Raw genomic sequence first — 72,089 nt, forward strand, 5'->3', positions numbered from 1 at the left:
CTATACTTTGCCGTGGTGTGTAGGAGGTGATTTTAACGAAATAATGTACACTCATGAGAAAAAAGGGGGAGCAACAAGAGATTGACGATAAATAGAGGAATTTAGGCAAGCTCTGACAGACTGTGAATTGGTTGATATGGGTTTCAAAGGGAAAAAAGTTGGGAAAGGGGAAATTTTGAGAGCACAAATGTTAGAGAAAGACTTGATAGGAGTGTGGCGAATAGTGAATGGTTAAACTTGTTTCACGATTTCTCTGTTACCCATCTTCCTCACTCTTATTCTGACCATTGTCCACTTTTTATACAAACAGAGCTTAATGAATATCCAGCTGGAAAGAAGAGGTTTAAATTCGAATCTTGGTGGATACTGGAACCGTCTTGTGAAGATGCCATCAAGAAATTGTGGACTAAAAAGTCAGGAGATGCGCTGGAAAAATTAGATTATCTTCGAGTTAATCTTCAAAGATGGGGGAAGACTATCAAAGGAGAGCGTGATAAAAGATCGAAGGCTTTACGGAAAAGATTGGCTAAATTAGAAGGTATGAATAGGAATGATGATAATTTAGCTGAGATGATAACTGTAAAATTGGAATTAAATTGGGAGATGGAAAATGAGGAATTGTATTGGGAACAAAGGGCTAGAGCAAATTGGTTGCGTCAATGGGATAAAAATACGGCTTTTTTCCACAGCAAAACATCTCAAAGACATAGGATAAACAAGATTTGGGGACTGGAAAACATGGAAGGAGATTTAAAAATAGAGGATACGAATATGGAAAGCATCATAAGGGATTATTTCATGGGATTATTCCAATCAAGTGGAGTTGGTGATACAAACCGTCTTCTTTCGGGGGTTAAAAGGTGTATTGGAGCGGACATGAATCAACTACTAATAGAGAAATACAAAGAGGAAGAAGTTGTCGAGGCAATCAACAGTATCGGGCCAACAAAAGCCTCCAGACCTGACGGTTTCCCAGTAATTTTCTTTCAAAAATATTGGCACATAGTGGGGAGGGAAGTCAGCAATTTCTGCTTGGAAGTACTTAATAAAGGTAAATCTTTACAACTGCTGAATCATACGAATATAGTGTTACTTCCAAAAACGTCTCACCCAAGAAATCCCACCAATTTTATACATATTAGTCTATGCTCGGTGTTCTATAAAATCATATCAAAATCTATCGCAAATAGACTTCAAAAAGTTACGGATCATTGTATCGATTCTGCTCAAAGTGCGTTCGTTCCGAGAAGACTAATTTCTGACAACGTACTTCTCGCCTACGAAATTCTTCACATTATGAGAAATAAAAGGGTGGGGAAAAAAGATCTTATGGCACTTAAGATTAATATGAGTAAAGCATATGATAGGGTGGAATGGAAGTTTTTGGAAAAAAATGATGATCACAATGGCTTTTGATGTGCGATGGGTGGAGCGCATAATGCATTGTATTAGCACAGTGTCGTATTCGGTGGTTTTAAATGGCATGCCAGGGATGGTTTTTACTCCAAGAAGAGGCCTAAGGCAAGGGGACCCTTTAAGTCCCTTTCTATTCCTTTTATGCAGTGAAGGGCTGTCAACACTTTTAAGGCTTGCAACAGAGGAAGGAGTATTGAAAGGGATTAAGGCAAGTAGAAGGGGACCTCAAATTTCCTATCTCTTTTTTGCTGATGACTGTGTTTTATTTGGAGAAGTGACCGGCAAGGGTATTGCAACGTTTGAAAAGGTGCTCAAGGAATACGAAATTTGTTCTGGAAAATGTATTAATTATAGTAAGTCAACTGTGTTTTTTAGCTCAAATACCATTGAAAATGTTCGATCTACCATATCGAATCGTCTAGGACTGAAAAGGGCAAACAATTCTGAGAAATACCTAAGCCTACCGAATATGGTGGGAAGGAAGGAGCGTTTGGTATTCCAACATTTAAAGGATAGCCTAAAGTTAAAGATAGACAATTGGAGTACAAGATTATTATCGCAAGGCGGAAAAGAAGTGTTCATCAAAGCCGTTTTACAAGCAATCCCCACGTACACAATGGCATGATTTCTTTTGCCGAAATCATTATGTGAAGAAATGGAACAAATCATCGCAAAATTTTGGTGGCAAAAAGGTTATGGGAAACGAGGTATTCACTGGTGTTTATGGAGCAAATTATGCGAGTTAAAAAAGAGTGGCGGTCTCGGATTCCGCAATTTGGCAAAATTTAATTTGGCCCTTCTCGCAAAACAAGGCTGGAAATTAATTGACGATCCTAATTCCCTTTTGGCTAGAACGTTAAAAGTTAAATATTATCCGAATACTGATTTTTTAAATTCAGGTTTAGGTAATTTACCTTCCTATACCTGGAAAAGCATATGGGCAGCAAAGGGCCTCTTACTATCGGGATTGTGCTGGAGGGTGGGGAATGGCCATGACATTCGTATAGAAGAAGATGTTTAGGTCCCAAATGTGCCAGGTCTACTGATTAACAAAAAGGACAGAATGCAGAACATCATAATGGTTGCGGATCTTATTGACAGTAATATCAGAGCATGGAAAACAGAGTTGATTTGGAGTACCTTTTCGGAAGTTGATGTTCCAAAGATTCTGCAAATCCCTTTGGCCCAGCGTTCACAAAATGATCTTTTGATATGGAGGGGTGAAGCATCGGGTAAATATACTGTGCGTAGTGGTTACAAACTACTATTACAAGGCAATGATTACAATAGTAATGGTTACAGTTTGCCCGAAATTACAAAATGTTACAAGAAACTGTGGAACTGTAATCTCCCCTCAAAGGTACGTATTACAGTTTGGAGAGCCACTCTCAACTACCTCCCTACCCTAGTGAATTTAAGAATCAAAAGATTAACGAATAACGCCATCTGCCCGAGATGTAAGCAAGGGCTGGAAACTAGGGAACATATTTTTCGCGACTGTGCTGCTGCGAAGGAAATGTGGAAAAAATTAAATTATGTATGGTCACTCAAGTTATCGCATATGGACTATATGGAGTGGTTTACCTGGGTATTGTTGCACAGTAAAGAGAAAGAATGCTACATCTTTGTCTGCGCCATTTGGGCTATCTGGTCGAATAAGAATCAATGGGTACACGGAGGACATAAGAGAACTAGAACAGAAATAGCGCAGTTTGTAATACAGTATTTACAGGAATTACAAGATATGGAAAGAAAACACCATGCCAAATACTCAGTTTTAGATTCATGGAAGGCGCCGGAAAGCAGGTTCCTCAAAATCAATTTCGATGCTCCTTTTGATAAGGGGAAAAATATATCTTGTTCAAGGGTAATAGTCAAGAACTTTAAAGGTGATGTATTGGTTTCAAAATCGGTCATCCATGACAAGATTTCTTCAAGATTTGCAGCAGAAGCCTTAGCATGTTTGCAGGCGGTTATGGTGGGAAAAGAATTGGGGATAAAATATGTTATTTTCGAAGGCGACTCTCTGACAGTTATAAAAAAATGAACAAAAAAAAAGATAAATCGGTAATCGGCCCTTATATTGATGATATTCAAGAGCAGAAGGCGAATTTTTATGGATGCAAATTCCAGCATGCAAAAAGAGCAGCAAATAGAGCAGCACATAACCTAGCATCTGAAGGGTGAAAATGGGGGTGAATGCATACTTTGTTCATGAGCTTGTTACTCAAGTTCTCACCGATTCAGAAATTGATAGGGGATGGAGATGAAGGCCATCACTGAGTCAACACCATCTCCAGCAAATGAGAGAGTAGGAGAAAAAATTTTAGATCTCTATGACTGTTTGTTTCTCCAAGAGTTAGTCGATTGGGATGCAGATATTTTTCAAAGAACTATTTAGAAGTTGACAGCTCATAAGGCTGGGTTTTTCTTTTTTCCTTATGTTAGGCAATATTTTTCAGTTTTACTTTAGGTAACGTTGTTTTTTTTAAACTTTGTTTACTAGAGGCCCTAACCCTAGTTTGGAGCATGGCCTATGTTTGGTTCTTAGATCATAATATTTTTAATTATGCATAAATAAATACAACCCAGTATTCCTTCAAAAAAAATAAAAAGATGAATTAAAATAAAAAAAAACTAAAAACAATGTATTTATTAATTAAAAAAACTTGAAACAATATAAAATAAAAATTACAAATATGTTTAGAAAAGTGAAATTAAACATAGGTCTCAATGATAAAATCATTATTATTTATCCATTTAACTAATAAAGCTAATATGTTAAAAACATTCATTAAAAAAAAAGAGGAAGCTTAGAATAACATGAAATAAAAATTATAAATTTAACTGGGAGATAAATCAAACCTAAGACTCAATAACAACACCACCAACATTTAACCATCCAACTAAAGAAATTAATTATATTAAAAAAGTAAAAATTGCGCCTTAACTAGACGCGCTTTCCTACCAATTATGTAAAAGGCGACTTCCTGTTTCTCTCTCCTTAAAACTGTCTATTTCCCTAAATAAAATTAAAAATGGCCTAAAGGCCTAATTAAAAAAACAGCCCAATCAGCTAATTTAGCCTTTAAAAAAATATCATTTAATATTTAACAGAGTTAATATTTTTAAAGTTTTTACGGTTTTGTAAATGGATTATTTTGTTTAGAATTAAACTGCGATTCAAACAACTAACTTTCCAATATATTTTTATAATAGTATTACAATTTGAATTTATTTAATTCTTTTTAATAATATAGAGACTAAATTTAGTGGCGGAGCAAAGGGGGTTGGAAGGGGCCTGTCCCCCTATAGTGAAAATTTTTTCAATTTAGGTCCTTTATAATTTATAAAAATTTTAAATTAATAATAGTAAAATTATATTTTGACTCTTAAAAATAATAAAAATTTAATTTAAATCTTAAAAAATTATAAAGATATAAATTATTAACATAGTAAAATTATATTTTTACTATCGTAAAGATATGCAATTTAATTCCATCCCTGCAACAATTTCTAAACTGACTAAATTAATCCATTTAATATTACTATCTAACTTTTATAAAAAAATTATAACATATTTTGTCTGAAAATTAAGGTAACACATGTAAAATTTCCAAGGAGGCAAGGATTAGGTTGCAAGACTTGAAAGATACAATCAATCGCAGGAAGTCGGGCATACTTTTCGTTCACAGTTCCCTATAAAACGCTAGGGGAAAAGAAAATCAGACTTGCATTATTAATCTGTTTCAAGTTTGCTCCATAGATTGAATCAAATTCTCTGCAGTTTCTTTTTTTTTTCTTTTTAATTTCTTGAGCTGTGTGGAACGAAGAGAAGCTTAATTATTGCTTGGTAATTCGAGTGGAAGAGTTGAAGGAAGAGAGAATGTGGGGATTTGGGGGGAGATATTATTGGGGGAGAAAGGAAAGCGTGGAAAGAAGGAAAAATGGAGGAGGTATAGTTGTAGTGTTCGCTTGGATGTCCAGTCAAGAGAAGCACTTGAAGAACTATGTTCAACTTTACGCTTCTTTGGGTTGGGATTCTCTGGTTTGCCATTCAGAATTCTTAAACATGTATGGGGTTTTAAGCTAAATTTGGATTTGAATTTACTTTCAATTTAATCTTATTTCTTTGTTGGCTGGTGGATGCTTTTGACTTACTGTAGCACTTGATTTCCCGTGCTGTAAACTGGGTTTTCTTTTTTAATCTTATGGTAATATGGAAATGAGGGATATTGGTTGGAATTTATGCAGATTCTCATATGTCTTTGATTGATACTTTTGAACTGAGATTTTATGTGAATCTGCTAAAGGCTAACTGGGATTTTGATGTTTTGTAATCTGTGCAGGTTCTTCCCTGATAAGGCTGCTGCTTTAGCTCTTCATCTTCTTAAAGAACTTGTTCAGGTAATACTGAAAAAAATCTTAATTTTGTGTGTTGCAAGAGGTGTTAATTCTGGCCCTCTGAATGGGTAGAGGAGTATTTTTATCAATTCTCTCAAATTTCCCCCATTTTTCGGTTTCTCTTTTTGATTTTGTGCAGGAGCTAAAGATTAGGCCATGCCCTGTGGTCTTTGCATCTTTTTCCGGTGGCCCTAAGGCCTGTATGTACAAGGTTCTTCAGGTATTTCTTTCACAACTTTGAAAACCCATTGCTTTTTACCTTATATGTTTAATACTTGTTTCCGTTTGCTTGTGCTGATATAGCTTTATATTTGCTTGTCGCAGATGATCGAGGGATTGTGTGAAGTGCAAGTAAATCCAGTATGTTATACCTCTATTAAGATGCTAACCTTTTACTATCTTCTTAAATCATGCAATTGCAGTCAGTTTTTTAATTATTCTTTAGGGCTATTAGGTACCGATACGGGAAATCCTTGTTTATCTTTTCTATATGACAAAAAAAATCAACAAATGATGGTATAATGGCATTTGCTGAGAATTGTTTTACTTCCATTGAAGGATGATCTCCAACTGCTGAAGGAGTGCTTTTCGGGCCATGTTTTTGATTCTAGTCCTATGGATTTTACTAGTGACTTGGGTGCCCGATTTGTTGTTCACCCAACAGTTCTGCAAATGTCTCATCCACCACGAATAGCATCATGGATAGCAAATGGCATTGCTTCTGGTCTTGATGCTCTCTTCCTCAGCAGGTTTGAGTCCCATCGTGCTGAGTATTGGCAGACTCTATACGGTTCAATTGTAAGTGTACAATAAACACCGTTGTTCAATTTATTGTTTTCTTTTTTCTTGAAAAACAATTTAGTTCACTAATTACAAATCTTTTGCAGAGGATGGGGGCCCCGTATCTCATATTATGCTCCGAAACTGATGATCTTGCTCCTTATCAAATTATCTGCAATTTCGCTCAAAGATTACAACAACTTGGAGGTGATATAAAACTTGTGAAGTTCAATGGTTCGCCTCATGTAGGTTAGTTTTTAAACTTATGAGAAATTGCTCTTATTAGTACATGATCATACCACAGATAAAAGCTTTTAATGGGGTTCAGTGGTGATGTAAAACATATTTAGACTGAAAGAAAATAGATGGCACGACAGGGCCTTATATATAATACGGGTAGTCATTCATTCATCTTCAAGCGTTATGAAACATTAAGTTCTTGATTGCCTTACACAAGTCCCGACAGCAGTGGAGTTTAGTGTCTTTTCTTTACCAAAATGCTTAAATGAGGACAAAGAGATCAAAGGGACCACATGTTTATGCTGTACAATTGAAAGAAACATTTTCTGGTCCAGACCCATGTTTGCATGATAAAACAGGTTGCGTATTTATCTTCAACATAAACCTAGCTAATGCAGATGACTGTTTTAACTTCCTTTCATTTGTAGCAATAGTTATATTTTCTTGTATCTATAAATCAATCACATTGAAGTTTCGACATATCAACTTGTTCCAATTAATGGTCTTTGCAGGTCATTATCGGCATTATCCAGTTGATTACAAGGCCGCCGTGACTGAGCTTCTTCGTAAGTCAGCTGCCTTGTATTCCCGAAATATTCAACAATTTGAGGGTGAGCGAATTGGATCAGCAGGGGCACAGGATGAATTCTCTGAGCCGATCTCCAATATCAGCAAAATAGCCTTAAGCCCAAACAAGAACTTTCAGGGAACTTCTCTAGTGCAAAGCAGTAATTTCCTCTTGCCTAGTTCGATAGAATATTACGAAGGTAGAGATTTTGGGTCCTTGCAAGATGAGCAAAAGGAAGGTTTAATCCATTTGGCTCACCCTCCAAGCGTCAATCTCCACGGGGTTCTTGGTCAAATCCTTTTCGACGCATGTGTTCCGAAGAACGTTGAAGGCTGGGATCTAAAGTCATCAGATTTCTCAAGCAAACACCTGTATACTTCTCGGCGGAATTCCCATTTCAATCCAATCAAATGCATTCGAAGATCCAGGCTATAAACATATTCTGCTTTTCCAGCTTGAAGAAGGAATGCTTGCGAAGTGGGGCATAGAGCACAATGAAACTCCTAAAAGGATAAAAAAAAAGAAGGGGGCAATGTGTGATTTATTAAATTTCTGTTTTGTGGAACAATAAAAGGTTAATTCTATGTTTTGAGCTGTTAGACCTGTGTTCTAACATTAACTGTATAGCGAATTTACCAGAAAAGCTCTAACCTTTGTCTGAATCTTAGCCCATCAAAATGGAAAAAGAAAATAAGGCAACGGTTTCACATAAGAGATTTCTTTTAAAGTCGTATAATTCACAATCACATTATCAGATTAATTATTATTAAAAATTAGCTAAATAATTAATATAACTCAAATCCACTATTGACCTGGAATTTAACAATATTTGCTCTATTGCCATCCCTACTACTCGTAGTAGGAGAGAGTAATTGTGTGAAGACAGTCCTTTCCAAAAGAGTAAATTATCATGTACATTTTAATAATTTACTTTATCATTTTGTAAAAATTAAATGTAAAATTATCATTTCAAACGAAAATGTTAGGTTAAATTATATAATTAGTTCCTATATATTTTTTCGTTTTGAGTAATTTAATTTTTTTTAAATTTATATGAACTTTCCCTTCTTTTTTTTTCTTTTTTTCCATTTTCTTCTCATTCTCCATCTATTTTCCTTCCTTTTTTTTCTTTTAAAGTAATTTTTCTATATTTGTCATTTGTTAAAACTAATCCTATACTTTTATTTTTTTGAACAATTTAATTTTTTCTTTTTATTTCTTTATTTTCCTTTTCTTCTTCCCCGTTATTTTGCTCTCTTCTCATATTTTTCATTGAAGAAACATAATTTTTGCCCACCAAATAAACCAAGTCCTTATTTCTTTTACATGATCCCTAAATTGAATTTCACTGAAAACTGAATATCAATCATTCTTAATCAAATCTCGATTTGAATATGGCCTAAATTTAAAACTAAAATTGGATCTAACTAATCAATACAAAAAACCACATCCTTAATCAAATCTAAACATAAATTGAATTCTTTATATTCAAAACAATTTTCTTATTTCCTTTTCTTTTATTTTTTGACGAATAAAATTAAGCAAACGATAAAGTTAATCTAAATCTTCTTGGATATTTCCAAACAAGCTTGATTTGAAACTGAGCATGTATGAACTGAAGAGAGAAAGTGAGCATAAAACCAACCTGGTTTGGGTAAAGTTGAGGGTAAATTTTGTATGGTGATTGTTTTAGTCATTGAGAGTGTAAAACTTCTTCAAAGAATCCGTGAAACAACGTAGTTTCGAAAGAGGGAGAATGTTGTAGGTAAGATAGATAAAGTGGTCGTGGGGTTGGTTAGGAGGTTAAGGAAACAGGTTCGAGAAACTTTGTTGAGGATGGATTGCCAGAAGTCAAGACTGGCGAGGTCTTCGAGTGAGGCGAGCTTGTGAACTAGGTCATTAAGAGATCCAAATTGGTTCATTAAAGCGATGACGGGCAATGAGGGTTTGTAATTATAGAGTGAGAAAATGCGAAGAAAGTTCTATTTTGGTTTCAATTTTCGCTTTTTCTTTTTTCATAAATATAAAAAAATTTTAACAAATGAAAAATATAGAAAAACTACGTTAAAAGAGAAGGGACGAAAGAGAGGGAGAAGCAAAAGATAATAGAAAATGAAGAAAAAAATTAAAAGAATATAAAAGAAAAAAATTAAATTGCTCAAAACAAAAAAATATGGAATCAATTGTACAATTTAACCTAATATTTTGTTTGAAATGATGATTTAACGTGCCAAGTCAGCTTACCATTACATTATTAATAGCAATTAACAGCTCAGTGACTAAAATGTTACAACACGTTAATATAAAAGATTAAAATGTAACATTTCAAATATAAGTGATTAAAAGGTGATTTAAGGTAAATAAAAATGTCTATTTTAATAATTTATTTATTTATTTTCAAAATTTGATTTTGACATTGATTGAATGGGTGGTTCAATCGAGGTAATAAAAAAAAGGAAAGGAATGAAGAAGTCAGAGGCCAACGGTCGAGTGGGGTTGTTCTTAAATCACAGCGCCAATCCAATCCCATTTAGCCAAAGCGCTTTTGATTTTAATTCTCAACAACATAACAATGGTGGTAGCAAAGGAGAAGATGATGTCCTACGAGGAAATCCGTCAGAAACGTGTGGAAGAAAACAAGAAAAGAATGGAAGCCCTCAATCTTCCACAGCTTTCTACACTTCTTCATACCCCATCTTTCAAACCCTCTCCGGTTCCATCTCTCTGCAATTCCTCCTTCAATTTTTATTTCTTTATTTTACTAATGAGAAGCTCACTTTGTATAGTTTATTTAATCCAAACAGAGAAAACAGATGAAGCCTCGGACAGTCGAAAAACAATTGGTTGTGGTTAGAAGATCGAGTCGTGTCGCCAACAAACCCGCCCCGGTTTACCAAGAAGTGAGTGAAATCCTCGATTCTCTTTCATGGGTTTAGTTAAAAATGGGGGCATTTATCTTACCTTCCGCCCCGGTTTACCAAGAAGTGAGTGAAATCCTCGATTCTCTTTCATGGGTTTAGTTAAAAATGGGGGCATTTATCTTACCTTGATCTCTTTGAGTAGGTTCTTGTTGATAAAGTGATGATACCTAGAAGGTAATGCTTGTTTGGATTTTTTTATATTTGTTTGTATTTGTAGGGTTTAATGACTTTTTGGTGGCAAATTTAGGGTATCTAAGCATAGGGATCTGTCAAACCGGGTGTATGCTTCAGATGAAGCTAGAGCAGAGGCTTTGGAGAAAGCAGAAAAATTGGAATCTGGTTTAGACCCTCATTTTCCTGTCTTCATTAAGTCCATGCTTCAATCACATGTTACCGGTGGATTTTGGCTGGTTTGTTTATCATTCTAAACTATTTTGTTCTTCCTTATTCAATCTATAGATGATAGTAGAGCTAACAATGCCAGCCACGACATGAAAATACAAAAAATGTCAACATTTATTCATCCAAATTATTAACCAATCAAAAAGTCTACACATGAACAGGCTTATATACACGAATTGTCATGATAGCTATGTAGCAGTATCATTGATTTACGGCTTCACTGTTAATATACATGTTATTGTACAAAGTTTGGGATTTGGGAAACAAAATTGATAGTATAGGTTGGTTTTTGTATCAAATTTTGAACCACTCATGTACTATAGGTTTCATATGACATCCATGTGCTGGTCTTAAAAAAGAAAAAAGGAAGGGAAAGGGGGTCTGTTCCTCATTAAGATCTCTGAGTTAATTCGATGACAGGGCCTACCGGTCCATTTCTGCAAGACAAATCTTCCCAAGCGTGATGAGGTCATGACTTTGGTGGATGAAGAAGGCCATGAGTATCCAACCATATATTTGGCTAAAAAAACAGGACTTAGCGGTGGATGGAAAGGGTTTGCAGTCGCTCACGGGTTGGTCGATGGTGATGCCATCGTGTTTCAGTTACTGCAACGTACAACATTTAAGGTGATTCCACTTAAATAGGGTCCTATATGTTTATTGCAGACTATCCCTTTCTGTTGTTATTTGCCCTTGTGTCTATGTGGATCAACTTCTGAGTCATTCTCACTGTTTCCTTTTACAGGTTTACATTATAAGGGTGAAGGGTTCCCAACAAAGTTAGCTGCTGTAATGTTGGAACCATGCCAGCGGAGTCAGTTTAGGTAATGATTTTGGATAAATACTGCTAAAGTAAGATAATCATTGATATTTCTAAAGCATCAAATATTAATTCAACATTTTCAAAGTAGAGTATGTGAAGTAGAATCTTGATAAAGACACTTGCAATTTGTTTCATGCATTTGCTAATCTTGTGGGATTGGGACCTACTTGAAGTTATTTGGAATGGGACATTCAACTTATCTCTCACTCCATTGACATCTTAAGCACAATGTTTTTGCATATTAATTAATAAATAAATCTGTGAGAAAACTAGCAAGTCTATCACGCTATTATCTTCTGATTTATTAACATTAATGTTGCAGGTAAGACAGGGTTAGATGGAAACCTGCAATAGATTTATGTACTGATATTTTAGCTGTAAGCTTAATCTTTAAATTTTGATTTCCATGTCCAATATAGACCTGCTGTTGTTGGCATTATTTCCCCTAACTAGCACTTTATATTTTTAGTGATGTAATTATATATTTTACTATCAATTACTTTATTTATGCGTGTATTATTTATTTTCATGTTTGCCATTATATTATTAATTGGTTACAAGATCTAAAAGCACATAAGTTGAAAATTATAGTAATAAAAAAATAATTAAAAAACATTCAACGTGAATATTACCATAGCATCTAAACTACAATTGTATCGGTTAGTATTATGTGCTTAATAATTTAACAACCATTATTATTTAATTATTTTTAACTACCATATAGCTATTTGATAGGTTTATGTTTGATAATGGTTTGTCCGCCCAACATGTGATGGGGTGTAACACACGGCAGTTCTGGTGTGATTTTAAATATAAATTTAGGAAAACTATAAATTTAGTCGCTTATATTTGAAACGTTACATTTTAGTTACTTACGTTATCCTTAGGGGCGAAGCCAGGGCGGTTGGCATGAGCCCCGGCCCCCCTAAAATGTAAAATTGCATTTTAGGCCTTTGAAATTTTTTAAAAATATTAAATTAGTAAAAGTAAAATTACACTTTAGCCCCCTCTAAAATTATAAAAATTCGATTTAATCCTTTACAAATTATAAAAATATAAACTATAAAAAATTAAAATTTTATCCGGCCCCCCCTAAAAATTTTTTTTGGCTTCGCCCTTGGTTATTGTCTTGTTACACAGTAGTCACTCTACCATTAAGCTCTATTACCTCCCTAATGGTAGTTCTACGTGGCAGTCCAAATGAATTCTAAATGTCAACTTGGATGTCTAGTTGTTAGGATGAAAATAGGTTTTTAATTAAATAAATTTAATTTGAAATGCCACATAGGATATCCAAGTTGGCATTTAAAACCCATTTGGATTGCTATGTAGGACCACCGTTAGGGAGGTAACAGAGCTTAATGGTAGAGTGACCATTTCGTAATAAAACCATAACGTAAGTGACTAAAACGTAACATTTCAAATATAAGTAACTAAAATGTAATCTGAAACAAACAAAAATGACTATTTTTATAGTTCATCCAAGTTTATATTAGGGGAATATCAAAATTATAATTAGGTATTTTGGTATAAATATAAAATTTTAAGAAAATATCGATATTTTTATGGATAATCATTAACAATTTGGTATTTATAATAAATGGAAGAAAATTATATTGTTTTGGTTAATAAGTGTTATCATTTTGTACCCGATTTTGACACATTTTTTTAATGTGGTACATGTGTTTTTTTTTGTTTAATTTGATATCTGTATTTGACAAAAATTATATATTTTAGTATTCAAAGGTAATTGTTAATTTTTTTAGTGTTTAATTCGGATTTTAGGGTTAATTTGATAAAATTTAATTGTTAATATTATTAACTAGTTATGAAATTTCATCAAATCAACACTAAAATTCGAATTAAACACTAAAAGTTAATGTTGTTATCCTTAGATACCAAAATATATAATTTTGGTCAAACACAAGTACTACATTGGACCAAAATATACCACATGAACCACATTAAAAAAAGTGTCAAACTCAAGGACCAAATTATGTATTAAGCTAAATTAAAATAACTAAATATGTTCACATGAAAAAAAAGTTAATGTTGTTATCCATTAGATTGTATTTGACAAATTAAACCCAAAATTAAACAAATTCACTATTAACATTAAATTTATTCTATTAAAAAATCATGAAAAATTCAAGCATAATAATATTTAGCCATTAACTTTCATCAAATCAACCCTAAAACCCGAATTAAACGTTAAAAGGTTAACAATTACCTTTGCATACCAAAATATATAATTTTTGTCAAATACATGTACCTAATTGAATAAAAAATAATGTTGGTACCACATTAGAAAAAAGTGTCAAACTCAAGTATCAAATTATGTTTTAAGCCAAATTAAAATAACCAAATATGTTCCCATGAAAAAGAAATTGCGATAACCCATATATGAAACACTAAAATTCCTAACATTATATAATTAGATATTTTCTTAGATACCAAAAATTCTAAGGATACAAAAATTCCAAACGAATTACCAAAATTTTTAAGCGCATATTATTAGATATTTTGATATATACCACAAATTCTAAGGCAATACCAAAATTTATAAGATAATCACTAGAAATTGTGGTACACCAAAATTTCTAAGCGCAAATCCTTAGATATTTTGGTATATTCTATAATTTCTAAGGGAATACTAATATTTTTATAGAATCTCGTAAGAAATTTTGGTATACCAAAATCATGTTGTACAAGCCTATAACAAGATTTCTAATGAAATACCAAAATTTTTAAGAGGTTATCTTTAGATATTTTGGTATATACCTCAATTTCTAAAGGAATATCAATATTTCTATGGAACCTCGTTAGAATTTTGATATACCAAAATCTAAATTTACAAGCCTATACCAAGATTTCTAATAAAATATCACTATTTCTAATAGCACATCCTTAGATATTTTAGTATATACCCAAATTTCTAACAAGGTGGTACACCAATATTTGGATTTACGAACGAATATCAAAATTTCTAATGAAGTACCAATATTGGTACCTCATTAGGTACTTCATTAGAAATTTTGATATACCAAAATCCAAATTTAAGTTTTTACCAAAATTTCTAAGAACTTACCCTTAGATATTTTGGTATATACTACGATTTTTGATCAAGTATCCAAATTTCTAATAAGATCATATTCTTAGATATACCAATATAGGTTTATCAAGTTATACAAATTTTCTAATGAAGTACCCAATATCTCTATGGAACCTTGTTAGAAATATCAATATACCAAAATCTAGATTTATCAGTTTTTACCAAAATTTCTAATAAAATACTAAAATTTCTAAGAACTTATCCTTAGATATTTTGGTATATATACACCACAATTTCTAATGAAGTACCCTATATATTGGTATAAGTTTCTCAAGTTGAATAAATTTTCTAACAAAAATACTAAATTCTGAATCTTTTAGAAATATTTTTAAATATCAAAATTTTGGAAATTACAATGAAATGATTAAAATTATTGTGTTTTGGTTAATAAGTGTTATCAAGGAAACTTGTAATTTAATTGAAAGTAAAACAAGATATCCTAATATGAAAAAAAAATATAACCAAATCGAAATACCAAAATTCCTAAGATTATATAACTAAATATTTTGGAAAATATCAAAATTTGAAAACAAATATCCTTATGTATTTTGGCATATACCACAATTTTTAAGGTGATAACAAAATTTCTAAGGTAATTGTTAGAAATTGTTGTATATATATACACCACAATATCTAAGAGAATACCAATATTTCTATGGAACCTCATTAAAAATTTTGGTATACCAAAATTGTGTTACACAATATTTTACCAAAAATTCTAAGAGATTAACCTTAGATATTTTGGCATATACCACAATTTATCAAGGAATGCTAATATTTCTAAGGAACCTTGATAAAACTTTTGGTATTTCATTAGAAACCTTGGTATAGGCTTGTGTAACATAGAAATATTGGTATTCTTTAGTTTGCTCATATTCTCTTTGTTGTAAAGAGAATAGTTAAGGTTTTTGAGGTATAAAACATTAAGTAAATTGTAAAGAGTTTTTAATTGAGCCATAAAAGCTAAAGGGTTGTAGTTTAGCCACAAAAACTAGGAGGAATGTTCTATCTTCGCTTTTATGAAAATATAGAGATTAAAAATGTTATACATTTTCCTTGAAAGGTAACAATTTTTATAGTAAATTAGGAAAATCCTTAGTTAAGATATACTAAGGTAGTGAAGGTAGGCAATTGAGGCAGAACCAATATAAATTGAATTGCCCAAACTATTCTCCATTCTCATTTATTTTGGAATAGTTTGTAGAAGTTTTTAAAACACCAATTCACCTTCGGGCCTAACAATATTTCATAAATATAGTGAGCCTAACAATTTAAAAAAAAATTAACTAATTTTTTCAATAGTTGAATGGATTAAGTCTAACCATAATATGTTGTTGGTGCTATGATAGTGACTTCATCAAGTTGTAATTCACGTTCTTCATCTATTGACATGTTATAAGGAGTATCATATGAAATATCTTCATGCCTTGTCTATAAGACACGAGTAAAAGGATGATGAGAAGAACCCAACTCTACTTGAATAAAATCAACTAAACCAACTTCAGGAATTGGACTTTGTAATGCCACTAATATATCGGAGATAGATTGATTTTCTGCACATAACTTTCAATACTATTAGTATTGTGATGCAAGGTATACAATTGTGTTTTTAACTCATGAATTTTAGTCTGAAGGTAGTGGTATAAGCAACACAAGCATATCCTAAGCTATATGAGCAATTATGTGGCCAACTATTTGAGGAAGGATCAACTCTGAAATAAACGTAATGGTCCAACTAAGTACCATAAGATTGTGACAAACCCTTAATACATAAGCTGGATTGATTTGAAAACTAGTTAAGTTGAGACGAAATTTCCTTCGAACCATCTACATGATGTTCAACAACAAAGTCTTGAAGCATAGGTATAAATTCTATCTTCCAAAGAAAACAGTTTGTAGAGGTGAGTTTCAATAAGATCTGGTGAAAGACATTAGGAGAAAGGATGGAGATGACCTTGAAATAGGTGTCACATCCATAACGGAAGTTTAAGTGGAGACAAATTGTTGCTCCAACTCTAACATGATAGATGAATTGATAAAAGAAGAAGAAACAAAAAAATCAAGTAGATAGAGTTTCAGCTTGAAGCTCATGATACCATGAAAAAGAGTAAATTCTCTTTTCTTTTAGTAGTTGTTATAAGAATGTATGTATATATATGGTTAAAATATGCTATAGGTCCCTATATTCTTTAAAAATTTGGAATTTAGTCCTTATGTAACACACTATACCTAACCTGGTCGCCAAGCCCGAATATCAGGATGCCACACCACTGTCTCATGTCATAACCAACAAGTAAAAGCTCATTCCAACATAACATCCATCAGTTTGCTATTCGCATTGGTATTAAGTTAATCATACTAGCTAGTTATCATTATCACGTGCTAAACTTACATTAAATAGTTTATAAACATATTAAAACATGCATAATGTCCATTTAGCAAAATTCTCAAACCAAGTCCGTAGGTATCGATATTGACACTAAGGTATCGATATTTTCTTTAAATGGTATCGATGCCACCTGGAAAAATGATTCCAAACTTGCATTCTATTTCTTGATTAAAAATCAAAGTCTCGAAAATTATTAGTACCTGTCATGAAGTATCGATAAATTTACCCCAAGTATCGATACTCGAGCAAATGTATCAATACCAAATCTCTATTCTAGCTTCTTGCACATTTCAAAATACAAAAGGTATTGATTTTAAGACCCGATTATCGATACCTCTACTCCAGACCTCAAAAATGCGGCATACATAAGTAATTAATCCATTCCAATTTAGTTTCTAAACATCATACATCAATTACTTCGACAAATAATCATTCAACGGGCTAATTAATAGTTCAATATCGCAAAACCGTGTTCGAGCAAGTAACGTCAATCCATTCTCATGTTTATGAACCCAAGCATCACAATAACATGTAATCCTTATAAACCGAACCAAAAACCAACATAATGTCTAGAAATCAACAGGGCTATAATTAGTCTACCACATTGCCTTTTTCCCTAAAATGTAAATAAATATAGAACACCTATGAAATAATGCAAAAGTTTTGCTTAGATCACCTCTTAGAAACCACACCGCTCACACAGATATACAACTAATCTGCAATGGTTAAAGAAGGGAGTGGGTGAGCTTAACAAGCTTAGCGAATTCCTAGAACAATTACCTTGCAAACAGTTCATCAAGCATTAACGAAACAACCATATAGCATAACTCTAACAATTCCAACTTTAGTGTTATAATATACTTACTTGTGCATTATTATTAGTTCTTCTACATGGTGAACATATTTACTTTTACGCATATAGCATATTCCACAGATAGTCACCTAACATACAAGCATATATCACCATACTCATATAATTTCATGACGTTTAAGCATATGTCATAATACTCGTAAAATCACATAACATTTAAACATATACTACAATACTCTAAAGCATCTTTATAGATAAATTGCATAATGGTCACATGTCATATAAACACATATCACAATATACACATATTCATAAGTTAAGATAAATTGACACTTGAGCTATGAAACATAAAAGTGAGCTCTATACTCACTCATTGAATACACAGATCTCCAACACACCAAACATAGACTCATAGAGTTAAATATGTACCAAAAGTGAAGCATAAAGCTAACACACTCCTTGTTTCCCCTCACATGTCCCATTTAATAGAGCTTAGCTCACATTCCCTTATCCCTCCAACATGTCCCATAGCCTCAACGCCCAAAATCACTATACATATATGTGAGTGCTCACAATTCTATGGCATGTCAACTATATCCAACGGTTTCAAGATCACAAAGCCAAAATATCCAAAGTCAAACATATATCACTTACCGATTATCCGTGCACAATAACTACATATTTGCATCTCTAGCAAAACACTGTCGCTAACATTTAACATATACATAACATGTACATATTTGCACTTTCACAATAACTACCATAACTACATATCACATGTTATAGCATCTCATCTCAATTCACATATTCATAAACACATAAGCACTTTGTTCATAAGATAACATAGGTATGAGAAAGCTTACACTCAGAATTTAGAGTAGGGTTTTAGGCTACTACTAAATTCCCAAATAATGCGTTGAATCATGTCCAAATAATGCATTGAATCATGTCTACAAGTAATTATTTCAAACACTCACCAATTATGCTTTCGTCGAAAAGTTGAAAGCTCAAACTAGGTTTTCCTTGCCTTTATCTCTACTCGTAAAATGTCTTATTGAATCCAAAACTTCAACACAACAATTCACACAACAATAGATTCAATAATCAGCTAAGAACGTACCACAAGCAATAAAAAATATAAGCCTAAACTATGTTCCCATGTAACCGAAACTTAAAACATAGCAAACTTTAAATTCAAATATCTCGATCTATACTTAATATTTTTGCCTAAAACAATTCCGTTCATCTTATAATTCATCTACGACTAATTATTAACCTTTAAACTACAATAAAAAACTCAATTCATAATATCGACATGTTTTATGGCTATTTTTTGAAAATTCATTAAAACTCAATAATTCTTTAACGAAACGTCAAAGTAAAGTTAGAAACCTTCTAATTATGTTAAAACAAGTTGAAAAACACTTTGAAATCACGTTTTTATGCAAAATATCAAAATCCACCATTAATGATTCAATTTTCGGCTTTTATTCAAAACATGCAATTTAACGACTAAAAATTTGGTTTTAAAGACTAAATAACATTTAAAACTAACAGGAAAATGGACCGTTACCTTAGTTGATGAAAAACCAAGCGTTTGATCAAAAACCCAAAAAACCCACAAGCTTGACAATGGAGGAATCTATAGTGTTTTTAGGTGTTTTTCTTGGTCTTTTATAGAGGTATAAGGTTCAAGGGTGATAGAAATCAAAGAGGATTAGGAATTGGAGTTCAAAATTGATTGAAATAGCAAGAGAGAATCAAGGGACGGCAACATCAGTTTTTTGGAAGAGTTAACGTTAAAATCTATAGGTGGGAAGGAAAAAATAGGTTGATTTTTAAATTTTGGTCTAATTACTTCTTGAAAACTCAAAATTTTGACTCTTTTACAAATCAGTCCTTTTTCTAAAATTAAAGGTATTTAAAACTCATTTTTAGAAATTGATTTAATTTTCTAAAAACCTTAATTGAAAACATTGCCGATATGCCATGTCACAGAATTCCTAAAATACCTTTAAAACTCCTAGGCCTTATTTTGGACTGTGACACCTTATACTTTTATTTCCAAGAATTTAATCTTACTTTTTAGATTTCAAAATTCATGTACAATTGTTAACAATGCTACTTTTTTTTTTAAATTTATTTGTGTGAGATTTTGAACTAAAAAAAATTCACTTGGATGTAACTAGGAAAATGACGTTGTAATGAATTTGAATTTAACAAAATAATTTTAACATTGTTAACAGTTAGATCTAAATTTTAAAATTCGTAAAGTAAAGGGACTAAATTTCTAAAAGTATAAACATATGACTAAATTCTAGATTACATGGATTTATGACATATTTTAACTTATAGATATATCCACACACATATCTATAAGAGTCTCACAAGTATAATAAGAAATATGGTTAAAACAATAGAAAGTAATTGCAATGTAAAATATAACTATAATTATACCTAAAACTAAGGCTAAAAAATATCTAAAAATGTTATCCTCCATTACAACTTTTTTTTTTTTAAATTCTCTTATTTATCTTTTGTTAATACTTTCAATTCTTTATATTTTGTTTTTCAATCCCATTATGTGTTAAATGCTTATTTTGTTGGGTCTTGACTAAGTTAATAAATTAAGCACTTAATCTACAAGATTCACATATATTTATGGTTGACTATTGAAGTAAGCTTAGTTCCATCAAGACAGTTGATAATTTGTTTGATGTTATTACTAAGTTAAGCTCCGAGAGGATTACTTGGGCAATATGCAAGAGGATCATAAAACCTATCTGATCATGCAAAAGTGGTGATTATGAGTTTAATCCATTGCTTAACTCAAATCTAACGTAAAGTTTAGTTAGACTCGAAAGAGCATTAAGTGTTAATTCAAATTACCAATGTCATAAGTAGCACATGTTAAGTATATTGAACTCAATCAATATGCTAATCACTAACTTAATTCTCTTGTTTTCATTCTACTTTCAAGTTATTTACTTTTATGCACTTTAACTTATTTCCTCTCACCATTATCTACAAATTACTTATTTTTTCAATAAAGAACAATTCTATTAGAATTAATACCCGATTCAATTAGTTAATTCAAGTTAGATATGAAATTTCATTTTCTTAACCTTTTACTTCTTGGTGTTTCTTGCAATTGTGTTTGTTACTTAGGCCTAGTTTAGTAATGCTTCTCAAAAGTGTTTTTAGGGAAAAAGCACTTTTAGGAGAATGTAAAATTTTCAACTTCTCAAAATAGTGTTTTTGGGCCAATTTTTGGCTTGGGAGAAGTATTTCTTTTTTCTCAAAAGTAGCTTATTTAGGAATGCTTTTGTCCAAAAATACTTTTTATCCTAAAAGTGATTCTTAGAAGTAAAACTAAACACACCCTTAGTATCATCCTTATCGCTTTATATTACCCTAACCCGTGTACTTTCAAAAGGTTGCAAGTATGTCTTATTTCAAAAATCTAAAAAAATTGTTTTAATTTACTACGCATCTGAGCACAATTACATATAACCAAGTATATTATGGAAGGTTTAAACACATTAAGTTAAGACATTCTACATCTAATAATTTAATTCTAACAGAGGATCAATATTAATTTTGTGAGGTTAAGTGAAAATTTTCTAAATTTTTTAACAAAAAATCTTGCTAAAGATATAAGTAAATAAGCCTTGAGGGGGATGAGACTCATGCCCATTAATTAAACTCACTTATGGTGGAAATTTAACTAAATTCTTGATATAATGTCAAGTCATGATTTCCATGATTTAAATTACGTAATCAATAAGTGATTGCTAACACTATAGAATAAATCTATCTTAAGGTAAAAGTGCACCTATAATGAAAATGGAAGGTTGAGTAATATACTTTTAATGGACTCATAAAATAAATATGTTAGTGTTATAATTATGAGAACACTCTTGACGGGATCTACCTATGTCAATATGATGTGTGATTATTTTTAGGAGCTTAAGGGCTTGGTTCTAACAATACTTAAGAAAAGTAGACATAGACATATGATGATAATAATGTCCCTAAATATTGTGCATTGGTTAGCATTGAAATTATTATTTGAGATGTGCTCAATTAATCAAATGACATAGTTGGTTCAAAGCATAGTCTAAGAGTTAAATTCAATTAATTTTAGCATTTTTTCAACAGATTAAGGTTCAATGGTAAGATACATTCATTTATGCAATTGATTTTGAAAGTTATAAAAAATCTAAAATATTTTAAAAATGGAGGGAGATTATTGGAATCGTTTCAAAATCTTTATAATGTTTTAATAGTTACAAGTAATCCAAAAGTTATAACTAATGGGTTAAAAGTGACGAGTTATGTCTCTTAGTAATTAAAAATTATGTCTATTTATAACCAAGAGTTGAAACTATTGAACATATACCTATTTGAATTGTTGTGTTTGGTATGAACTCACAAAATATTTCCTATAAAATGACTCAAATTTCTCTTGGATTGTCATGTAAAAAACTCTAAAGATAAAAAAAAACTGTAGAAATTCTTTATAGAACTTATATACATATATGATATATTGAAAATTGTAGCACCTATAATGTGGGTGAAAAAAATTATATTATATATAAATATTAGAATTTTTAAAAAATAATGATAGTTAAATTAGAAGATGTATGGGTATAGAGGAGAAGTTATATGATACTCGATTGTTTTCAACAAGAGTGTTACTTTTTTGAAGATAAATAATTTTTTAAAAGTTATATATAAAAAATTTAAATTATATAATTATTTTTATGTATTCTCTAAAAAAAACTCTGAAGATAAAAAAAAACTATAGAAATTCTTTATAGAACTTAACGTTCTTTTTATATATTGCTAAATGTTTAGCAAACTATTTTCATTAATGTAAAATGTAAATAATCATTTTTTAATTAAAAAATACTTATAATCATTGCATTTAATTGTATCATTGAGGATTACTTTTTTGTTATTATTTTTCATGGTAATATATACTATAATATCGAATAAAAGTTTAAAAATAATAACTTTATACATGATTTGGTGCTTTGTGCTATTGGTCACCTTTCTCTTTTAAGTATTCTATGTGTTTTGTTTAAGTGCTCAAACTGAACTGACCAACAATTCAAATGTTTCACATTAAAAATGCCGAAGCTTGCTAGCATAATCTAACTTCACCATTTTTAGTTATTATTGAAATTTTTTATTTTAATATCAAGTTTAAAATTAAGTATGAAAACCAAGATATAATAAGACCAGATTAAATGATTGATGTTTATTTTGAATTGAGAAACTCAATTTAATCTTCACATGATTAAATCCTAATATCATGATTTGATGAGAGAGAGAGGCAAAAGGAGAGGTTCCCCACACAAAAGGCCAAATAATCTTTGTTAAGTGGTGGTGGAAGGTGCAATCTTTGTTTTATGTACCCTTTTCATTTCACATTCTTGGCTTGAGAATAGAGGGGGATATTTGAGTGGCGGAAGATGAGGCAGTCCAAAAATCATGTCACCATGATTGAGATGTTGACCACAACTAAATGAACAAAATTCTTCACCTCTGTTACACGTGTGTGTGGGCTCACCCTTCTCACCTAACTCTTGAAAACTTTTGGCTTCCCTTTCTAATTCCTCTCATTCATCTTAATCCCACTTTGGTCATGCTTTACTTCAGTCATCACCTTTGGAATTTGCCTGCCTTAGCCTACTGTTGAGATCATGACTAAAGCATCAATGTAGTTGAGTCGTTCAAATATAAGAGACCTATTTTTGCATCATATCCGATCTTTAGCAATCAAATTATTTGTGGTAAAAGTATGATTTTTACATTTTGTCTCCTCTATTTAAATATAGATAAATCAATTTCTGTAGGTAAGATCAAATAACAAATTGAAGATTTTGTTAAAAAATTAATTTATTTTTATTGTTTAAAATTAGTCTCTATATATCAGCATAAGATATATATAACATGTCATTATTTTATTAGCTATATCAATTTTTAATAGTAAAAATGGATGGAACAGAAATAATCTATTTAATTTTTAATCTAAGGTCAATCTTTATTATTTACATTTACACATAATTAGGTGTATTTTTATGACATTATTTGCACTAATGCATAATCTCTTTTTAAATTCTTCAAAACGGGGAGTGGAAGTGTTTTTTTTAAAATGACGGATTATGACGTGAGTCCCATCTCATTTGTTTTAATTATGCTTTCAATCCCCTTTCTCTTCCTACTTTTAAAATTTAATAACATTGTGGAATGAATTTCGTTAACTTGAATTATATGACAGTTTTAAAAATGAAAGAAAAAAATCACGCCACCGATATAAAATTTCATAAAATCTTACAATTCTATACAAATTAGACTTATCTTCCATGAGTATAAATTTATTTATTTGTTTGGTAAAACAGAAAATGTCATACTTGATGAAAATCAACTTAAAATATTGAAATTGGAGGGTGAATTATGACTAAATTAATTAAAAAAAATGTAAAAATTCAAATCGTGGAAGTGGACTCCCAACTTTTTTAAAGACATTCAAATCGTGTCCTGCCCTGAAGTGCACCTCTCAATTCTTCCAATGACATCATTCCCTCATAAAACATGACTCTTGTTCTAACTTTTTTTTGCTTTTTTTTTTAACTCAAGTCATTATGATTAGAACAAGAAAAAGAAAAGGTTTACCAAGTCTTAGTCTCATATTTCAATTTTCAATTCCAAACTTTGAAATATTGCAATTGAATTCAATGCACATTTTGTGCCTATGCGAACATGACTCACTTTTTTTTTTTGTGAAAAAAAAACAAGACAGAGATAAATTACAGTGAAGTTCTGATAGATATAAAAATCCTCTCTTTATCTGCCTCAAGATAAATTAGCATTTCATCTAGAGGGGAGTCAATCAGGTGAAAATCCCTCCCTCTTCCAAGAGCCATTTTAGCAAGATAGTCTGCACTTTTATTCTCTTCCTTGAGAATATGACTCACTTTCTATGCTAGAACAACTCGATTTTATATTTATATATCCCAAGAATAAATATTTCCATTTCGTCATTCCAATCCATCCACCTGCTCTGGCCAAATTTGGATGTTTATCATCTAAAATTTTCTTCCATTTTAAAATTAACATTTTTCGTATTCTATAATCACATTAAATCTAGATTAAATTTAGTGTTAAACCCAACATTTTTCCATCATCAAAAACTTAAATTCGATGTCTTACTTAAAAAGTACATTCAAACATTGTATATGTATACCGCACCCAACCATTTTACTCCAACCCACCAACTCTTTTTGTGACGCAAAACAAAATACATTGCTAAATGCAGTAAAAAGAAAAAAGAGAAAAAGAAATCTAAGCAATGCCCAATTATGAGTTGCCACCGCACCCTTTTCTCTCATTTAGTAGACTGATACAAAGGAGGTTGAATATGACACATTAAACCCAAACTCTTTATCCCCTTATCTCCATAAACATACTTGGGAGAAATTTGATTTCAGGGTAGCTTTATTTTTCAATCATGGATGCTTATCAGCAACCTGAAGAAAGAAAAGTAAAGGAGGAAATAAGAGAAGGGTCATCCATATTATCCTCCCCTGTTTCAACACCTTCAACCTCTCCTTCTCATGAATTCTCCTTCACAGTCTCTCTCCATTCTTCCTCCAATTATAAAACCAAGACCCCATCTTCAATCGCCGTCGATTTGTCTCCGGCTGATGACCTTTTCTTTCATGGCCATTTGCTCCCTCTTCATCTCCTTTCTCACTTCCCTGTCTCCCCACGTTCATCCACCAATTCATTGGACGGTTTCAACGTTCCACCACAAGAGTTGGTTGATGATCCAAAACCCGTAAAACCCACCAGCAAAAGCGATAGCAATATCAGTCATCATCATCATCATCAACGCCATACCGTTGAAGAAGCAAAAGTGAAGAACAAGTCAAAGTCTTTCTCTTTGTTTAGTTTACCAAGGCGGCAAAGAGGGGTTAGAGAAAAAGAAGATAAAGAGAAACATGGCAAGAAAAAGATGAGATTGGATTTGAGTAATGCGTTAAAGAGGTACATGAGGATGATTCGGCCATTGTTGTTCTTCATAGGAAAGAGAGAGAAGAAACTCCATCACCATACACAAGCTTACTCATTTTCAGGTAATTTGAGTTTGAGAAACAAAAAATCAGAGTTGAGAGGAAGGAAAAGAGACTATTATTCAGCTCCTGCTTCAATGAGGACATCTCCTACAAATAGTGGTCTTCTTGTTGCAACCACGGGGTCAACTAGTGATAGCACCATGGAAGAGTTGCAGGCTGCAATTCAATCTGCAATTGCTCATTGCAAGAACTCCTTTAAAGGGGGATGATAAAACTTAAATGCTAGGCCTAGTTTTCAGTTTTTTCCCCTTTTTAATCAACTTCTTCTCCAAGTTATATCAATTATTGCCTTTTTCTTTTTCTTTTTCATGTATAAATGGTACATAAAAACGAGTATGAAATTAGTTTAAAAGAACTGAAGATGGCTTCAACATATTTCATCTTTAAAATGAAAAACTTTTGTTCACATGATTCATTAATTGCATAAAATTATAATAATGAAAGTTGTTTAATTTCAGTATGTTAAATATGAGATTACATTTATGTTTTACATCCCAGCATTCCATGCAATGTGGCTTCTTTTCTTGAAGTAAATAAACTTGTTTATATCGGTTTGATTATACAAAATTCAATGAGAAAATTAACAGTTGCAGAAGGTACAAAATCTAATGAAAATGAAACAGATAAGAGCAACTGATTGTGTGTGGTAAACTTTCTCATCAATTATAGGCAAGGGAAGGGAGAAAGGACATGAGATTGTTGTGATCATATGATATGTCTATTTGATTAGGCCGACAGCAAAATCCCGCATCTGCAATAACCATGAAAAATAACAGTGTTGGAGAAAATTTCATGGAAAATTTCCCATTTCACCATCAAAATCCTCTATTTTTTCCCCTTGCATTTTAATCTTTGTAAAAGATCAGAAACAATGTTGTCATCGTGTTTGGTGCATTTTTATGGATGAAATTTTTAATATAATATATAATTTACTCTTTAATCTAATATATAAAAATTAATTTATTAATTTTTTAAATAAAAAAACAAAATGCAATTCAAATCTCACCTCCATAATCCTTTCACCGAAATTTAACACATTTAGCAGTTGTCATAAAGTGTAAAAGAGCAAAGGGTAGGTTCCATTTATCAGTTAACAAACATCTAATATAATTGCAAGGTCTATTCATCATATATTAACAATTAGCTGTCAACCACAGATAGGAAAACTGATTGAGTTGGAAAAGAAAAAAACACAGTACCACAACAATCTAAAGCTTCACAGATACTTAACAATAACATCTTTGCTCAATTCTATCAAATGATCACTTTGATTAACTCGGAAATGTAGAACCCCGAGGCTATATTTGCATCGCCCACATTTTATATGGAGTAACATCCAAGTTTCAAAAGTTACAACTTAATCCAAAAGCTTTAAGTGAACGTCATGGGTAATGAATCAAATCTTTTAATTATTAAAAATTATATATGGTGGTTGTCGAAATATTGTCAGAGTACGAGGATTTAGAAGGATAAGCTTCATCCCTCAACACTTGCACAGTCAAATATATACTTCATTAATTTTTCCCAGCCTAAACCTCATCCCATAGCGAAACTTTTTCCTGAAATACTAGATCACCAAAAAAAAAAAAAGCCTTTTCTGCCTAATTTTGGTCAATAACAATACATAAGTAACCAGGGTGTTGGATTAGAAATCAATTTTAGGGTTCAAGGTTGGTTGAGGGTTAAAAAATTGATTCGAAAATCTATTAACAGAGTTAAGGGTTAGAAATCAATTGGTATTTTTCGTCTGCAATTTGCATTTCACTTTGTTGTGAGATTTCCCACTTTAAGATTTCATCTTTTCATCTTTTTCTTATTCTGTTTATGGGTTTTATTCAAAAATAAGAAATTATTTGTCCTTTCATGAGGAAGATTTGATTTTTTTCTTTATTTCCAGTAAAACCCAATAATAAAATGGCATTTTTTTATGCTTAAACCCATCTCCTCTATTTTGAATGCCAAAATCTACTGAACTTGAAGAGGGATCTGAATTTGATATAGATTTATTCAAGATCTATACTTTTTTCTTATTTTGGCCATACCTAGCAAACCCCATTTATCGTCCCTCCAATGTGATTGTTCTCATGAATATGTCACTTAGACCGTTGATAAGCATTCTAATGCTTGTTGCATTGACTGCAACCTTAAGTTGTCAGATTGTTGATCCCTATCGCGATGTCTTACTATTTCAGCTAAGTTGGGGTCAACCAAGGTCCTAATCCAACCCCCACAAACCCAAATTTTTAACTCCACTCTACTTAAGTTTGCATCAATTGATATAGGTGAAGTAAAATCCAAGATTGAAATAAAGCAACCGGTGGAAAGGGACTTTCCTAATTAAGGAAGGCAAAGGAACTTTGAAACTTAGAGGAGCTTTAGTCATCATTATGCCAAATCCATAAGTTCTAATGGATTATTGGTATTACTCAAGTCCCCAAGCTGGTACAACTTTCCATTTTTTTCTCTTCTTCTTCTCTTTCTTTTTTTCTTCTACAGCCTAAACCTTAAACTGGTAATAAAAGGGGTTGTTTAAATTAGTGCTTAACGTCCAATTGGCTGATTAATAACAACTAGGAATCCATCAATTATCGTGTCACTTTTCCGTTACATTTGTAATAGAAAATAGTTAAAATGATTGTTTTGTCATTTTTTGAAAGTTGAGTGGCTAAATTGAAACTTGAGTGACTGTTTTGTTAGTTGAATCAAAGTTGAGTGACTGTTAGTGTACTTTACCCTAAAATTTAATTTATTAAAATTAAAAAAAAACCTAACTCTATCAAACTTAAAATCAAATCCTATTAAATCTTAAATTCTAATTTCATCCACCTATTAAAAACTTAAGTTCTAATGTATAGAACTTCACAATCGAAACCTATTTAAGCTTAAAAATCTAATTTAGAAAATAAACCTAACTTATTAAAAATTCCTAAATATAAATTTATCTTATTAAAACCCTAAATATAATTCTAACTTATAAGAACCTTAAATCTAAAAAATAAATAAATCTAATTTATTAGAAAACTTAAATATAATTTAGAAATTAAAATCTACCCTATTAAAACTTAAATCTAATTTAAAGCAAAATAAAATTCTGACCAATTACAACCAAAGACCTAACTTAGAAAATAAATTCTAACTTAGTAAAACTTAAGATCTAAATTGAAAAATAAATCCTAATCGATACTAAAATTTTAAATTTTAATATTTAATAAAAAAGACTTAAAAATTTAAAATCTAAAATCTATGAGACTTAAATTAAAAATCTAATCCAAAACCTAAATTAGAAATAATATAAAATTAATCTAAAATAAAATATCCAAAACTCAACTCACAAATCTACCAACAATAAACAATTCAAAATATCCCAAATTAATTCAAATAATTAAATAAATAGACAAAACAATATAATATAATACAATATAACTAGATTTTATTATCACGGGTTGATTGTGTATAAATTAAAATATATTTAATAATTTTGAATTTTTTTTGTGGCATCCATTGAGGGGGATATCAATAATGGAGTTGGAGGATAAGCGGATTTTGTTTAGGTTCTATAGCGAGATAGATATACAGAGAGTTTTGGATGGTATGCCATGGTTCTTTAATCGACATCTTATTGTTTTTCACCGATTAGTACGGGCCGAGGAACCTAGTTTAATTCCCCTTTGGAAAACGGTGTTCTGGGTACAGATCCACAATCTACTAAGCGGATTCATGTCGGAAGGGATGGCTCGTCAAATTGGGGACTTTATTTGGAAATTTTTGGAGTATGATACATCATTGGTGACAAAGGGGATTGGTAAATATATGCGATTACGAGTCTTTATGGATTTTCGTCTTCCGCTTAAGAGGAAGAAAAGAATAGGCGTTAACCAGAGCCACTTCACATATGTGTTTTTTTAATATGAGAGATTACCGCTATTTTGCTTTCTTTATGGTCGCCTTGGACATGGGGAAAGCTTCTTTCAGGTTCGGTTAACATTACGCAATCAACAGGTGGAGTTTGGATGGGATAGTTCGATAAGGGCGGCTGCAAGAAGGGAAGGGCAGGCGGTGAGTAAATGGCTACAAGAGGAGAATGAAAGTGTATGTTGGGTTCGTATGGATATTGATGGGGAAAGAAGGGGAAGGGTCTTTGGAGCTGATGTAACAAACAGGGGTATTCATAAAGAAGGTGTGGAGTCTGTAGGACACTTTATCCGACAGCTTAGGCTTGCAAAGGAAAAATGCATGATTGATATTTCGAAACAAGATATAGGAGAGGGAGAGGGTGTAGAGATGGAAGATTTACAGGTAGAGTTTGTTGATGGCAAGAAAAGGCAGAGATTTCACTTAGAAGTGGTGAATAGTTTAATGGAGGTGGGTTCAAAAATTGCGATATCGGTGGCCACTAACAAGTTGGCCGACCGGGCACAATGAAAATTCTAAGCTGGAATGTTCGTGGGTTGGGGCAACCACAGGCAGTTAAACGTCTCAAAAGTAAGTTGAGACAAGTTAAGCCTCATATTTTGTTTCTTATGGAAACAAAGGTTTCGGGTAGGAAGATGGAGACAATAAGAAGAAAATGCGGGTTCGTTCATGGGATTGATGTTGATGCGGTAGGGAGGAAAGGAGGTTTATCATTAGGATGGAAATAATGTTTGAATTTATATCTAAGGAGTTTTTCAAAATCTCACATCGACGTGGAGGTGGAAGACGAAGCTGAGAGAGTTGTTTGGAGATTCAAGGGTTTTTACGGGTCACCGGTAGAACAGGATAGGAAAGAGTTGTGGGATTTGTTGAGATATTTGAAGCGTGGTAATAGTAAGCTATGGATAATTATCGAAGACTTTAATGAAATTCTATTTTCGTATGAGAAACAAGGGGGAAGAGTTAGAGAGGAAAGACAGATGAGTGCATTTAGAGAAGTTTTAGAAGAGTGTGAGTTGAATAATTTGGGGTTTTTTAGACAGTGGTTCAGTTGGGAAAGGGGTAGGCTGCTTAGCAACAATATCAGGGAAAGGTTGGATAGAGGGGTGGTGAATCCAGAGTGGTGGGATCTTTTTCCAGGATATAGGGTGAGTCATCTACAACCTAGCTTTTCCGATCATTGCCCGATTTTGGTCGACACAGAGGGGGATGGAAGGTTGCGTGTTGGAGAACAACAGTGGCAATTTAGATTCAATGCTGATTGGATATTGCAGTCAAGTTTTGAAGAGTGGCTTAGTTCTAAATGGAATTCAAATCAGTAGGATTTTTTGGTAAAATTGAGGGAGGTGGGGATGAGGTTGAGTTTCTGGGCAGCTAAGGAGAAAAAGTTTAGAGAACATCGAACGACGGAGCTAAATGCTAAGTTAATGGAATTGAGTGCATGTGAGATAAGTGATAAGGTGTTAGAGGAGATTACAGAGATTAAACTAGATCTAAATTTTGAAGTTGACAAGGAGGAGATCTTTTGGGAACAGAGGGCGAGAGTCAATTGGCTTCGGATGGGAGATAGGAATACGTCTTTCTTCCATAGGAGTGCTTCAAACTGAAAGAAGAGGAATGTGGTTAAGGGGTTGATAAATAGTTTTGGGATTTGGGTGACGAATTTTAATGAAGCTTAAAAAACAACAACAGATTATTTTAAAGACTTATTCTCATCAACTGGATCTGGAGATTGTGATAGTTTATTGGGGTCATTCGCTCCATGCATTACGGAGAACCTTAATAGGGATTTAATGGTGAAATTTAAAGCAGAAGAGGTTGTAGTAGCGATGAAATCTATTGGGCCCCTTAAAGCATCATGATGGGATTGCTATCTGGCACTATTTTATCAGAAATACTGGCATATTATTGGGGATAATGTTATTAAGTTCTGTTTGGACGTATTGAATGGCCGAAGAGATGTGGGGGAAATTAACAGAACGAGTATTGTTCTTATTCCTAAAGTGAGCTCACCAACTTCAATGAGTCAATTTCGTTCCATCAGTTTGTGTAATGTTATTTACAAAATTGTTTCGAAGGTGCTGGTTCATAGATTCCGACGGGTTTTGCACTATTGTATTGAGGATACCCAAAGGGTATTTGTTTCAGGAAGGCAAGTCACTGACAACATTCTTGTGGCTTATGAAATTCTGCACTCATTTAAGAAATGTAGAGGGACATCGCAGGAAGGCTTTGCTTTAAAATTGGATATGAGCAAAGCGTACGATCGAGTTGAATAGGGTTTTTTAAGAAAAATAATGCATAGTATGGGCTTCTGTGAAGAGTGGATTGCTTTAATTATTAAGTGTATATCCAGTGTAGTGTATACTGTGGTGATAAATGGCAGACATGGAGAGGAATTTTAGCCTCACAGAGGTTTAAGACAAGGAGATCCACTCAGTTCGTACTTGTTTCTCATTTATGCTGAAGGTTTTTCACGTTTGCTTGCACTTGCGAAAGCTGAGGGGCAGATTTCAGCAACAAAGGTGGGTAGAGGTAATGTTTCGGTGTCTCAACTATTTTTTGTTGATGACAGTATGCTATTTGGAGAGGCGTCCACTGAAGGAGCATCTAATACGAAAAATGTGATTATGGAGTATGAAAGGATGTCGGGGCAGTTGGTCAATTTATATAAATCTCTTATCTGCTTCAGTGGCAATGTTGGCGTTGATATACAGAACCAAGTGGGTAGAATTTTGGGGTTAAGGATTTCTAATAACCAAGAATGGTATTTGGGGTTGCCAACTATGGTAGGATGTCGAAAAAAACACACTTTTGTTGACATTAAAGAACGTTTTGCTAAACTGTTGCATAATTGGAGTATGCGAGTCTTGTCGACAAGGGGGTAATGAGGTATTTTTAAAATCAGTTTTACAGGCGATACCGATTTATGCAATGCAATGTTTTAAATTACCGATTTCCTTTTGTCAAAAGCTCAAAAGTATAATGAACAAATTTTGGTAGCGCAATTCTAAGATAAACAAAGGTATACATTGGTGTAAGTGGTGTGATATGTGTTTCCCCAAAGCGCAGGGAGGTATGGGCGTTAAATATTTATCAAAGTTCAATTTGGCGTTGTTAGCAAAACAAGGGTGGAAAATTATTACGCAGCCGGATTGTTTGTTTGCTCGAGTAATGAAAGTAAAATATTTCCCAAAAGAGGATTTTATGAGTGCAGGATTAGGCTCTTACCCTTCATATACCTGGAGAAGTATTTGGGGAGCTCAGCATCTCCTTGAGGAGGGGTTCGGTTGGTGAATCGAGAATGGTGAGGCAGTTAATATATGAAATAATGCATGGTTGCCGGGACTTGGGTACGGGAGAGTACAAGGTCAGAATATTAATATTAGGTATACGAAAGTGTCAGACTTAATCGATAAAGAAACTACTACCTGGAAGCAAGATACAATTCGAGAGTTATTCAGAGAAGAACAAGTTGCAAACATCTTGCTGATCTCACTGGTGCGTAGTGAACCAAAGGATGTCTTAATTTGGAGGGGTGACAACACAAGGGTGTATACAGTGAAGAGTGGATATAAATGGCAAATTACAACAGAGAGGCCTAATTTTCAGATTGATTATCTAACTACACTTTTTACAAAACTGCGGGGACTCCAAATACCAAGTAAAATAAAAATACATATGTGGCGAATAGCTAAGGATTACATCCCTACTTTATACAAACTAAGGGGTTGTAATTTGGTAGCTAATACAATCTACTCGGTTTGTCAAGCAGCGGAGGAAACGGTTAGTCACCTGTTCAGAGATTTCCCCTTCACGTAGCAGATATTAAGGGGATTGGGGGCGTCAATTTTAACATGCAATGAAGAATCTGATTGGAAGAAGAGGTTAGCAATAGAGTTCAATAATCTGAACATTGAAGCATGTAAAATCAGGGTTATTGCCTACTGGGCTATATGGTATAACCGTAATAAGATTTACCATGAGGGAGTTCGTGAACAAGCTTCTGAGGTAGTTGGCTTTGTCAAAGCTTATTGCACAAAAATAAACACATTGGGGGTTTTTTAAGGCAAGTACAGGTAGTGGACAGTTCTGAATGGAAACCTCCGGAGAACAACACTATAAAAGTGAACTTCGACGCTTCATTCAACTACCATACAAGAAAATCTTGTTCAGGAGTTATAGCGAGAAATAATGAAGGAATGGTGATTGCAGCATGTACCTTTCTGTGGGAGAATATCTCAGATCCGGTCATGGTCGAGGCAAGGGCGTGTTTGCAAGCCATTACTATGGTTGAGGAAATGGGCTTCCAAGATATTTGTATTGAAGGTGATGCACTAACTGTAATCCGAAAGTTAAACTCTGCAGGGGAAGATAAATCTGAAATCAGCAGTCTGATTAGAGAAATCAAGGAAAGTACAGCCAGATTCAGAAGAGTAAGCTTTAGGCACATACCCAGGGAAGCTAATAAGGCAGCCCATGGGATGGCGATGGAAGGATGGCGGCATGAAAACCCCCAATACTGGATAGAGGAGATCCCGTGTGCGGTGGAAGGACTGGTGGATGGAGAAAGGAGAGGTAATAGAGAAGTTGAAGAGATGGAGAGTTAGAGTCCAGACTTTGCGACACTTTGTTTGTCCGATGAACTCGGGCTTCCGACCGAGAAGAAGACTTCAATAGCTTTGATCCTGGGCGATAATCGGTTTTTGTGAGTAACTGATACAAAGGAGATTTGGAGTTTAACGAAAGGGAAGATGAGCTTTCAGGTCCGAATTTGTTTAGGTTAGTCGTTTCATTTCTGTTTCTTTGTGGTTAAGAATGAGTTTCCTTTTCTTTTATTGTTTTATTTTGTTTTACTTTTGCGTTATTTAAGCACCGATTCGGTGTCCTATAGGAAACAAAAAGATGTAGGTTATTCTTTCTAGGCCTGATATGTTTATTCCTTCTCCCATCAATACAAGTATCAATTATAATTTCAAAAAAAAAAATTGAAATTTTTAAATAAAGTTTTAAAATTTACTTTTTTTTTAAATTTTACTTAAATGAAGTTTTCAATGAAATTTTTTATTTAAATAAAGTAGAATAAAAAATATATTTTGTTTGTATACATGTTTAATTAATAAATTATAATGTAGTTTTAATATATTTTATTTGTATACATGTTTAATTAATATATTTCAAATAGGCTTAGCGCAGAAATTTTTGGTTGAGCTTCTTTATATGAGCTTTCATAAAAGACAACTTTTAACTGGTTATTCTCATAAACTTCTAATAATTACCAAAACAATATTTACTCAAATTCCTAATTAAGAACACATTTTTTAAATTTAATACCCAAAGTCTTGTAGGAAATCTATATTTGTAATAATTCTTAAAAAAAATGTAAAAAAAACTTTTAATTGAAAAATTTTAAAATCATATAAATTATAATGTTTTTGGCATTATAAATTTTGCAATTTTCAGTTAACAATTTTTAGAATTTTCACCAAAGTTGGGTTTCAACAAGACATAAGAGTATTTGGTTAGAAAATTGTGTGTTTTCATTAGGAATTTAAGTAAAAAGTTGATGGTTTTGGTAGTTGTTAGAGAACATTATTCAGTGAGATATATTGTTATTTAGGGAATATTTTGTTATTTATCATACAAAGAGATCGTGAACCAATAATGTGGCATGTTGATTTCGTTGACCGGGGTTTCCTATAGGACATCTAGTATTTGGTTATAAAATTGTGTTTTCACTAGGAAATTGAGTAATAGTCATAGATTTTTGTAGTTATAAAATATTTTTATATAAAAAACTTGAAATAATTATTTGAAATATTTTTACATATAAAGATAATAATGATATTTGAAATAATTATTTGATTTTATAATATTAAAATTTACCATACTCACAATGTAGGTGGAAAACAATGATATTTGACATATAAAAATTATATACCCAAAAAAATATATCAAAAAATTAGTTGACACTTTTTTAAAAATAAAATATTTTTAATACAATGATTGATAAATATATATAGTATATATTTTCATTATTTAGTTACATATTTATTATTTTTATATAAATAAAAAAGTTATTAATTAAAAAATATATTTAACATAATGACATATATAAACAAATTATTTTTTATTGCATAATTTTTTATTATTTTTATATAGAAAAGGAGTTATTAATAAAGAACATAAATTTAAAATAAATTAAAAAAACATGTTTATTAATTAATTTTTTTAGAAAAAAAGAAAAGGAAAAAAACACTATCATGAGGGGGATCAAACCATGGTTATAAGGATAAGAACACCAACTTCTAACCACCAAGCCATAGACCATAACATGGTAATACTAAGTGCTTTCTATATAAAGTGTTCATAGAAAACATGTTTTATTGTAACACATAATAAAATATCCCCTAAATAACAATATATATCACAAATAATGATATTCTCTAAAAACTATCAAAGTCATCGACTATTTACTCAAAGTCCTAATGAAAACCTAAGTTTGTAAAACTTAAAAAATTGTTAATTAGAAATTTTAAAATCTATAAAACTTATAATTTTTTTTTGGCATTATAAAATTTTTCAATTTTAAGAAATTAAAAAATTAGGTTTCTAATAGGATTTTGAGTATTCGATTAAAATTGTATTTTCTATTAGGAATTTGAGTAAATAGTTGATGGTTTTGGTAGTTATTAGAGAATATTGTCATTTGTAAGATATATTATTATTTAGGAGATATTTTGTTATGTATCATATAAAGAGATTGTGAATCAATGACGTGGCATGTTGATCCTAGAGGTTGATAAACATTTACCCCAACATTGACCACTGTTGATCGGTCAATGCGGTCAAAATATCACATATCGGTTCAAAATATCTTTATATGATACATGAAAAAATATCACGGACGGGGTGAAATTTATTAATGTCAATTCAATCAAGCTGCCAATTTTAAAGGTCAAAAGATCAGTCAACTTGCGACGAATATTTGGACAAGATCCAAGCATTTATAGGCTGAGGTGTCTGCATAGCGTTTGAAGAGCTATTTCTTAGCTTCAAAATGCACTTTGAATATCTCTATTTTGAGTCCGGGAGATCAAGTTATGACTATTTCATTGAAGATGACGCGAGCAAATTTTTTGGAGGAAATTATTAGGGAAAATTATGGATTATATCTCAAATGGATAAATTAGGCAACTATTTTCTATCCATATTCATTGATTTTTTTGATTCATCCTTCACTTTTGATTTTTATTTATTTATTTATTATTTTGAATATTTATTCTTTGTTCTTAAATTTCTTTTTAATTGTTTTTGTTTTCTTTGTTTTCTTAAATTTGTTTGGCTTTCTCTTCTCAAGTCAAATTTGAATTCACTCGTGTCAATCAACTTGAATGCAATCTTCCCGCTACCCCCTATAATTTGGTATCAAATTTGAGCATTTTTGAGTTTATTCTTTTGGCTAAATAAATTGTTTTCATCAATTTTTCTTAAATAGCCTCTAAAAAACTATTTTTTACCCTGAATTTTTTTTTTGGAAAAACATTCATTTTAGTGAGTAAATGAATGAAAATCGATATGAAATTTTATATACTATTTCTTGGCACTTTGGTACATTAAAAAAAATTCCCACAAAAAAAAAAGAAAAGAAAAAGGAAAAATTGAAAAATCAAGAAAAGATAAAAAAAATTTAAAAAAATATTTTTTGGGTTGAAATTCATGCCCAAAATTTCCAAATACGGTATTTATCATATAAAGAGACTCCACTTTAATGTTCATGATTTTAGCGCATTGGAAACACCTTGAACGAAAAATTCAAGTTATTTTCCATTGTTTCAGGTTTTCTACTAGGTAGTTTATTTTCTTTGGTTCTAGCATTAAGTTTTCTCTTTTATTTTTTTGGATTTTCTTATTCAATTATGCATTCTAACGTATTTTCGCTTCTTATGTTAATAGGTACGAAAAGAGTTGTTCTCTTTTCTCCGTACAATTTACTTCCTTTGTAGTTGAGTTTTTCTTTGGCTTCTTAGAGCCTTAGGTCAACTTTGTTAGAAAGTGATCCCACATCTTTTTCGAATATTATTGAGTTTGATTACTCTTTAAAAGTTACAAGTGAGAAAATCTTAACTTCTTTTCTTTGTCTTCTAGAGTTGTTTATTTTATTGCAAGTGCATAACGACGAGCCTTAGGTCAACTTTGTTAGAAAGTGATCCCATATCTTTTCGAATATTATTGAGTTTGATTACTCTTTAAAAGTTACAAGTGAGAAATCTTAACTTCTTTTCCTTGTCTCCTAGAGTTGTTTATTTTATTGTGAGTGCATAATGGCGAGCCTTGGTTTTACTTTATCAATTTTCAATTTGAGTGTTTTTTACTTTCATATTCTTAAAATGGTGCACACACATAGTATGGAAGAGGAGAATGATAAACCTTAGGCAAAACATAGATGTCATACTTGTACAAAATCTTGCACGGACATGTTGTTTCCAATGTCATTCAACCTTCCATTGTTCATGGACTTTTCAAGAAAAAACATTGGTACAAAGATAACAAGTTTTGCAAGCTTAAATGACTTATGGAGGAGCAAAGATAACAAGCTAGCAAGTGTATGTGGTGTGATTTGAACGATTACAAGGACTCTGAATATCCAACAAATTCATTGTTCTTTATATTTGATTCGACGATAGGAATCATACGATCCTTGCAAGTTGAGGTACATAAGTATGATAAGGAGTCTTCTTCTATTGATGTTATTGAAGATGATGATATGTGCCAACAAGAAAATTTTGTTGATGCTATTTGTGAAGAAATTATATGTGATAATATACCTATTGTTGAGATTTCCTCTAGTGACAAAGAAAGTTGTGATGATGAATTCAATGTTCAAAATTTTTGTGAGGGGTTAAAGGGAAATGAGTATGATTCATTTAAAAATTCTGAGAGAAAAAATAACTTAAGCAATAAAAGTCAATTTATTAGTAGAAAATAGTACATTGAGTACCACATGTCTAATGGAGCATCTCAAAGGAATGGGTTGAAAAAGCGAGTACTATAGTGATGCATTGTGGGCACTAGTTCTCCAAAGAAGTGAGGATATTGAATTCTGGTAAAGACCATATTTATGACAATTACTTAAGTAGACGCCAAGCTTCATTAGCTAGAAGTAATGAATACGATTATCTGAGATGTGGAATAATGAGAGATGGGGAGGGGTGAGACCCATGAGAGAACATGGTTAAGACCAGGCCAGGGTCTAAGTCTACCAGTAAACGACTTAGAGTGCATAAAGCATGGGCCTTATCAACTAAGTTCGTGAATTCTCCTATGAAATTCAAGAAGTTTAATTCTAAGCTAGAAGTCTCAATTTATTAATACTATGCAGTCTTACACGCATTTTATGCACAGATCTCACTAAGTTCTCTCGAAATTATAGAATTGTTGCTCGAATGCAGGTTAGATAAAGACTCGAAAAAATAAAGAGGGACTAAGCTAGACTTTGCCAGAGTTACATAGTGCGTGGTAGCTATTCATGTATACAGAGGGATACCGACAAAGGCTACGTCTCAGGGTTGAAGTTGGTTGAGTCTATACGGGGTTGAATTGTAAATTGTAAAAAACTATTAGAACATTAATAGTGTCAAGTTGTAAGATTTCAAGGAGTAATGTGGAGGTATAATTTGTTTATGGATATATTCATATTTGAATAGATATGTGTTAAGTTATTCAGTACCTAGACTTGGTGATCGGGTCAGGTAAAGGGTGTTCGATCTGGTGCCCTAAGTGTAGTATTTTCGCCAATATACACTTTTAATATTTTTTCCAAATAGATTAATTAAATTAATATACTTTGTATAATTTTCTTCACATGATTTTTTCATGTAAAGAAAAATGAAAGCAAATGTTGCTCATTGGTTGTTTAAATGTTTAACTAATACTAAGCAGTATTACGTGGTCGGAACATAGTACGAAAATATAGCTTGTATTAGTAGACAAACCTAACATTGTCATTAATTTAATTGAAAATGAGAAAACTGATTAAAAGACTAATATGTCATCTATCAAGTCCAATTGGGGAGATGTCTTGTCTTGGGCATCGGAGTGGATGACTCCCAAAAGATAGAGACATAGATGTGACTAATTGGACTGACAATACATAAGACAGGACCCAAGCAGAATAGACCTTGAATCTGTTTATGGATTTATTCACTTGTGATGTTCATGGTGTGGAATATCTAAATCTTGAGTGGATGGTGGACTATGTATGCGTGACTCGTACGCTTTGATGCTAGTAAAAGCTTGAGTTTAGATAAATAAAAAATCGAAAGCTGGTGCGTTGGGTGTACGACTTCTGTAGTATGTAGTGTCATTTACAAAAGTGAAAATCATAGCCCAAAACATGGGCAAATGATATCCTATCATTGGCATTACATGGTTGATGAAAAGTAAACGTGCCCATGGGTTGTCTGTTTTTGTGATGGATGACTTTATCACTATTTGATGGTAATTGACTTTTTATGAAGACAGATGCAATGGTTACCATAAGATAAAATAGTATCATATTGGGAGAACGAATATTATCCCAAAGAGATCAAATATATCCTATAAGGGTAACACACTTATGACAAGGTCATTGGACGAGTACTGAGTAGTTGTTTTGGTAATGGTATGTCATTGAGGATAGCTCAGTCACGATACTATAGTGGAATGAATTCATGACTAACTGAGTTTATAATTAATAGGCGAAAAGTTGGAACTTAATTATGAATCATTTTAGCATCAACTACATATGTCCAATCGGTCCCTTCTCTAGCTCTTTGAAACCAGAAATGAATTGCATATTTGAATAAAAATGAACGGAATGAATAGAAAAAGAGAAATGGGTAACATTCAGGAGTGATTATTGTTTTCTTCGAAATGGAGAAATGAAATCATTTCGAAATGAATGTAGGTTTCCAAAAATGAAAATGAAAATGAAAATGAAAATGGAAGCTTGCAATCCTATATAGGATTACTTAACAAATGATGGAAGAATGAGTTTATATTTTTGGACTATTTTGAAGCCCGAAAATGAAAATAAACCATTTAGTCATAGTGAACATGTTGATTTATGACATTTTGAACGAATTTTCTTAAAATTTTACCAGGGGTAAAAATGTTAAAATTTTACCAGGGGTAAAATCGTCAAAATTTTACCAGGGGTAAAATCGTCAAAATTTTACTAGGCTAAATCTGGGATGAGAAAACTATTTAATATGTAAATATTTAAGTTTATTTTGGGAAATAGAAAAACCGAATTGGGTTGGATCATATTACAGAGTACTGGGTCAAAAAAGCCTAGGAAGTACTCGTAATTAGACCCGATGTGAGAGAGGCCCAAAACCCTTATATAACATGAAGGGGGCGAAAGCCCTAGTAGAAATATAAGGGTGAGTCGTTCACCCCTCTACTTAAGATAAAGCTCTACAACTCTACAAGGGTTTTACCTTTTTTCCTATAAATAGATAATACCAGTAGAGCTATTGGAACAACTTTTAAGAGATTTTTATTCTGCCGAAAACTAGAGAGAATTTATTCTCAACTTATAAACATATTTTTTAGAATACCAATTTTATCGATTTCTATTAAAGAAAAGAGAATTCCTGTTTTCACCCTAAAAGGAATGTTTTTTCTAGTTTTGTGTTTTGATTTAATTGGTTCGAACCCATACTTGAAATGTTTTTTCTAGTTCTGTGTTTTGATTTAATTGGTTCGAACCCATACTTGAAGCAGTTTGTGGTACGAGAATATCGGAGAAGATCGTTTAGTTGAAAGTTAGAAAACATTAATGATCCGCTTATCCAAAAACACAAGTACGAATTCGATTAATCTTTGTTGTTATAAATATCACAAACCGGGTCCGTTTTTAAAATTTTAATTTTCCGCTGTGCAAAAAAACCAATTTCAAACTGGAATTTTTCCAACAAAGGGTGTTACAATAATTTAACTATTTTTAGTATTTTAATTTTCTTTAATTTTTGAAGATAAACATATCCGTTGGTATCTTAATAATATTAAAAGGAAGCATTTGTAAGGAATAAACTTTTGAGTGATAAAATAAATTTCAGTTAAAAAGAGCATAAAAACTAATCTTTCTCTTTCGCTTTCAAATATAATATATTAGGTAGAGGTTGATTAAGTCTTAGCTCGATTGGTGATAGTATTGTTGTCAATATAGGAGGATGTGAATTCGAGTACGTCGAAGCGTACTAATCTTCTATTTAAGGGTTGGGGAAAGACTATAGGTAATTCTAAATATTATATTAAAAAGAACAGATATGATAACATCTTATAATAAGATTAATATTAAAAAAAATTAGAGAGATGAAATTGATAACAACATGTAAAGCAGCCAAATTAATTTCCCCCAAATCAATCGGATTTTGATGATTATTTCATTATGAATCTAAGCTTTTTGTAAACGATGTGGGACTTGTTTGTTGAGAAAGGAGGGGATAGATGGAACATGACAAGGTGTTTTAAAGAAAATAAATTAATATATACATTAAGTAAAGCTTTGAATTTAGGTAATTAAACAATTTGTATAATGCATTTTTAGTATATCCGAAAAAAAGAGTATAATGCATTTTTTAGGTTGCCAAGTATAATAGGAGCACCATTTAAAAATGATCAAAGGAAAGAAAAAAATAAAGTACCATTTTCTAATTTTCATTACGTAACTAAGGATAAAAAGGTACCCTTTACCATTGAATATATCATGTAAATCAAAAATAGAATTTAAATCCTTAATGCGATAAAATAAATAAGAATAATTAATTATTTATGACTTTAAAAACTCACATTGGTGGAAAGAAATAACAAAAGATAAATGCAGATGTGGAAAGCATCTATACGTTTCTATCATCGATTAGTTGAATTTTGAATATATATATATATAATTATAAATATAATAAATATTTCCAAAACTTTGAAAACGTAAAAAGTTGAAAAAATTATTTAAAGAACATATTTTGAATTTAAAAAAAAATTATTTTCTATTCTTTCAATTTTTTTCTCACTCTATCAAGTAAAACCTTGTTACAAAAATAATTAATATCACTTTATTTACTACATTTCAAACATTATAAAGGGCTAAAGTATCTTGGTTATTTTGATAAGGATTAAGTTGCTTTCTGATCTTATAGTACAAGGATGTTAGAGGTATTTATTCCTTTAGATAAATGATCGGCACTTTGCAATTTTAGGCATGAATGTTAGGGAATTTCCCTTTTTACAGGGCTATCAGATGCCCAAGCAACCAAAAAGAAAAGAACCTTGCGTAATTTGAAGCCAATGCAATAGTTTAAAATTTGGAGTTTCGTGTTTGACAAGACGACAACGCATCTTTGAAGCTACAATTATTGCGTAGGGAATATATTTTTTTCTGGGGTTTTATATACGATATATAAAAACTTGAGTTTTTTAACTAAGCAATATGGTTTTTATGGTTTATTTTATTATTAAATTTATTTTTATTTTTTTAAAACTAATCACATAAAATAAAAATAAGAATATTAATTTTACTGAAATATTTGGTTAAATAAGTTTTTTTTTGGTAAATAAAAAAAAAGGTACAAGCAATGTCTACACACTATTATTGACAAAGCTACACCCTATAAATCATCAAGAATAATTTGCATCACTAATTTAAAAAAAAATTATTTTCTATTCCTTCCACTCTTTACCACAGACGAGCTTGAACCTGGCGAGCCTCATACAACACCACACCTTTCCTGAACATATGTAAGATGCACATGAGAAGTTTAGAATAATTGATTATCTAACTATCCTAAGAATCATATCCAAGGGCGTCATATCACTGTCATTGCCAGGAAACTGGATCAAATCTTAATGTTAGTAGCCTCTAAACACATAGTCAATCTAGTCTCCCACTATATGAGGGCCTAGGCAATAGCCCACATGAGACTTCTTCTACTTCCATGATAAGTGCTAAAAGTAACATGTCTTAGCTTCATTCTTAATGCGTTTTTAGATGATTATTCGATTTAAAATTGTGAATTTTATGCTCCTAATAATTTAAATTCATATTTTTATACTTAAGAAAGCATTTGGAAGCAAAAGGAGCGAAAAACAAGTGAAAATTAGAAAATCCGTGCAAGGTACAAAGGCTACACATGCTGGACTCTCCCATACGGGCTGGGCACACAGTTGTGTGAGCCCACACAGGCTGCCACACGGTTGTGTGAGCCCACACAGGCTGCCACAGTCATGTGTCAAAATTGTGTCAAAATTGCAAATTGCACTCCAAACACATAGAAAAACGTAATTTTTTGGTTTTTCGGGCATTCTAAGACCTATATATGACAAAGATAAGAAGATGGGAGTAAGCTGTCAGAGAATATTTAAGAAAAAACTCAGAAAACACCATTGAAGCTGACTCTGAAGCAGATTTCCATCAAGATTGAAGATCTCATTTTGATTTCTTTGAAGTTTATTATGAGTTTCTTTATTTCTTGTGGTTATATTGTCTTTGAGATGTTTTTATTTGCTATCATAAATTAATTTTCCAAATACGTAGGGAGATGAACCCTAGGATGGATTCTATTACTTGATTTCTATTTTTACGTAATAAATACTTGGATCTTGTTCTCAATTATGTGTGCTTAATTCTTGGTTTAATATCTCTAGGCTATTAATCCATGGTTGATGTGCTTAAATTAGAGGAGGAATAGACCCTATTTAAGAGTAGATTTAGCATAATTGAGGGGAGTTGCATGCAATCCTAGAAATAAGACGACATAAATCTATTGGATTAAAGTCAAATCTAATAGAGGATCCATAGATCGAGTGAATGCGACAATAGGGGTTTTAATTAGAAAGAAATTTCAATTAATCAACTTAGAGTCAGTTGCTCTTAGTCTTGAAGAGAGATATTAGCATAATTTAGGAATTTCTACGGATCAAGATACTAAGTGAAGAAATTGCATAATTTAAATTGATAATGAAAAATGAACTCTAAGGGAATTTTTTCCTGGGTATTGTTTTGCTTCTTGATTGTTGATCGTTTATTTTCCTAATTTGTTCTTTGTTGTGTTCTTTAGTTAATTAATTTGGTTAATTTTAGTTTCAATCAGTCATTCCAATTTATTGGTTAAATAATAGAAAGACGATAATTACTAGTACTTTTAGTCTTTGTGGGAATGATATCTTTACTCACTGTAGGCATACTATTAATTGATAGGTACACCTAACACCTACCTTTGTCGAATTTTTAGTTGGTTTATGATTGCCTCAAGTTTTTGACGCCGTTGCCGGGGATTAAAATTTTTTATTAATTTAGCCATTTTTATATTTATATTTTTTAATTTAATTTTTTACATTTTAATTTTTCATTTGTTTGCTTCTGGCATGTTCTTTTGGTTATGACTAGAGGAAACCCGTTGGATTCATTAATTTTTGACAATAAAATTGAAAATATTACTCGTAGGAATCATAGAGAGGTTAGAGAAGTAAGGAAAAATCAACAGAATATAGTAGACGATCAAGAGGAAAAAGGATATTTCTACGGAGATGTGTGATAATAAAAATAATGAGCTACCTCCTACAACTCTAGCTTCTCATACTATGTATGATTATGCTAAGCCTACTTTGATTAGGGCTGAGTCAAGTATTGTGAGACCCACCATTGCTGCAAACAATTTTGAGCTAAAACCAAACACAATTCAGATGGTACAACAATATGTTCAGTTTGATGGTTTGCAAGATGAAGATCCAAATACTCATTTGGCTAACTTTTTAGATATTTGCTACACTTTTAAGATTAATGGCACTACTGATGACTCCATACGCTTGCGGTTGTTCCCATTCTCTTTGAGGATTAAAGCAAAATAGTGATTGAATTCATTGTCAGCCACGAGGATCTATCACGACTTGGGCTTAAATGATTGATAAGTTTTTGTTAAAATATTTTTCACCGACTAAAATAACTAAGTTGAGGAATAATATCTCTTCTTTTATTTAGTTTGATATTAAGACTCTTTATGATACGCGGGAGAGATTTAAAGATTTGTTGAGAAGGTGTTCTCATCATGGACTATCTTTGTGGCTCCAAGTTCAAACTTTTTACAATGGTTTGAACCCTTCGACTAGACAGATGATTGATGCAGTAGCTAGCTGATCATTGAATAACAAAATACTTAAGACAGCTCAAGAATTTATTGAGGAGATAACACTGAATAATTATTAGTAGCAAGTTACGAAAGTAAAACCTGTCAAGGTAGCAGGAGTTTTTGATATTGATGCAGTTTTTATGTTAGCAAATCAGGTTGAAGCTCTTGGTAGAAAATTGATTATTTAAATTTTTCTAAGCAAGTGAATCTAGTGATGCAGTGTGATGCGAATGGAGTGGGGATAATTAATTCAGAATATTCACCTTTCAAGTCTAACATGGAGTATGAGCAAGTCGACTTTATGGGTAATAATTCTAGATCTCAAAATAACCCTTATAGAAATATTTATAATGTAGGTTGGAGGAACCATTCAAATTTCTCTCGGGGTAGTCAAGGAAATCAAAGGTCACAACTCCCTTCGGGTTTTCAATAACCCTATCAGCAATAAAAGAAATCAAACCTTAAGGAGATGTTAGCTAAATTTATTTTGGTGTTAGAAACTTGATTTCAAAACACTAAGACAACTCTGAAAAATCAGCAAACATCAATTCATAGACTCAAAAATCAGATTGGATAGCTTGCTAAATTGGTTTCGGAAAGACAACAATGTAGCTTACCTATTAATACTGAACCCAACCTAAAAGAGCATATGAAGGCAGTTACATTGAGGAATGAGAAAGCGTTTTCTGAACCTGAAAAGAAGTTGAAACAATAAATTGATGAGGAAGATGATGGGGTGACAAAAACAAAAAAAAAATCAAACACCGGTGTTTAAAGAATACAAACTATCGATCTCATATCCAGCAAAGGTGAAGAAAGACCACATGGATGAAAAATTTGGTAAATTTCTTAAACTTTTTAAACAATTACATATTAATTTACCTTTTTTTGAAGCTTTTTCGAGGGTGGCTACATATACAAAATTTTTAAAGGAGCTATTGACGAATAAAAGGAAGTTAAAAGAGCTATCCACTGTGGAACTGAATGAGGAGTGCTCAAACATTCTCCAAAATAAACTGGCCATTAAGTTGAAAGGTCTAGGAAGTTTTACTATGCATTGTTTTATTGGTAGTTTAAACATTGAAAAAGCATTAGCTAATTTGGGTGCTAGTATAAATTTAATGCCTTATAAAATGTTTAAGCAATTTGGCCTTGGGGAACCAAAACCCACTAGGATAAGTATTCAATTAGTTGGCAGATCTGTTAAATATCCTAGGGGTATTATTGAAGATGTACTTTTGAAAGTAGATAAATTCATATTACTTGTTGATTTTGTTATACTTGACATGGATGAGGATATTGACGTAGGTAATGGTAAACTTGTGCTTAGGGTAGGTGATGATGAGATTGTTTTTCAAATATATGATACCATGCGATTTTCTAGTGAGTAAGATGATTTCTATTATTTTATTGATTCTATTGATCATGTTATTCAAGATTCATTAGAAGAACTTATTCATAAGGACACATTAGAACTGTGTATTGTTCAAGGTGAGGAGGTCGATGGAGATAATTCTATGATAAGTGAAATGAAAACTAATTTGGATGCTAATGAATCTCCATTGAGACAAAAAGATTTTAAGGCCATTAAGGTAGATAAAAAATTTAAGTTAGAACCCTTTATTAAAGAACTTCTCAAATTGGAGTTGAAGCAACTACTGAGTTATTTGGAGCATACATTCCATGGAAATAATTCTACATTGCCAGTGATTATTGCTTCAGACTTAAAGCTGAATGAGAAGAATGAGTTATTGCAAGTGTTGAAGGAACACGAAAGGGCTATAGCCTAGAAAATTTATGATATTAAAGGGATTAGCCATTCTTTTTGCACCCACAAGATTTTAATAAAAGATGAGTATAAGCCATGTGTGCAAGCTCAAAAGAGGTTAAATCCCATCATGAAGGAAGTTGTCAAGGCTAAGATAATTAAACTTCTAGATATTGAAGTTATTTATCATATATCTAATAGTGCTTGGGTGAGTCTTGTGTAGGTTGTTTCTAAGAAAGGAGGCATGACTGTTGTGACTAATGAGAAGAATGAGTTGATTCCAATAAGAACAGTCACAGGATAGAGAGTTTTTATTCACTATAGGAAGTTGAATGATGCTACAAGGAAAGACCATTTTCCTCTGTCGTTTGTGGATCAAATGTTGGAGAGATTATCTAGTCATATATATTATTGCTTCCTAGATGGACTTTCTAGCTATTTTCAAATCCTGATAGCTCCTAAGGATTAAGAAAAATGGCATTTACATGTCCATATGGTACATTTACTTACCAAAGAATGCCTTTTGGATTATGCAATTCTTCTACTACTTTTCAGCATTTCATGTTGCCATCTTTGATGAACTCGTAGATGACATTATGGAGATATTTATGGACGACTTCTAGATATTCGGTAATTCTTTTCATCTTTGCCTTAAAAATTTAAAACGAGTTTTGATAAGATGTGAGGAAACAAAACTTGTGCTTAATTGGGAAAAGTGTCACTTCATGGTTCAAGAAAGAATTGTTTTAGGCCATAATTTTCTAGTAAAAGGATCGAGGTCGATAGGGTGAAAATTGAAACCATCAAAAAATTACCTCCCCTAATTCAGCTAAGGCTATCAAAAGTTTTCTAGGACATGCTGGGTTCTATAGGAGATGTATTAAAGATTTTTCTAAAATAGGTAAGCTTTTAATTAATTTTCTAGAGAAAGATGTGCCATTTATTTTTAGTCAAGAATGTTTTAAAGGCATTTAACGTTCTTACGGAAAAATTAATTAATGCCCCGATTATGGTTGCATTTGACTAGAATTTACCCTTTGAACTAATGTGTAATACGAGTGATTTTGCAGTAGGTGTAGTTCTTGGATAGTGAAAAGACAAGCTTTTTCAGTTAATTTATTATTCTAGCAAGACTTTGACAGACACACAATAAAATTACACCACTACAGAAAAAGAATTGCTAGCTGTGATTTTTGCATTTGATAAATTTAGACCTTATTTAATATTGTGTAAAGTTGTTGCGTACACTGACCACTCCGCTCTTCGCTACCTTCTTACTAAACCGGATGCAAAAACTTGACTTATAAGGTGGATTTTATTTGTTGCTGGAATTTGATTTAGAGACTAAAGATAAGAAAAGATCTGGAAATCTTACAGCAAACCATTCTCAAGGCTAAAAAATCCCCATATTAAGAAGCTTAATAAAAATGAGATAAAAAACTCGTTTCCTGAAGAACAACTCTTTGTGGTAACTGATTTTGAAGTCCCTTGGTTTGCAGATATTGCAAATTATTTGGTTGTTAACGCCTTATCAAAAGGTTTGACTCATCATCAAAAGAAACGATTCTTTGCTGATGTGGAAAACTATTTTTGGGATGATCCTTTTCTTTTTTTGTGTGTATACAGATCAAGTAATTCAAAGGTGTGTTATTCTACCAAAAGTGAATAAAATTTTGAACCATTGTTATTTGGGACCGAAAGAAAGACATTACAATGGGATCAGGACAACACATAAAGTAATCGAATCAAGTTTTTATTGGCCTACACTGTTTAAAGATGCTAATATGTATGTTTCTTCTTGTGATAGATGCCAAAGGACAGGTAATATTTCCAAACGTGATGAAATGTCTCAAACTTACATGCTTTCTTGTGAAATTTTTGATATTTGGGGTGTTGATTTAATGGGACTGTTTCCTAGTTCTTATGGTAATAAATATATATTGGTAGCGATAGATTATGTTCATAATGGTTTAAAGCTCGAGCTTTACCAACTAATAATGCTAAAGTGGTAGTCAGATTTCTTTAAAAACTTTTCTCTCATTTTGGAACACCTTGGGCAATCATTAGTGATAAGGGTACACATTTTTGTAACTCTCAATTTGATAAGATCTTTAAGAAATACAGTGTACATCATAGAACAACTACCCTATATCACCCTCAAACTAGTGGTCAAGTTGAAGTATCAAACCGAGAATTGAAATGTATCCTAGAAAAGACTGTAGAGACTAATAGGAAGGATTGGGCATTAAAATTAGATGATGCTTTATGGGTTTACAGGACTACGTATAAAACACCTATAGGAATGTCTCCTTACAAACTTGTTTATGGCAAGGGTTGTCACTTATCACTAGAACTTGAACATAAAGCATTTTGGGCAATAAAAATTTTGAATTACAATACTAAACTTGCAGGTGAAAATAGAATGTTACAAATAAATAAGTTAGATAAATGGAGAGTAAATGCTTACGAGAGCTCGAGATTGTACAAATAATCAACAAAGTGACGTCACGATGCTCGTTTAAAGTATCCTAAACAATTCACAGTTGGAGATCGAGTGCTTTTATATAATTCAAAGCTCAAATTATTTTCTGGAAAGCTAAAATCAAGATGGTCATGCCCATTTATGGTAAAAATCGTTTTCCATATGGTACAATAGAGGTAACACATCTTGAATATGACACATTCACGGTAACTGATCATCGAATCAAATCTTATCATGGTGGTGATATTAATAACGAGAGAGAGGAGCTCTGACTTTAAAATCTGAATTAACCGTGAACGTAAAAGGGAAAAGTCGAGCTTAGACTTTAAATAAGCGCTTCTTGGGAGGCAACCCAAGTGTTTAAATTTTTATTTCTCTTAATTTTGTTGCATGTTTAATATGTACTTGAAAAAAAAAACAAAAAAAATAAAAAAAGTGAACACACGGTTTGGGGTGTTCCATATAGGTTGGACACACGGGCATGTCCCAAGCTATGTGCATATTGGAGCTAATTTTTCCAATTTTCTTTCGACACACACAGCAACAGAGAGTTACATGGTTTGGAGACATGGCCATGTGAAACACACAGCCTGTTACACAGGTGTGGAAGAAGTGAAGGATCATTGCACATGGCCGTGTGTGACACACAGGCGTGTCCTAGGCCATGTTGATATTAGGCATATTTTTTATTTTTTTTCGAAGCATCACATGGGCTAAGATGCCCTCATATGGCCTGGCGACATGCTCTGTGAGTCCTTGAGCTTAATTTTTTTTTAGTTTTCAATTGGCACATAGACTGGTAATAAAAACACGAGCTAGAGAAAGGCCGTGTGGCCTAAACGGGCCTTTACACGACCGTGTATCCTTTAAAAAAAATTTGAAACCTTAATACCACTTTGTATTTTGTCCTCTTCTCCTCTTAACTTTCGTGTTGTTCATCCCCTCCTTTTCAATTTCTTATTGTTCACACCTGCACATTTACCAATGGTCCCTTAGTCCTTCCCTTTTCGTTCCGACCACCACCACCACCTGTCCCCTCTATTTGGCCCAAAATCCCGATCTTGGCCCAAAACCAACCCATCTTTAATGGTTCTCCACCTAGTCCTCATATGAAGTATCAAAGTCCTCATGTACCAATCTAATGGAACAAAACTTTTGCATAGAAGTTTATCATGTGTCGTTATGGATAGCCACATTTAATTATCATTGATAATAGAATGTAGTTTTAGGGAAAATTCAATTATTTATGCACAAGTTTGCATATCTCTTTAGGTCAAAGTTCAACAAAAACTCCCCAAACAAAAGGACAAGCAAAAGTAGCAAACAAGAGAATTCTTCGAGGCCTAAAAAAGAAGGTAGATGAAGCAAAATGAGCATGATATGAAGAGTTACCAAACATATTATGGTCATTGCAAACCACATTTGTAACCTCCCAAACCTGACCTAGATGTTATGGCTGAATCGTGGAGATAACATTGGTCGCCTATGCGACACTACTACCTTATTGTTTGTTAATAACATTAAGTACCCTCTCTTTTAGGAAAAATCGTAATTTATCTTTGTTATTTTTTGAAAACGTTCATTAATTAAATCTACCATTCTTAGGTCATGTTATTAGCTCTAGTGTTGTTTCGAAAACAGTTAACTCAACGTTCATTATCAAGAATTTTGTTATCTTTTATCGCAATAGAAAAATTTGGTATTAACAAATTAATTGTTTAAGCCAGATATCATACTTTGTCCATTTGCAGATAATAATATAATAACCAAATATAAATGTCAAATATGCATCCATGAAAATGCCAAAGCAGTAAGAAAAAGCCAACTATAGTTCAAATAACTTTACAATCCAAAAACTGAATAAATTTAATTAAAACAGAAACAAAATAATAATGTTCGAGGTCTGTCGTATGTCCGCATGCCATGTCTGGTCCTAGTCTCGAGCATTACTTGAGATGGTTGAAACTTTAAGGCGAGCTAATTAGCTCAGTGTGAGTCAAATCAATAAGAACATTCAATCATACATGTTAATATCATTCACCACTCTTACATTTGCAACACATACATATCATAAGTATAATCATTCATAAATTTCATGGACATATCGTAGCGCATAATGAAATCCTACCCAAACCATCCATGTAATGGTCCTAATTTGACCCTAGTCGGGAAGTGGTTTCAGGACCACAAAACCGAGTCATGAAAATAATTAAATGTTAAATTTCATGTCTATTATATGAGATAATGCATGTGTGAAAAGTTTCATGCTTTAATTTTGTCATTTGTATGTGAAATTTATTAAATAGGACTTATGCGAGACAATTATGAAATGTGATAGGTTAATTTTAAAGTGGTCTATTAATGCATGTAATAAAGAGGATGGACTTGCATGTCAAATATCCATTTTTTTTAGTAGTGGCCGACCATGGTAATGGTTTATATAAAATATATGTATTATTTATTAGTTAAGTGGCTTTATATTTTATAATATAGATGAATAAAATCATAATAATAATAGAAATATTGGTGAAGAAAACAAAGTCTCATCTTTGTTCTTCTTAGCCGAACTTAAAGAAAGAAAAAGAGGAGCAAGACATTCGGCCATTTGAAACATAAGGAAGGTTAGTAAATTATGTTAGATTTTTGAAATTGTAGCTTGTTTTAAGTTAATTATCATGTTTCTTACTTAGCCCATGCCAAAACTTTGAATTTTGAGTGATGAATTGAGCATTCGGTTATGGTAGATAAGGAAGGAATTTGATTATTGCCTTTAAGTTTTGATGAAGAATTGTTGATGAAAGAAGTTGATCTTGTAAAAAATATAAATTGCTAATACTCATATGTGTAATAGCCGAACATGGATTTGCTTAATGTCTTGAACAAATGTCGTTTGGGGTGTTTTGAAATGAATAAATTAAATGTTTGATCATCTAAGTGTTCGGCATTGTACATGATTTTTTTAGAGTATGATTTTGAATAATATGAGTATTGGAATATGAGTAATGTTATGCATAGGTAAAATTTTTATGTTCGGCTTTGGTAGTATATATGTATAATTAATCCATTTATCTAATAATATATAAGATGTTAAATAATAAGATTTTGATGACTTGTGTTTAATGACATTCGGCCAAGGATCATATGTGCTTGCTAATTCGGTATAAGTGTATAGGTGCTAAATACCTTGTATTTGAGGTTTTGGAAGAATAAGTAGTAGTTAATTAAAGTGATGAAAGTAAATTTTGAGATTGATTAAGTTTGGGCATTCGGCATTACCTATAAATTTGAATATGAAGGTTAAATTGAGTAGTTAGGGCTGAATGGGATATATATTAATCAAAAATGGGTTGCATGCATATGAGTATGTATGTATTTGTGTGTGTGCGGTATTATTGATAAATAGCAAGTGGAAATGCGATAAATGTTTAATAAGTTGATATTCGTATATATGGTTGAATTCATGTATAAGGTAGCATGGTAAGTTATGTGAATCTTTGTTTGTGTATGCGAATTAGCTATTGATATAATAAGCATGAAATCGAGTCATGGCATATTTTATAAAACATAAAATGCATTGAAATTATATGATTGTCAAATGTGACTATTATATAATTAAAGTTGAGTAAGTAATTAAACAAATTCATTTGTTTAAATTTAAAGCTCAAGAGCAAAGAGGAACTAAATCAGATAGGGGAAAGGAGAAAGCAATCGAGTAGCCTATCCACATCTGTTCAAAATATCCGAGGTAAGTCTTTGAGTAATGAAGCTTAGCCTATGATTTGATAAAATCATGGTATATAAGCATAATAAATAAATTGTGACCTATTGGTTCTACTTGAATTACGTAGTGGGATAAATAATTTGTGCATATGACTTGTAGCCGAATGGTTATAGAAATCATGTTGGATAGCGAAACGAAATCGTGTTCTTTGTATGTGGCTATTGAGCCGAAAGTGGAATGGTTGATAAGCATGTTGCGCTTGTGTTCAAGTAATGTAAATGAAATGCTAATGTGTTATGATATATATATGTGCATGATAATGGAGAATTATATCCGGGCTAAGTCCAGAAGGCATTCGTGCGGGTGTTATATCCGGGCTAAGTCCCAAAGGCATTCGTGCTGGTGTTATATCCGGGCTAAGTCCCAAAGGCATTCGTGCTGGTGTTATATCCGGGCTAAGTCCCAAAGGCATTCGTGCTGGTGTTATATCCAGGTTAAGCCCCGAAGGCATTCGTGCTGGTGTTATATCCGGGTTAAGCCCAGAAGGCATTTGTGCTGGTGTTATATCCGGGCTAAAGTCCCGCAGGCTTTGTGCTGGTATTATATCCGGGCTAAAGTCCTGCAGGCTTTGTGCTGGTATTATATCCGGGCTTAAAGTCCCGCATGCTTTGTGGTGGTGATTGGATTTGGGTTTTAAACCTAGCAGACTTAATGCCGATGATTGGAGTAAGATTTTGATTTCGAATGTTCGTAGTAAACTACCATTGAATATGTTCAATACATTAAGTTGGTCAGGTATGTATTATATACTTTTATATGTTAGATTGATCGGAATTGAATCATGAACGCGAAATGAGAAGTATATGTGAAAATCTCATATGTGTATGTGTGTATTCGGTTATGGTGAAAGGTTATATGAGATTGATTTGGTGATATACATGTTAAATAATATGAATGCAAAGAATGGGTAATAAATCTGCTTGGGACAGCAGTAGTAACGTGATTTCGGAAAATCACCATAAATTGTGGGAGTTGATTTAGAGGCTGAATAAATTAGTCACGAAATCTTAATGAGTCTAGTTTCTTATAAAAGAAACCGTGTAAGCAAAAGAATTTCCAATAATGAGATATTTGAAGTGGCGTGGAATAGAGTCAAAATGACTTCGAGGTTCCCTATTCTGTTTTCAGAAAATCATTATAAATGGTAAAAAAATAGTTATAAGATAAAATTTATATTCTTAGACTCCTTAATGAGTCTAATTTCAAATTAAATAAACGATAATATATTTTGAATTCTGTATAATGAGAAAATTGATTCGCAGTGAAGAGTGGTCAGAATAGTAAAATAGTGAAACAGGGGAAACTTCAATAAAAATTTGGTATTGATTGGTCAAACAAAAAATTCTAAAAATTTGATGGATATAAGATATATGAGTCTATTTTCAGGGAAAATTAACGGCACTTGATTTGGAGTTTCTTATCTCCAGTTATAAATAATTTAGTGACTATTGCTCAGGAAGACAGCTTGTAGTGAATTTGTGATTTTGTTGCAAACATGGTTAAAACTTGTTAATGAGATGCTTTTCGAGTTCTTATGATCTTATTTGTGATTTCGATATTTGGTTTTAATTGAGTTCAGATTCAAGTGAGGTGAATTTGCTAAATATGCATTATGTTCATGGATACTTGGCCAAAATGGCAATTATCTAGGAATGATTTCTTGAAAATTTGAAATAATCGATCTATAAGTAAATTAATTGTTTGCATTGCTTAAAACTTACTAAGCATTGAAGCTTACTCCGTGTTCTCTTTTCCATTTCTTATAGGTTTATAGTTTAGCTCGAGTTGGAAGGGCCGGAGATATCATCACACTATCGAGTCATTATGTGAGTTGAGAAGATTGTATATCATCATGGTTTAAGGCATGTATAGGATAGACTATAGGTAGAATGATATTTCGACTTTGTATACATTATAGCCATGCGAAGATGGCTTGCTTATTTTGTTTAGAGAAGCCTTATAATTGAACTAATGTGGTGAAATGTTTTAGTTATAACTTGACAGTAGTTAATTTGTTATTAGATATTCGGTTATGTTTTGATAGTGAGTCATTTTGGAAATTTATAAGAGCTCTTATGGAAAATCAATGAGACATGTTTGCATTGTTGATAATTTATGTCTGGTAAGTATCTTTAACCTTATAGAAGTTTTTTTCAGTTAAGTAATACCTCATAACCTTATTCCGGAAACGGATACGGGTTAGGAGTGTTACAATCCGTTACACACCATGTGTTCTCCAGAACCCGTCTGCCAAACTCCAATCGTTACAAGCAAAGCTCGTTATGGTTAAACCACCATAATACATAATGTAGTTTTACTTCCATTTAACAAAAAATGCGATATAATCGATCTCCTAATTAATCCCGGTTTAGTGCAATAACAACATATATGCGAACTTAATATGCCGCCCTAACTCTAGAGAGCTCCTTTGTCAACCAAAATATCCTTCCCCATGCACATGCAATATGTCATACGAATTTCAATCAAATGTACGTTTCATACATTTTCAATCAGTAGCATAATTTACATGCCTACATTATAGCATTTCCTTATCAAGCATTCAATTTCACCATCAACATGGTGACATTATATCATACCATCATTTATTATCACTATAGGAAATTTTCCAGTGTATGTATAGCAAATTTTCATTCAGTACTTTTCATGACATTTCACCTAACAAAGATTTCATGCATTCAATATTTATTTCCAATTTAATACATGTTATAAATACAACCAATCATAAATTACATTAACAAACCATTCATATCAGTACCAATCAATCAACCATTCAATCATGCAACTTTGCAAACATGCCTTTTAGTTAGGGCTCGTAACATATCTGATTTTGCCACTTTAAAATCATTTACTTAGCCATTTAACTAAGCCCGAACAGCAAGCTTAATCAATTTTTATAACAGTCAAAATATTATTAAAATATTTAAGTTAACAAGTTAGGACCCATACCTTATTTTTGCACTACTGCAGCACTACTTACGAAGCACATGATTTCTCTTTAAAACCTTAAATCGAACCTAAATTAAAATAAATAGGAATATATTGAGTTAGGATGCTATCAAAACCAACCTTAGAACATACAAATAAGAATTTAATCAATTCAAAGTTTCCATAAAAATTCCATATCCAAAGTGACTATGTAACACCCTTTACCCATGTTTGACGCTGGAACAGGGTATGAGGCATTACCAGAACATATACATGCAATCATACAAAACCGAGACATAATTTTTACATCGAAATTAAAATATTAAATTTTTATCACTAAGTCCTTGATATGGATCTACGAGGCCCAAAACATACTATGGAAGCGGTCCGGGACTAAACCGAGAACATTGGAGAACATTGGAAAATTTCTTGAAAATAGGGGCATACGCCCGTGTCCAAGACCATGTCCTTCACACAACCATTCACATGCCACATTTTCCATACTTAGTCATTACACACTCATTCAACCAACTCATGCCTCTCACAAAATGCATCATCATAACATTTAACTTAAATAATATTAGCCAACATCGATGGCCTTATACAAAATGAACTATCAAATATTATAGGCCAACATTTTAGGCCAAATCATAATAACATATACACATAATCAAGTCCCTATACATGCCATAGACTTAAAAATACTTGAAGATCGTTAATATTATACCAATCAATAACTTGTTAGTGTGATAGAATCTCCGAGGAACACCGTACCTTGAGCTAGCTTAGTGACACTATAAAACAAGGGAAAAGAGAGGGGAGCAAGAATATAGCTTAGTAAGTAGGTATGTAAATAATAAACAAATTATTAACATGCTTTTATAAATCCTCAAAATATGTTTTCAATATAATACAATCATAACTACACATAGATCCACTATTTACTCAAGTTTAAAACAAGCTGCCTATTTGAGTTACAGTTACAAAATTATTTATATCTGGAGCTATGGAATAAAATTTTCAGAATTTTTGGCTTAGCCAATAAGTCCAGTTTATTCTTTAAAGTCACCCCTATTTTGCTATCTAACAGTTCTGACCCATCTTCACTAAAAATTAATTATCTCCTCATACGAGATTTGGATGATGTTCTTATTTGTTTCTTTTGAAAATAGACTCATTAAGTATTTTAATCATATAAATCGTAACCCATAATTATTTTTTTAAATTTTTTCATGATTTTCCCAAATCAGAATAGGGGATTCTGAAATCTTTCTAACTCTGTCTCACAAAAATTCAAATATTTCATAATATGAAATTCTTTTGCTTACATCGTTTCCTTTATATGAAAATAGACTCAATAAGATTTAATTTCATATCTTATTCAACCTCTAATTCGATTTCCACCATTTTTGGTGATTTTTCAAAGTCACACAACTGCTGCTGTCCAAAACTATTTTATTACTAAATTTCACTCTTTCATGTTTCTTTGTAGTAACTTTCATTGTAACACTTACTCCATATCAATGTTACCAAAGTTCGATCACATATTGAGCACATTGCTCATAAGTTTACACACACGTACCTGCACTTATTCATCACATAGTCAAATTCAATTACACCTAGTCATTTCCCGTTGAACACATTGGAATAATAACGGATACTCGGTGGCCTGCACATAGTACCACCCTTGTAGTCAAAGCTACCTTCTTCAAAAAGTGGCCTTCACATAGTACCACATTTGTGTCCAAAGCTATATTTTACACATAGTGGCCTGCACTTAGTACCACACATGTGATCGAAGCTATCGGGTACGCATAGTAGCCTGCACTTAGTATTACACATGCGACCTAACCATCTGGTACACGTAGTAGCCTGCACTTAGTACTACACACGTGACCTAAAACCATTTTAAACACATAGTAGCCTGCACATGTGTTCTCACAACGGATCATTCGTATCTTTTCTATTCCAAAGGTCTAACCGGGAAATTCCTCACTTTTCAACATTTTACTAATTCATCCATAATCAATTTCAATTCATAATTTACATCAAGTGATCATTCAATATGCAACCACCTCTCATATAATAACAAAATATTATAACATAAGTAAAAATGATATATTATTTACATGCAAACTTACCTCGGTAGCATAATCGGTGAAAATGACTTATTCGTCATATTCTTTGTCTTCCTCACGTTCTAAGTCCGAATCTCATTTTCCTTGATCTATAACAACCCATTTAGCTCATTTCTTCATCCTGCTACTAAAATCAGCCTAAATTCACATTTTGGAAAATTTACATTTTTGCTCATAAAAGTTGTCATATTTACACTTTTTCCCCTAGGCTCGTAAAATGATTTTTATTTAATTTCCTTGCATTTTAAGCCTAGCTGAACCATTTTCATAACTATAGTAGTCCACAATTTCCATTTATTCACACACTTACACACATTTTATAACCTTTTTACAAACTAGTCCTTTTTGACAATTTCACCGAAAATCAATTAGTAAAAGTCATGTATCACACACCGAGCATTCATATTCTAACATTAAACATAAAAAAACATGCATGTCATCCATTCATAAATTTTTAAACACAAACCCCAGCTCAAAATAATGGTGGAAATAGCTAAATCGAGCTACGAGGATCTCAAAAATATAAAGAACATTAAAAACGAGGCTAAAACGAACTTACAATCAAGCTTGGAAGCTTGAAAAACCCTAGCCATGGTTTCCCCTCGTGAAATTCGGCCATAGCTTGAAGATGGACACAATTTTACTTTGATTTTGGCTTTTTAATTCTTTTAATTACTAAATGACCAAAATGCCTCTAACTTAAAAATATTCTATTTCACCTATTTTATGTCCATTTTTGTCCAAAAAATTATCCAATGGTCTAATTACCATTTAAGGACCTCCAATTTAAAATTTCATAATAATTGGACACCTTTAGCATGTAGAACTCAACTTTTGCACTTTTTACAATTTAGTCATTTTGACTAAATTAAGTGGCCAAATGTTAAAATATTCGAACGAAATTTTCAAAAAATCATTTCTTGAAATCGTATACCATAAAAATATAATAAAAACATATTTTTCTATGTCAAATTTGTGGTCTCAAAACCATTGTTCCGACTAGACCCAAAATCGCGCTGTTACAACTTCCCCCCTTTAGGGATTTTCGTCCCCGAAAATCTTACCAGACAAGGGATTAGTGCATCTTACTCATAGTTTCTTCTAACTCATCGAAGATTCTCCTTCAAGGTAGTATATTCCAGAAACACTCTGTCATCGGATCTGATATCTAAAATCCTAAACTTTCCAATCTGCATATTCCTCATGTCGGTCTGAAGCTATTTTCAATTTTCACAAATTACTTTCACTTTTCTTAAAATCATAAATCAAATCAACTCCATAAATCTCTTTCTAATCATCTTTGAACTTTAACACACAGTGTTGGAGCATATTAACACACAGTGTCAAATTACTTTCTCATAAACACATATACTCAACCGATCTATCAAAATAGGAATCCGTACACGCTGAAATGATTATGCAGACTTTTAACAAATGATTTAACAGAATCCAAATAACATTTTTCGTTTTCAGCGGTAAAAATAATCCCGATATGAAATCTATAGTAACTCTATCTCATAAGACACCAACATTATCATTGACTGTAATAGTCTTGAATGTTCTTATTATTCGACTTTAACCTGTTGACAAATCAACATCTGAACACAGAATCAGAAATATCAGTTTCCATACTCGTAACCAGAACATTTACTTCAAATAACTATACATTTTGTTACTCCCTGATTGAATAGACGAGCTACTATTGAACCTTGTACAAATTTTTTTGCATAATCACTGGATTCTTCTATAAGCAATTTCTATTTTAGAACAATGATAATAATGACAGGAATCAGGTCCCTTTTGAAATTTAAAATCGAAGTCGATTCACTCTGAACTCATTCAGATTACCATCCATTGACACATTTATAAGCTTTTTAAACTTGCAGAGAAAAACATCACTGTAGTTTTTAATTTAACTAAATCGGATCGTCACCAAATAAGATCAATCCATGACCAATGTTCACAAAATAATCAAGATTTTCTAATCAAGCATCCATAACCATACTTGTTTTTCCAAAGGTAAGTCGATTATTACTCACAATCTTTTGAAATTTCCCAAACAAGCTAGTCAAAGATCCTTACAACCGTATTAGCTCAAGAAAACAAATATGATGATTGAACGCATTGACTCTAGTCAAACTTACCTGTGAATAGAGAACCATCATAAAATTTAGGCTTGAGCTTCCATCATTTATACCTTTGCTGATGTTAATTCCTTACATGAAATTTAGAGAAATCCAGATACCAAAATCACCATGTTCCTATAATTGAACCAGAAATATAATCATAATAGACATAATTATCACAAGCCAGAGAACACACTTTAAAGATAAACCATGATTGATAGTTCACAAAATAAGAATAATAGGAAAAGCCGAGATAAAGAAATCCAAGGTACGATGCCACACTAGAATTTCGAGAACATAACTGATAAGAAATAATAAAGATTTGATAATTACTCAGAGAAAACCAAAAGAAAGCAATGCTTACTGGCTCTGGAATTCCATTATAACAGAGATAATATATTTTTCAAATATATAAAACAAAACCTTAATCAGTAGAAACAGAAGAATAGTCCCATATAAATGTTTACCATTGACTTCATTCCAACATATTAGAACAAAATCCCGAAAAGATAAAGAAATGTTGCTCATAAACCAACCAGACCAATAGGGCTTTCGTCTAATTTTTTAGTTAACTAGCATTCTCATACAATAAGAATTTCATCAGAAAATGAGCAATTACATATGCCTTTGAGAATGTATGAACAATAGAATGTCCAGAAGAGATAGTCATAAGTACTCCATTGTAACTGTCACACACAGATATTTTTACAACTCAAATATTATTTCTTTGACTAATTCTGCCATCATGAACCCCGTATTGTTCCGTTCATTAACAAAAACTGATCTAGGAGAATTTCCAACAAATACATACTTTAGACATCATATCTGATTGATTCGATTAACCAAGACTAACTTTTTCATTAACTGTGACATCATGCAATCCGAATGATCTTTAGAACATTCTGATATTTCATTCAGAACTATTTTTACTTGCTAAACGATTCTCATCTTTGATCGCATTATCAATTATTCCATCACTGAACTCTTTTGTTTCACACTTATGAGCTCATTCAATATAAATCTCATATCTCTTTGGCATATAGCTCTATTGGTAGGGGGTGAGGTCGTAAAGCCTCTAACTCGACTCTCATGATTACACACATATGAGTTAGCACCCATCATTAACATAACATCATCACAATCATACAAGTGTACATAAACACGTATTCCTTCAATTTTGAATAAGATCACTTATCACATTTACTTAATCAAATAAGTTAGGCACATAACATCATATGATTTCCAAGCAAACATAGACAAGCTTATCACAATATAAACTTTCATTCCATTTCACTTTTTTTTTTGTTTCTCAGCTTATTCCAATTTCATTTTGCACATCGTCACATATAAATCATGAATTTTTACTCATACCTTGTCAAGTTTAGACTCATCATAAACACACTTTCGAATATCTTAGTACTATTTTCAGCATCGTGAAAAGAGCTCGATTGGAAGGCATCTTTATCTCAGCAAAGACAATTTCGCCAGGATCGGGAGATATCACACTATCACAAGTAAAATGGCATGTATTGCTAGACTTACATACGCTAGGTTAGTCTGAGAATCGACTAAACCATAGCTCTGATACCACTAAATGTAACAACCTTTACCCTTGTTCGACGTCAAAACAGGGTACGAGGCATTACCAGAACATACACATGCAATCTTACAAAATCGAGACATAATTTTTACATCCAAATTAAACTATTAAATTTTTATCACTAAGTCCTTGGTATGGATCTACGAGGCCCAAAACTTACTATGGAAGCGGTCCGGGACTAAACCGAGAACATTGGAGAACATTGGAAAATTTCTTGAAAATAGGGGCATACGCCCGTGTCCAAGACCATGTCCTTCACACAACCATTCACATGCCACATTTTCCACACTTAGTTATTACACACTCATTCAACCAACTCATGCCTCTCACAAAATGCATCATCATAACATTTAACTTAAAGAATATTAGCCAACATCGATGGCCTTATACAAAATGAACTATCAAATATTATAGGCCAACATTTTAGGCCAAATCATAATAACATATACACATAATCAATTCCCTATACATGCCATAGACTTAAAAATACTTGAAGATCGTTAATATTATACCAATCAATAACTTGTTAGTGTGATAGAATCTCCGAGGATCACCGTACCCTGAGCTAGCTTAGTGACACTATAAAACAAGGGAAAAGAGAGGGGAGCAAGAATATAGCTTAGTAAGTAGGTATGTAAATAATAAACAAATTATTAACATGCTTTTATAAATCCTCAAAATATGTTTTCAAAATAATACAATCATAACTACACATAGATCCACTATTTACTCAAGTTTAAAACAAGACGTCTATTCGAGTTGCAGTCACAAAATTATTTATATCTAGAGCTATGGAACTCCAAATTAAGATCTGCTAATTTTTCCAGAAAGTAGACTCGCATATATTCTTACCATAAAAATTTTAGAATTCTTGGTTTAGCCAATAAGTACAGTTTATTCTTTAAAGTCACCGTTGTTTTCCTCTCTGACAGTTCCGACCACTCTTCACTAAAAATTAATTATCTCCTCATACGGGATTCGGATGATGTTCCTGTTTGTTTATTTTAAAAATAGACTCATTAATTATTTTAATCATATAATAATAACTCATAATTATTTTTGTAAAATTTTTCATTATTTTACCAAATTAAAATAGGGGATTCTGAAATCATCCTGACTCCGTCTCACAAAAATTTAAATATCTCGTAATATAAAATTCTTTTCTTGCACCATTTCCTTTATATGAAAACAAACTCAATAAGCTTTAATTTCATATCTTATTAAATCTCTAATTTGATTTCCACCATTTTTGGTGATTTTTCAAAGTCACACAACTGTTGCTGTCCAAAACAGTTTTATTACTAAATTTCACTCTTTCATGTTTTCTTTGTAGTAACTTTCATTGTAACACTTACTCCATATCAATTTTACCAAAGTTCGATCACATATCGAGCACATTGCTCATAAGTTTACACACACGTGCATGCACTCATTCATCACATAGTCAAATTCAATTACACCTAGTCATTTCCCGTTGAACACATCGGAATAATAACGGTTACCTGGTGGCTTGCACATAGTACCACCCTTGTAGTCAAAGCTACCTTCTTCACAAAGTGGCCTTTACATAGTACCACACTAGTGACCAAAGCTATCTTTTACACATAGTGACCTACACTTAGTACCACACATGTGATCGAAGCTATCGGGTATGCATAGTAGCCTGCACTTAGTACTACACATGCGACCTAACCATCTGGTACACGTAGTAGCCTGCACTTAGTACTGCACACGTGACCTAAAACCATTTTAAACACATAGTAGCCTGCACATGTGTTCTCACAACGGATCATTCGTATCTTTTCTATTCCGAAGGTCTAACCGAGGAATTCCTCACTTTTCAACATTTTACCAGTTCATCCATAATCAATTTCAATTCATAATTTACATCAAGTGATCATTTAAGATGAAACCACCTCTCATATAATAACAAAATATTATAACATAAGTAAAAATGATATATTATTTACATACAAACTTACCTCGGTAGCACAATCGGTGAAAATGACTTATTCATCATATTCTTTATTTTCCTCCCGTTCTAAGTTTGAATCTCGTTTTCCTTGATCTATAACAACACATTTAACTCATTTATTCATCCTGCTACTCAAATTAGCCTAAATTCACATTTTGGAAAAAAATTACAATTTTGCCCCTAAACTTTGTCATATTTACACTTTTGTCCCTAGGCTCGTAAAATAATTTTTATTCAATTTCCTTGTATTTTAAGCCTAGCCGAACCATTTTCATAACTATAGTAGTCCACAATTTCCATTTATTCACACACTTACACACATTTTACAACTTTTTACAAACTAGTCCTTTTGACAATTTCATCGAAAATCACTTAGTAAAAGTCATTTATTACACACCGTGCATTCATATTCTACCATTAAACATAAAAAAATGCATGTCATCCATGGGTAAATTTTTAAACACAAACCCTAGCTCAAAATAAAGGTGGAAATAGCTAAACCGAGCTACGGGGATTTCAAAAATGTAAAGAACATTAAAAACGGGGCTAAAAGGGACTTACAATCAAGCTTGGAAGCTTGAAAAACCCTAGCCATGGTTTTCCCTTGTGAAATTTGGCCATAGCTTGAAGATGGACACAATTTTGCTTTGATTTTGGCTTTTTAAATCTTTTAATTACTAAATAACCAAAATGCCCCTAACTTAAAAATATTCTATTTCTCCTATTTCATGTACATTTTTGTCCAAAAAATTATCCAATGGTCTAATTACCATTTAAGGACCTCCAATTTAAAATTTCATAACAATTAAATACCTCTAGCATGTAGAACTCAACTTTTGCACTTTTTATAATTTAGTCCTTTTGGCTAAATTGAGTGGCCAAACGTTAAAATTTTCGAATGAAATTTTCACAAAATCATTTCGTGTAATTGTAGACCATAAAAATATAATAAAAGCACATTTTTCTATGTCAGATTTGTGGTCCCGAAATCACTATTTTGACTAGATCCAAAATCGGGTTGTTACAGACTAAGTTACTTACACTGTTTGATGCGGAACATACACACAAACGTCTAAAGGCTTCACTGTTAGTTCGGGGAATTTAAGTCAGAAACTTAAATAATGAAAAATAAATAGCTATACAATCCCATAGAGACCCTAATATAATCAATTAACACAATCACCAATAATCAAATTGAAATCTTTGCATTAACCCGCAACTATCACACTTACGTATCCAGATTCGTTAGATCTGAGTTGGTGAGCGATCAAGATTGAATTTTTATATGTCACACATGATTAAAGGCTGATTAGGAAGGGTTTACAAGACCAATATATTGATGGAAATTGATGGTAAAAATTAAATAAAATAGCAGTCCCCTTTTGTGCCTCTAGGCGCGGTGCACTACCACCAATGATGGCAATTCGGGGCTGATTGGAGAGCCTTTTAAAAAAAAATTTGAAGGCTGGAAAATAACTCATAAAATCATCAAAAATAACCCCAATTCCAAATCTATAAAATTGGGTATTTTATTGGAAGATTCGTCAAGAAAACGAAAGAAAGACGACACTTACTCTTGCCAGAAGGAGGGAACGACAATGGAGCTTCTTGGGTAGTAATGGAGATCAATTTTGAGTGTTAAAAATTTCATTTTAAGGCTGGAAAATATATAAAAATGGAAGAAAAAGAGAGGAGGGGGAATGGCTTAAGAACCCGTTGCAAAAGAAAAAAAAAAGATGGTGGATCTTGGTAGTTTGACGGCACATAAGGGAAAAGAAGAGAAAAATTGAAGAGAAGAAGTGGGAGGGGCGACTAAGGTGAAAAATAATAACTAAAATCTAGAAAAAAGGTGATACTTATTACCTATGTTTACTAGGTAATGGCGGCACAAAAATAGGGAGAAGGAAAATTTTTAGCTATTTTGCAAGAGAAGGAATTCAAACTTGGGACCTTGATCTTTTTACCTTGCTTCCTTATTTCTTTTTAACCACTGTGCTATTTAATCATCTTTGAAATAATTTCACAAAAATTTAAGCTAAATTTTGGGATGTTACAACATCTCATACAAGAATAGGTGAAACTCCATTTAACCTTACATTAGATATGGAAACAATCATTCCAATTGAGATAGGACTTCAAACGTATTGTGTGACTCACTACAATTCTGATTAGAATGATTTATCTTTGATAACGAACCTGGATATGCTCGAGGAGATTAGAGATCAAGCTAAAATTTACTTTGTCATAAAGAACTAGAAAGTAGCTCACTAGTATAATTCCAGGGTAGAAGGTAAAGAATTATATATAGGAGATTTGGTAATGTGAAGTACAAAAGCTAACGTTTCTGCATGCCAGAGAGGAAAGATGTCTCCTAATTGGGAAGAACCATAGAGAGTGGTTAAGGTTTTGGGGCTTATGAGTTGGCTCATATTGATGGCAAGGTAGTACCTCGGACATGAAATGTAAGACATCTTAGAAATTTTTATGTATGATGATTGACTTTATCGTAACATGAACATATATATATATACAGTTATGAAACACATCTCTTGTTAAATGTTTAACAATATTTTGTAATTTACTAACTCCACTTAAAACCTTAAAGAGGTGAATTATATAAAGTCCATCTTAGAAAGATGTGACTATCAGCTTTGCCTTAAAGAAGTGAATTAGTCCATCTTAAAGAGGTGTGACTATGAACTTCACCTTAAAGAGGTGAATTCTATAAAGTACATCTTAAAAAGGCGTGACTATCAATTTTGCCTTAAAGAGGCGAATTATATAAAGTCCATTTTAAAGAGGCATGATTATCAAATTTCCCTCAAAGAGATGAATTATATAAAGTCCATGTTAAAGAGGTATGATTATCGATGTCGCCTTAAAGAGGTGAATTATATAAAGTCCATCTTAAGGGGCTGTGATTATCAACTTTACTTTAAAAAGGTGAACTATATAAAGTCCATCTTAAAGAGGCATGACTATCAACTTTGCCTTAAAGAGGTGAATTATATAGAGTCCAAGTTAAAGATGTGTGACTATTAGCTTCGCTTTAAATAGGTGAATTATATAAAGTCCATCTTAAGGAAGTGTGACATCATTTTCGTCTTAAAGAGGTAAATCATCCTAATTCTCATTTTAAATGCATTTGACTGAGTTATTATTAAATTATGAATTTAGAGCAAATATATACATTTCTTTACAATAAATTCATCACCAATAACTCCAAAACAATTCAAATAAATTCATGTCATTGTAATATGAAATATCATTTTAATAACAATAGAAAGAGAAACAATAAAAATACTCTGAAAACTTCAACTTGTAGCAGTATCAACTCCATTTTCTCCTTCTCTACCTTCTGTCTTGAGGTCATAGTTGCAAGAGTACTTGTTGGGAATATAACTATTGCTCACTTTTCCTTCTTGAAACCTTCCTAACTAGGCCTAGAAGGATTAAGCATGTCAAAGTCCAGTATCACATCACACAACTTACCCAAGAGTATATTGGAGATATCGAGTGGACCATAAGTCTATCTCCATAAACAATACTCAAATTCCCTAAACTATGTTGGGCATGATGTTACAATGATTACAATGAATGAGTAAGTTGTGCATGTATAATGTTGTGGAAATATATGGATGATTAGAGTATGTTCTCTGAATTCAAGATGTGGTTGTGTATTGACGTATTGATATATGGCGTACTACATGTTATAGTAATAAGCGAATTGTTATGTGTGAAAAGTATGTTTTAAAATAATACGAAGTATAGAGAGAGTTACTTTGACGGGTTAGATGAAGATAGGAAAATTTGACGTAATGAATGAATGAGTGGATTGAAAGGGGATTAAAAAGAGTTTGGTGGTAACTTGGAAAAGTTATCTACTGGTTTTTCGGGGTGACACCATGTAAATGATATACAGGTCCTTTGGGGTGATACCATGTAAATGGTATATAGGTCCTTTGGGGCGAAATTGTGTAAATGGTATACATGTAAAATCTCAAAATTTATGGTTAAAAGTTTTGAGGTTTGAAGTAAGTGTCAGTGAGTAGGTTGAACAATTAGATTTGTTATCACGTTTTAATGTCAAAATGAGCCTGCTAGTTCGATGGTTGGATGTGTGTTAGTTTACCTCTGGGTTCTGGGTTCGAATCCTCATGGGTGTTTTGAAAAATTATTTTATTTTATATTTCTTTTTAATTTTTAAAATATCTTTTTTTTGAAAAAGGCCAAAAATCTTTGTTTCGTTCTCTTCTCCAGCTCTTACATGTTCTTTCCTAATTCTTTTTCCTCACGATCAATTTCCTTTCATTTTTCTATGTTACATAAATCTTCGGTTCTTGGATTTTTCTTGTTGCTTCTGCTTTAGCACTCAAGTTTTTTTTTTGTCTGTCAAGGGAGATCGTCTTCGTGCGTTTTGATTAATCGAAGGTGAAGCGGGTAGGTTTTGTTTTTTTTTTTTGATAAAATTACTTTAGTTTCTATTTGTTGTTCAACTGGAAGCCTTATAGTCTGAGTTTATATGTTTAACTGAGGTTTTTAAGCAGTTTGGTGGAGTGAATTGAATGGTTCTTAGTGCTTGGAATCGCAATTTAAGGTGTGTGTTTTGTACCTATGTAACTTGGTATCGAATTGCTATAGAGTTCGGTAACTTCTAGTGTGTTTTGGTAATTGAGTAATTGAAGTGTTGTATCACTATTAAAGTACATGAAATTCAGTATATTATGGTGTATTTCTGAGTTAACAAGGGATGCGGATCGCTTCGACAACAAAGGCCCGTGTGTCTGCCCGTGTGGACAAAATAAAGCCATTTCTAGCTTCATTTCTCACCCAAAATTTCACCCAAGACCTGCACTTGAAACACATATCAAATACCAACCATTCCAAGCATTCAAATTAAATAAATTCCATCATTCATCATGACATACCATTACATGCATACATATCTATAACCTTGCCTTAGCTAAGTCCTCAACTTAGACATAATTTGATCAGTTACTTAACATATATGTAGCTACCATAGTTTAACATTACAAGTATATCAAAACAAACCATTACTAGCCATTCCAATGGCTACATAACAAGCATCATTTACATTTACATGCCAATATGGCTAATATATCCTATACATGCCATTGTAACCATAATTGCTTTACCATATTATACCGAGATGGGCCGATGGATAGTGTGAGTGATCTCCATCGAGCTTCCAATCCAATGGGCTTCTGATTTACTCTAAAATAGGGAAATAAAAATAAGTAAGCATAAAATGCTTAGTAAGTTTACATAACTTGGTACTTAACTTACCATTCATTCTATTATGAGGTAACTATGTAAGGCGTATTCAATCAATTTTACCTAAGGCCTACACACATCCTTATTGCCCTTGTTAGTCATATAATCCATAATAACATCAAAACATATATGGGCTCAACAAAAATCAAGATTCCAAGCACATATGCTTTCCATAATATGTATTCATTCAACATGCATAATTTATCTCATTATTACAAGTATAATTTCATACTAATTCATCTCGAGTTCAGATAATTTCATATAGGAATTTTACTCATATTAATCTGAATATCAGGGTCATGGTTAGTACACTCAAGGTGTATAAGTCTATAATCAAGGATGTACAATCAAGGATGTACATACTCGTCAAATAATTTCCACGTACAATATCGTCATTTCATAGTTCCATATATCAATTATCACGTATCGTCATTTTCATGTATTTCAGGCCGATATGTGTAATAACTCATTTCTTATTCACATATTCTCATGTCAATAACATTTGCCCATTGAATTTATCTAAAATATCGATGGATACACATGTAGGACACTCGTGGTGTACAAATCAGAATTTGTCAATTCATATTCAACAGTACTTATAAGGTACTATATCAGAGAGTACACTCTTGAGCCACACATGTATACAACAAGATTACCGGTCCAGGCTAAATCTTTTTTATGACAAATGCTCTAAGGAGTTTGATCTGTATTACCCGTCCGGGCTAAATCCAATCTATAACATGTGCTTGAGAGGAATCATATTAGGATTGCACGTCCGGGCTAAATCCTTTTCTATGATAAGGTCAATAGGATTACTTGTCCAAGCTAAATCCCGTCAACAACAAATACAGGACCTCATTCATTTCGGGAAACCACATATCCATCGAATTTCCATTTTATTCAATCGAAATTCAAACATTTTTCAAGCATTATTGGGCATGTGATTATTTCATACATCCACAACATTCATATAATTCAAATAAACACATTCCTCATTCATTTCAAACATTTAAGTAACATTCTCATCGTTTATCCTTTAACATCTATCAGACATTACCATTTAATTCAAACATTTTCATTTATCGAGCTTGATCAGATATGTAATCATTTTCAAATATTTATGAAATTTATACAATTTACATAAACACAATCAATGCAAGCATGTAAATAAACACAATATAGTTACACGAACTTACCTCGACGATTGTTCGTGTACAAAAAATCTACTAATCCGACTTTTCTTTTTTTTCTCAGTCTAGCTCTGAATTTGGTCTGTCTGGATCTATACGAGTAAATTTGACATCAATTTATCACATTTCACATTCATGTGGACTCAATTTACAACCTAGGTAAAATTAACATTTTGCCCCTATCTTTTCCATAAATTCCAATTTCGTCCTTAGGCCCAGAAAATGAAACATGTGCAAATTACTCCCTATTCCAAGCCTAACCAAAGCCCCATTATAGATTTTAAAGCACATGTATTCATAAAATTTCAAAAATTTTCATCATGTTTTCATTTTAGTCCCTAAATCATGTTTTCATCATAAATCACTTTATAAAAGTTGTTTATCTATCAATAATCTTTCATTTTCTACCATAAATTTCTAATTTCCAACATATACATCCATGGCCCATTTTTCATACATTGATAACTTTTCAAATTAATTCCTCAAATAGAGAGATTAAGCTATCTCAGTTTTAAAAATATCAAAATTATTAAAAATGCGGCATGAATACTTACCCAATTTGGCCATGAAAGTTTCTTCTCTCTCTCCTAATGTTTCCATGTATTATTTGGGGAAGAAGATGAGAAAAATAAGATGATAATTCTTTTATCATCTTTTTAATTAATTAATTTAATTGAATTCCAATTTAGTCCCTACC

General features: G+C 32.2%; 4 protein-coding genes, 1 long non-coding RNA gene and 1 other non-coding gene across 45 annotated transcripts in view; 3 read left to right on the forward strand and 3 right to left on the reverse strand.

Moving 5' to 3' along the window:
- LOC107916582 (uncharacterized) overlaps nucleotides 1–3,949 on the reverse strand; it is an 8,794-nt gene extending 4,845 nt beyond the window's left edge. The window contains exons 1-4 of one of the 39 annotated variants that reach the window (XR_005922368.1): nucleotides 3,656–3,949; nucleotides 3,001–3,063; nucleotides 2,557–2,918; nucleotides 2,331–2,455 (exon numbers count right to left, since the gene is read on the reverse strand). Coding sequence is in view for 3 of the 39 variants with exons in the window: in XM_016845859.2 (XP_016701348.1) it covers nucleotides 2,809–2,921; nucleotides 3,001–3,063; nucleotides 3,156–3,582 (603 nt within the window). In the remaining 36 variants the exon portion in view is untranslated. Of the gene's footprint in view, nucleotides 1–1,939; nucleotides 2,459–2,484 lie in introns of those variants that run through there. The other 38 variants (XR_005922301.1, XR_005922260.1, XR_005922238.1 and 35 more) reach the window with 38 other exon arrangements.
- Nucleotides 3,950–5,011: 1,062 nt separating this feature from the next.
- LOC107918064 (uncharacterized) lies at nucleotides 5,012–8,007 on the forward strand. The gene is made up of 7 exons (XM_016847567.2): nucleotides 5,012–5,490; nucleotides 5,766–5,823; nucleotides 5,960–6,040; nucleotides 6,145–6,180; nucleotides 6,379–6,618; nucleotides 6,708–6,849; nucleotides 7,353–8,007. Exons 1-7 carry the CDS (start codon nucleotides 5,303–5,305, stop codon nucleotides 7,841–7,843), a joined length of 1,236 nt encoding a protein of 411 aa, XP_016703056.1. The 5' UTR covers nucleotides 5,012–5,302; the 3' UTR covers nucleotides 7,844–8,007.
- A 1,815-nt stretch (nucleotides 8,008–9,822) lies between these two features.
- On the forward strand, nucleotides 9,823–12,058 carry LOC107916974 (B3 domain-containing protein At5g42700). The gene is made up of 7 exons (XM_041108520.1): nucleotides 9,823–10,121; nucleotides 10,213–10,308; nucleotides 10,472–10,503; nucleotides 10,577–10,739; nucleotides 11,152–11,358; nucleotides 11,477–11,555; nucleotides 11,877–12,058. Exons 1-6 carry the CDS (start codon nucleotides 9,981–9,983, stop codon nucleotides 11,513–11,515), a joined length of 678 nt encoding a protein of 225 aa, XP_040964454.1. The 5' UTR covers nucleotides 9,823–9,980; the 3' UTR covers nucleotides 11,516–11,555; nucleotides 11,877–12,058.
- A 13,085-nt stretch (nucleotides 12,059–25,143) lies between these two features.
- LOC107917087 (BRI1 kinase inhibitor 1) lies at nucleotides 25,144–26,368 on the forward strand. The gene has a single exon (XM_016846473.2). It carries the CDS (start codon nucleotides 25,386–25,388, stop codon nucleotides 26,220–26,222), a length of 837 nt encoding a protein of 278 aa, XP_016701962.1. The 5' UTR covers nucleotides 25,144–25,385; the 3' UTR covers nucleotides 26,223–26,368.
- A 6,965-nt stretch (nucleotides 26,369–33,333) lies between these two features.
- On the reverse strand, nucleotides 33,334–34,897 carry LOC107918061 (uncharacterized). 2 transcript variants are annotated; one of them, XR_001689899.2, is made up of 4 exons: nucleotides 34,381–34,897; nucleotides 34,148–34,287; nucleotides 33,907–34,075; nucleotides 33,334–33,796 (listed from the first exon to the last, which is right to left on the reverse strand). It is a non-coding gene; the product is annotated as an uncharacterized lncRNA (long non-coding RNA). The 2 variants fall into 2 exon arrangements; XR_001689898.2 differs by having other exon boundaries at nucleotides 33,334–34,075.
- Nucleotides 34,898–45,910: 11,013 nt separating this feature from the next.
- Nucleotides 45,911–46,017, reverse strand: LOC121206731 (small nucleolar RNA R71). The gene has a single exon (XR_005901909.1). It is a non-coding gene; the product is annotated as a small nucleolar RNA R71 (small nucleolar RNA).
- Nucleotides 46,018–72,089: the final 26,072 nt, after the last annotated feature.

This window comes from Gossypium hirsutum, chromosome A01 (genome assembly GCF_007990345.1).
Source record: "Gossypium hirsutum isolate 1008001.06 chromosome A01, Gossypium_hirsutum_v2.1, whole genome shotgun sequence".
Classification (NCBI taxonomy): Eukaryota; Viridiplantae; Streptophyta; class Magnoliopsida; order Malvales; family Malvaceae; genus Gossypium; species Gossypium hirsutum.

Bases quoted from the DNA above. Each gene is read 5' to 3' on its own strand.
- LOC107917087 (XM_016846473.2), top strand. From the start codon at position 25,386: ATGGATGCTTATCAGCAACCTGAAGAAAGAAAAGTAAAGGAGGAAATA.
- LOC107918064 (XM_016847567.2), top strand. From the start codon at position 5,303: ATGTGGGGATTTGGGGGGAGATATTATTGGGGGAGAAAGGAAAGCGTG. The intron at 5,491-5,765 runs GTATGGGGTTTT...TAATCTGTGCAG, and splicing joins CATTCAGAATTCTTAAACAT to GTTCTTCCCTGATAAGGCTG. The intron at 6,850-7,352 runs GTTAGTTTTTAA...TGGTCTTTGCAG, and splicing joins CAATGGTTCGCCTCATGTAG to GTCATTATCGGCATTATCCA.
- LOC107916974 (XM_041108520.1), top strand. From the start codon at position 9,981: ATGGTGGTAGCAAAGGAGAAGATGATGTCCTACGAGGAAATCCGTCAG. The intron at 10,504-10,576 runs GTAATGCTTGTT...TGGCAAATTTAG, and splicing joins AAAGTGATGATACCTAGAAG to GGTATCTAAGCATAGGGATC. The intron at 10,740-11,151 runs GTTTGTTTATCA...ATTCGATGACAG, and splicing joins TTACCGGTGGATTTTGGCTG to GGCCTACCGGTCCATTTCTG.